Here is a 72,089-nt window from a genome sequence, read left to right on the forward strand (position 1 = left end):
AATTAAACATTCGGCAGAGAACATTTGATTTGTATACAAGAAAACGATACAGCCGCCACTCATTCCAACAATATATCGTATGATACGCACCTCAAACACCACCTTGCTCAAGACAAGGCCACTAAATTTGTGTCCAAGTAGGCACCAGGTATCATTCAAGTTAATGTTTGATACACCAATATCGTTAATAAGAGAATACCAGGTACCATCAGTGCAGACGACAAAAAATCAAATACCAAAAAACAAAAAGGAGACATAAAATATCATAACAAAATATAACATTAAAATAACCAATACAAGAGGTTCTGACAAAACCAAATGAACTCAACTCAGTTTAATGGAGTGTACTGACAAAATAACAGATTAAATTTTGCAAAACTACTATAATTCAATCTCTAACACTTAATATAACAGACACAGACTTAAGCAGTAGCACTGTTCAGAAAAGCTCTTCCAGGTTGGCGGTTGGCCAATGGTCCATGGCATCCAAGAAGCTACAAGACCAAAAAAAAAAGAAATTGATGAGCCTAAATGATTACAACTAAAAAAATTAAAGTATCTGATTACACAATGAAAATATTTCATTCAGAAACGAGATTTTGTGCCGTCCACACTTAATGTTGTGAACACATGTATATGCCAGAATCTACATAACAATATTCAATTGTACTACACAATTCGTTCAAATTACCTTTGCATTAACACCATCTGGCACAATTCTGTTCTCTGACTTGAACTTGATATAATCAGAACGGCTAAACTTGGTGAAACCCCTGAGCAAGCATTTCAAACAATGATAACCAAAATTAAACACAAGAAAAAATATGGCTGTGTAATAAAACAGAAAATCTATGCAGAAATTTATTTACTAATCTGCCAAAAGTGCAAATATATACCATTTCCTGCTAACAATAATCTTTTGACGACCAGGGAATTTGAACTTGGCACGGCGAAGAGCCTCCTGTGCATGGTGGCTGTTGCTGTCCTTGCAGCGGACAGAGAGGAGGACCTGCCCGATTGCCACTCTAGCACAAGTACCTTGTGGCTTTCCAAAAGCACCTCTCATTCCAGTTTGGAGCCTATCAGCTCCGGCACATGAAAGCATCTTGTTGATCCTAAGAACATGGAAAGGGTGCACTCGGACCCTCAAGTGGAAAGCATCCTTTCCAGCAAACTTTGCCATGTACTTGTTGCAAGCAATGCGGGCAGCTTCCAATGCCTCACTCGACACATTTTCCTTCTCCCAACTTACCAGATGGACACAGAAAGGAAACTCATCTACACCTTTCTTCTTCATGCCGACATCATAAATTCTGATCTTGGGATCCGGAACACCACGACAGAAACGGGACTTGGGGTATGGCTTGTTTTTAATTTGTCTATAACACCTAGCGGGTCCTAAATCAAACACAATTCATAATTACAATCACATCAATCACACATGAAATCTGGAGCAGTTCATTTCAAAACAATATATTGTAATTGCAATTCCAAATAGTAAATCATAAATCATATTCAATATTAATACTAGAAGATTCACAACCAAGAATATGACAGCACTTGGACCAGCTCATTCAATAATGAGATTGTAATTTTGGACAGAATAACATATATTCAAAATGAATATTAATACTGAAAAAGATAAGTTAGAACATACCATCAAGCACAACGCAAAAACACTTTTACAGTGAACAAAATAAAATCAATTAAAACAGTCATCTAGCTTCAAATCAACAGTAATCACATCAACACGAAAATAAATCATATCTAGAAACTCATTTTCCAAAATCGAGATAAATTTAAATAAAAGAGGAAACAGTTCGCGAGAATCGGAAGAATATAGATTCAAAAAACAAACTCCATATGACAATAGTAAATTACAACATAGAAGACAAGAAATTGAACCAAACAATCAAAACACAACGAAGAGGATAAGGAAGATAGGACTTACTTCTCCCCATGGCTGCGTCTCTCTCTGCTCCACACGCGTTATAGTTGAGGCTATCTACGCAACACCAAACCCTAGAAAAAGTTGTTTATATAGAGGCAGTTCCGTAGGGCTTTTGCCTGTTCATGAGTTGGGCTTTGTTTTGGGCCTAAATTGTTCTATCGGGGTTGTAAACTGAAACAAAACATTTTAACGAAAAAATGTTTTATTATTTTTTAACGAAACAAAAACATTTTATTTTATTTACTAAATTTAAAAGATGAAGCATTCTAGATTTACGAAATCTAAAACTAAAAAACTGAGTGTTAAATAGGTTAGAAATTTTTTGGTTTCTTTTAGATTGATTTAATTTGACTTAAGTAACAAAAAAAGTTTAGATTAGTTAATTGGAATCAATTGCAAGAACCATTTGTGTTTTTTTTTCTTTTAAAAAGGTGAAAATTCATGTAATTTTTTTTTTTAACTATTAGATTAAGCAATGGAGATAAAGGAGTGCAAAAGAAAAGAAATTAAGAGAAATAATATGAAAACAAGTTTAAGAAAAAAATAATGAAAAGTTTACGGGTATTTGGTTCATATGATAGGATACAAAAATTTAATTGGTATATTTAAAAAATATTAAACTGTCATTATGTTAAAAATAAAAGTAGAATAATGTTAAGAAATGTTTAGTATGTATCATCTTTACTGTCTTACCCTGTGTGTTCGTGTTCGTTTGAGGGAATCGATTAAATCCATTGATTTGGTTGGATGGAAAATAACTTTTCTCATGTTCCTTTGCAGTGATTTAAAAGAAAGTGAAGGGATGAATCTGTGAAATAATGTACAAAATTCATCCCTCTAATCTGCGAAGATTTGCAATAATAAATCATACTTTTACAGTTTTAACCTTATCTTTTTTGTATTTTATTTCTATATGTGATGTTCCAAATATTAGTCATAATATACATATTTTATTTTTCTTTTCAAATATATATATATATATATATATATATATATATATATATATATATATATAATTTTTTTTGTCAACACCCAATTTTGTCCAGATTATAATGTATTTTACTTCTCCTAATCTTATTTTCCTTTTATTTTGTTTTTTTTTCATCTTATTTTACTTTATTTTTATTTTTATTATTATTCTATTTTTACTTTATTTTATTTTATATTTTTATTTTGTTTTGTTTTATTTTTATTTTATTATTTTATTATTTTCTTTTCGTTTTAATCTTATGTATTTTTATTTTATTTATAATTTTTCTTATATTTCATTTTTACTTTTTATTATTTAGGAAAGAAGAAAATAGATTAAAAAAATAATAATAAGAGAGAGAAGATTGCAAAGATCAATGAAAAGCTAGTGTCTGTGGTAGACAGGAGATAGGGTGGCCAAATTGCAAGAAGCAACCACGTTTTCCAATTATCGCATGGCTCAAGAAGTAACCGATAACCAGTTACATAATAATATAATAATTATTAATTAATAACATATATAATATAATAATCAATAATAATATGTAATAATTAATTATGTATATAATAAATATTACTATAATTAATATATATATATATATAAATAATGATAATAAATAATATAAAGTAATTAGATATAATAATAAACAATAAAATTTGTCTATATAATAATTAATAATAATAAAATAAATTATTAATAATAATTTTAAATAATATAATTATTATAAAATTAATAACACTAATTTAATATAATTTTAATTTTTAATTTTTTTAAATTTATCACATAATAGTTTTTAAATTTTAATATTTTGTCTAATTTAAAAATTACTTCATATATTTATAAGGTTATTTTAGTAATTTTTAATTTTTATTTATTATAACATTTTATTTTATCTATCATATCACTCAAATCATTCACTAACTCTCATAAAATTTATTTCCAAATCTACTCACTTCACCCTCTAAATTCACTCAAAAAAACACACATATTTATCCATCCAAATTCACACAAATCCATCTTCACACTCTCTCTCAAATCCATCCACAAAAGTGAACACAACCTTAAATTTTCTCTCTCATTATTAGTCAAACATGTAAAATAATCCACCAATTTATCTTATATCTTAATTTTGTAAAATAACTTAATGCAATAACTTTAAGAACCTTAATTGATGTTGAAATTAAATAAAAAGTAAAATAAACAAAAATCACTATAAAATGTTGTTGATGATCATGGTTGATATGCAATGTTGTTAGAGGGGTAAAATATCTCTAATGCCAATCGATCGAAGGATTTTCATCTTTAAGATGTTAATAATCATGGGTGATCATGCCTTGTTGTTAAACATCATTAAATTAATGACATATTTTTTTAAAAGTTGCATTTCATTAAACCAATTTGACCACTGTGAAATGATGTGTCGTGACAACAAAACCTATGTCATAAAATTGCAAAATTGTTTTGTTGACCTCACTGTCTAGTCTAAGTTATTGGTAAGAAGCACTTTCAAGTTTAAGTAAAAGACCTTGATTATATCTTCAAAGTACAGAGTAGTTTGAGAAATAAAGTGGTTCAACAATGTATACTACTAAATACTAATTAATGAAATCGTCAAACAGACTCAATAAAGAGAGAGAAGTCCATTACCTTAAGGAAAAAATTGCATTGAATAAAATTTGACAACATATATAATAGTTTAAACATGATTGTTGAATTTTGATCTAAAACCTCCTTCACTTTGTGGTAGCTTAGGAGAAAGAACTCCATCAATTGTTATCAAGATTTTATCCTTCCTATCCTTTTCAATTTTGTGTCTCTTACTTTTGAAAAAGGAAGACATAAATGATGAACTGAAAAATATCAAACAAATTAATGATAAATATGTAACATAAAAATGTCTTAGGGAATGTGCATTAAAGAGTTGAGCAATGAAAATGCAAAAAATAGTACCCATTAATTTAAAAAAGTAACATGGATAAGAAAAATATAATCAATGTCAATATCAGTAAATGAAAAATAAACGTATACAAGGTTAACATAATCCTAACATGTCACATTTGACAAATTCCCAATATTATGCCTTTGAGTTATGCATCAATATGTAGACTTATTTCTCCATGAGTCCCGTATGACATTTGTTTTAGTCAATATATTTCAGGTACTTAGTGCATTTACAAATTTGTCTAAGCCTAATGTAAGTTTGTCAAATTGGACCACTAGAAAATTCATCATACTAGTTTTCCTTTTCGTTCCTTATGATGAAGTGGAACCATCATATGTGATACATTGAGAAGGGTAAGTACTATATGAATGCATCGAGTGTTGTAATAAATGGCTACTCCATGGGGCTTTCTTCAACCTCATCATTGTGTTCAACCCCTAAATTTTGATTAGTCATGACTCTACAAACTTTATGTGTTGCCCCAACCATATGTTTAGTTGTAAGATTGACACCCCACAATTCCTTTAGTTGATTATAATTTTGAAACACACAACTTAGTTGTGAATGGTTTTGCTTGAAAGTAAAATCACAAAGTTTATGTATATTTTAATCAAATTAGTGTCAATATTTTAATCAAATTATCTTAAATGTCATTATTTACATCAATTTTTTTAGTGACATCATTTTAGGAGAACCAACTTAACCACCAACATTTGTGTATGTTTGCATTATCCAACTACTATCAATTCGATTACCCTTCCTTGCTTCATCAACCATAACAATCAATATGTTTACCATATCATCCACCCATTTAGTGAACACACAAATGTCATAGATAATACGCAGTAAAGAAATGAGTGAGAGACAATCACTCACCATGAGAGTGAAGGAGAAGGTGAGAGAAATTGCTCACAACTTGGGGGAAAGTGTGACCTTGATCAAGATTTTAAAGAGAGAAGGAGAATAAACATTATTGGAAAAGATAGGTTGACAATGGGTACACATGGCTTACATAGTAATTTGTTAAATGTGAAAGCCTTTGAACCCAACTAGTTAGATAACATAGTAATAATCGTCCTTGCCTATCACAACCACCATCCAAGAACCACTTAAACATGACAATTTTCAGGTGAGGATGATTTCATACTAACCTTATGTCATTCTGGATTTTTAAGCATGAAGATGTAAAATAAAAGTGTCATCCATAGGCTACATGTCCACTTCTTCTCATGGGAATACCAATCTGATGTGGGAAAAACTAACGACTGAACTCTTGGAATGATATAGTGGTTCAGGGAAGGTGACTTCTTCGAACATTTGGCATTGATTAAAAATGAAGGAAGTGTGGATGAGTATATCTACGAGTTTGAGTGACTAACAACGCATATATCTCATATACCTAATGGTAAATACTTTGTATATTTCATCCATGGCTTACGATAAGGCATAAACGAGCATGTGCATAATATTGGTACTATGGGACTAATACCACATTCATGTTCACATTTGATGAATTTAGCTAAAGCAGCAAAGTTGGAGTTGCATTGCAAGAGAAGAGGAGTGACATGAGTTTCAATCATAAAAATAATGGAGGGAATAAGGGAGAGGGCTTCTCCCTGCACCCCTAAAGTTTCTCTTGTACTCCCAAAGATTACGGTTTTGTCCCTCATAAATTTACCTACGCTTGTGGTTGAAAATAATCAAAGCAAAATTTACTGCACGCTACCAAACGTTCTTTTTTTATCTCTACTTCAGGTGCACCCCTAACTTTCCTACCTTCATTTTTCTTCGATCTCTTCCATTTTTTTCACTCTCTCCTACCCTCTCCGTATCATTTTGTTTTCAATTTGTCTGTCTCCCTCTGCTCATTGTCTCACTGATTCACTCTCTGTGGTCCATTGTCCTCTCTGATTCAACTTCCCACAGTGGTCCCTCGCTCAAGCTTCATATGTGCTTCAAGGTGACTTTGTTTCATTAATCTTTGAAACCTCCTTTTGAAAGCTCCTTCTCTTCGAAGTATTCATTTCCATCTGAATTGTATTTGTCAACATCCAATTTTGTTCAGATAAAAATAAAAATTTTAATTTAAAAAGAAATACAAAAAAAAGTGAATATTTAGGTGATTATAAACATATATTTCTATTTTTACTTTTTATATTATTTTATCTTTAATTTTATCTTTTTTTTTTATTTTATCTTGTTTTATTTTTATTTAATTTAATTACTTTATTTTATCTTATCTTATCATTTCCTTTATTTTATTTTATTTTCATCTTCTTTTATTTTTTGCGTCATCTTGTTTTATTCTAAAAAAACATATAAAAATGTATATAAGAAATAAAAAAAAATGAGAGCCAATTGGTATTGCCCATTGTTCTTTCCCCGTTCGCGCAACAAAAAAGCGTTCAAATTTTGTTTTTCTCCACTTTTGGGGTCTGAAAAAAAGAAGGAAAAGGAAATGTGTGGGGGCTGTATCACTACTGCAGCCATGACAGTCGCAACAGCAAACTAGCTCCTTCCTTATTTGGGTTATTTGGGTGAGGATCAAGCATGCAGAGTTTAGAGTCTATACCTGCAGTGAGTTTTATACACAAAAACGGAATTGCATTGTTTGAAGGGATAGGATGGCTGAGGTGTAGGAAGCAATCGCCCTCTAGCACATGGCTCGAGAATGCTAGAAAAGGGGTTAGAGCAAGGGGAAGGGGAATGGGAGATAAGAGAAAAATGGGATATTGCAAAAGAGACTCGAGGAGGAGAACGGGCAGATGGATATGCTCTCTGGGAGGACTGGAACATGATATCATCATAGAAGGAGAACAAAGACTTGAGACCACCAGCAAGAGCTCCGAGAAGTAAGCACAACACATATGATACTGGAGTGAGCATGATATAAGTGTTAGGTGTGATATGTTTCATTTCCAATCCTGAATGCCATGAAAGAACATGATATTGTTGTGTTTACTGCATTTTATTCGTTGGACCTGCTATGCAAATGTATCTCACCATTTTGCTAATCTCCATTCTTTTCCTCATCACCATACTCATTCATCTATGCTCACCAAACTTCTCACACACTTTAGTGCACACCAAAACATGACGCATTCTCCTGCATAACCATCGAGACTATAGGGAGCAATCACGCACACAATCCTCTCTCACAACAAACATTCACTCACTTCCACCAAACACAATCCGCATATACACACCAACCATAACACCATCATTCAACTTAATTCATTTCCCAAACTCCAGCACCTTCATTCAAATCCCAATCATCAGCTCCCATCATCGCCAACCTTCATCTTCAGTTCCTGCATTTGTCATTTGCGTTTTTGTTCACCCACACCTTCATCCTTCACCTGCACAAAAATCAGAGAGAATAAAAACCCAAAACCAGAACCCACACGCTCAGAACAACAAATTCACATCTCTCTATCATTGAAATAAACCTTCATCATCTTCATCTTCATCTTCCACCTATACCATCATTCATCACCCTCGAGCCACGGATGCAGCGAAACACCCAAATTCATCATCATAACCTAGCACGAATCGGGAACGAAAAACAGTGAAGTGAGTGAGATAAAACCATCGTCGGCGGTTAGAGGGTTGGTTCCCTTAGTGCTCGCGGACCCAGTCTCAGTGGCTGGCACGGCGGCTGGAATCATTGACGGTAATCTCCGGTGGGCAGGGCCGCGCAGCCGCGAAGGGGATTGGTGCTGTCATGTGGTTACGCGAGGAAGAAGATGCCCCTATCTCGCACGTTTCGAAGACGAGTTCTCACCGGCAACGACGGTGACGTCTCGCGCTGGCCGTTGGACGCGCGGTGGTGGCATATGCCGCTAAAGTCGCGGGGACCTGCTGCAGGAACTCCATGGAAACCGTTCGCGTGAGATGGTGGAGGAGGAAGCTACCATGGTTTCGCTTTAGAGAGTCTACGTTGAAGATAAAGAAGAAACCCTCGTGGTTTCTGTTTTGGAGAAGAAAAGAGTTACATTTGGGCCACTTAACCCTTTGTCGTGCCTTGCCTCTACTTCAATGCAATAGAACAAAAGTTCTGAAATGGCGTGCTGTTACAAGTGCCAATAAGAACCATATTGGTCACAAGTGCCAGAAACGCACCCACCGATGCTGGTTTCAAGGACCAGAAGAACTTCATCACCTATGGTGGAGTCAGTGGCTATTCCAGAATTGAGAGCAATGGACTACCTTTTGGAGGAGCTGGTGTCAGTATAGGAGGTGGTTATGGCGCAGGTGGTGGCCTCGGAGGACTCGGTGGTACCGGCGGTGGAGTTGGTGGCGGTGTTGGTGGTGGCGTTGGAAGCGGCATTGGTGGAGGCAGTGGTGTTGTTCCTTTCCCTTGAGATCGTTGAAAGTGGATGCATGCATGCATGGGTTCTAGCTTCTTCACCTTCCTTTGGGTTACCCTAGTGTTTTGTTTTTCATTTAGGAAATAATGTTGTTTATGTGTGTGTTGGAGGAGGCTAACTTGTTTTTCGTTCAGGAAATAGTCGACAAAACATTCATTGTTGACAGTCTCAGAGCAGACATTGGAGGAGGCTAACTTATTAATGGACCATGATGTGAGTGCCCTTGAGTAATGTAGATCTTTACCGTGTGTTTGGTTTGACGTTTGGAGCCTTGGATTCATATTTTGGATGTGAAAAATGGAATCTAGTGAAAGTAACTTGGGCTTGGATGTGAATCACAATTTCTTGGTATTGATTCTTCTATAGAAGCTTGATGCTCCTGATTCCTCTCTTGCTCACAGATTCTTCTAGAAGTATTACCTGATGGAGATCAATCTTCTCATTCTGGCATGGATTCAATGGGAAATGAACTAGCTTTGGTACCATTAGAACCTTCAAGGTCATTTGTGTCAATTGCCGGGGGACCCACCATGTCAAATGGTCACTCAACTGTATCTAGTTTTAGTTTGTATCAGGGAATTTCTGTTAGTTCATCATTGACCAATATGGATGATAAACATGATATCTATAAAGGTGAAAGGGGTGGTTTGGCAGGACCGCAGAACTTGGGGAACACCTACTTCATGAATAGTGTTATTCAATGTTTAGTCCACACTCCACCACTTGCTGAATATTTCTTACAGGATTACAGTGATGTGTGTCGTGAACATGAATCCGTTTCAGAGAGTGTGTGTATTGGCAATGTTGGCAATGGAATGTGCAAGGAGTGTATTGGGGGTGCAGGGGTTTGTTGAATCAGAGAGAGTGACAGTTACTTTTTCACTTTTACTACGAGCAAAGATATAATTATATATGTTTTTGGGGCTACAAGAGAAACGGTTGAAGGTACGGTTAGAGGTGTAGGGAGAAGCTCCCATAAAGGATTGGGTCGTACTAGCACAAGCCTAAATGTTCGCTAAAAACACATGAAACTGAACTTGACCTTGGGCCAAATAGGTTTATTCGTGAAATACATGAAGGAAATGGTTGATTGATGTTTGGAGACCTTTCTACTTTTTTTTTGTAGTAGATCAACCAATATAGTGGGTACAATGGTTATCGTGGGTTGAATATTGGTACAACACTAGTTTCCATGCTTTTATAGGGACAACACCATTTTGAAGTGGTTTATGGCAGACATGGAATTGCTAAATTGATTTCATCATCACAAACTAACTCTATAGACAATTCATCATACATATTATAATCCCTAACTACCTTTGTTAGTAAAGGGACATGAAAAACTGGATGAATCTTTGTTGTTTCAGGTAACTACAACTTGTAGGCTCCTACTCCAACTCTTTTCGACACCTTAAGTATTCCATAATAACGTGCACCCAGCATAGGATTCATATGAGCTTCTAAACTCAATTGTTTATGCGGTCTAAGCTTGATGAGCACAAAATCTCCTACTCTAAATTCAGTGTGTCCTCTTTTTATTTTCAAAATCATACCTTGAAAATACGTGTGTATAAGTTGACATGTTGACTTGGTTTTGCAATTGCTTGGTTAGAAACACTAAGATCATACATATCAAATTATAGTAAGTTGACTTTAAAGTTTTTAGCTGATAATCAATTTATTATCCTACATGGTGAGCAAAGTAAATCACTAGCTCAAGCTTAATTTTGTCAATTTTTTAAAATGCACATGGCAATTCAATTCTCATAACAATAGAACTGGTTGCATTAGCTCTTGGTTTATGATTTAACCATTGAACATAAGCTTAGTAGGAATAATATTGTAAAAAGATTTCCTAAAGATCATATAAATTTATATGGCATTATCTAAACCTCAAATACAAATGATATCCTTACTCAAATCAATTCATGAATGAATGATATCACTATATAATTTTTTTTTTCAGAGAGAAAAATCGAACTGAAATGTATCATTGAACCTTGTCCCACTAATGTTCTTCTTTGGGGTTTTCTTTTACACAATTGTTTGTGAATTCTCCTATACATGCCAACATATTTGATGGATAATGAATAATATGTTTTTACAAAGTTTTATTTTGGATACCTTATTTAGGAATAACAACAGGATATGGGTAATACTTTACCAATCCTCCTGTCTAAAAACTATGTTCATGACTTATCAATTACAAGTGAGAAAATATCCAAATTTTTTTATACTCCTCCTTGGATATATATATATATATATATATATATATATATATATATATATATATATTAATTTTTAAATTTTTGAATAAATTTATTTAAAAATAATTTTTTAAAGTAATAAACTTAAATTAAAAAAACTAATTTGAAATATAGTTTAAATTAAATTACTTACTAAAATATTAAATTTCATTTTTCTAAAAAATAAATTTAAAAGAATTACATCAAAATATAAACTTTAAAAATTAATCATTTTATAAATAACTTTAGTTCATAATTTTAAAAAAATTAAACAATTCTTTAATAATTAATACTTTTTTATTAACAACTTAATTTTGACAATTTAATTTATCTTTTAAAAAATATTCAAATAAAATTTACTGATAATTATTGATAATTATTGACAATAACAACTGTACCATAATACTACACTTATTATTAATGAATAACACCTGAGCCATAATACTATACCTACCATATTAGAAAGTGAATAATTAAATATACCATAATACTATACTTAAAAAGTGAATAATTAAATATCTATTATCTATTACCTACAAATATCTAATAATAATATCAATCACAAATATTTGTTGATACAGACTTTTTCTTTCATCCATAAATTTGTTTGTTGTTCTAATTTTCTGCTTTTATTCTTTATCTCATTACGGTCTCTATAATCTTCCACGCAAATCGTTATTCTTTAATACAAATGAACTATAATTCTATCTTTCCTTTTTTGCCAATAATACAACCTTAGGAATCATGCAAAACATAAAACTTTTAATTATACAAATAATCGTTATCTCTTCCAACAAAGTTTTCTTCCTACCGAATAATTAAAGTATAAAAGTGAAAAGATTGGAAATAAAATAAAAAATATATTTTAAAAATTAGACATGGAGGAGAGAAGGAGAGATTGAAATGGTGCTATTTTTCTAAACTTTACTTTAGAATATTTCTCGAGTTTTAAAATTTTCTGTAAAACATTTTTGGAAACATTTTTCATGAATACAATGTTTGGGATATTAAACATAAATTTTATTTTAATAAAATAAATAAATATCGTTTTTAGCAAGGGATTCAAGAAGGTTCACGTGGTATCTTTAACACAATCGTTCTAAGTAGAGTCAAAAGCAATAAAATTGAATTATGGAAATGAAAATTTCAGTCATTTATAACCGCTAGATACTCGATAAAGGAATCGAATTTGCGAAGAGTGTTTGAATCGGAAAGGGAAAGATGAAAATCCAACACATACCATGTCTCGAAGACAATTATTCTTATCTGTGTGAATCTAATCTAACATTCATCCATTCATTTGGCTTTGTCTCTTAGATTTTGCTGAACCAATCTGAGTGGTGCAGGATCGTGGATGAGAGCACGAAGGAAGCCGCGGCGGTGGACCCCGTCGAGCCGGAGAAGATTCTCGAGGCTGCCAACTCGCATGGTGTCACTCTCAAACTCGTCCTCACCACCCACCATCACTGGTATGGTGTACTATGATGTTTTTCTCTTTATCTGAAATGTTCCCTGTGATGTTTTGTTTCACCGTTTATTATTGTGTGACAGGGATCATGCTGGTGGAAACGAGAAGATAAAACAACTGGTGCCTGGAATCAAGGTCTATGGTGGTTCCATCGATAACGTGAAGGGTTGCACCGACAAGGTTGAAAACGGTGATAAGGTCTCTCTTGGAGCTGACGTCAATATTTTGGCCCTTCATACACCTTGGTATGCTACGCTGTGTTGTGTTATGTTATTGCTAACTCAACTTTTCAAGTGTTTCCATCAGTGCACTACACTATAGAGTATGGATTGGAATCGTAGTAACTGTTGGGTCATGTTTGGATGAGTTTATCAGAGAAGAAAGTAAAAAGGTGAAATGATTTAAGCTTCTCTAACAAATTGAAGTTAGTTTATGTATAATCTAACTTTTGAAAGTGTTCTCTTATTTCATTATAGATACCAATTTTAACTTTTTCGAGTGAAATGAAATTAGTCTGGTGGAACATAACTTAGAAGTGCTTTGGAGAACTTTCCTACCGGAAATATGAAGTTTATTCTTGGAGAAAGTCTCAAAAGCACTCACAACGTTTGTATCCAAAACGTTCTGACTTAACTGAAACAGGTTTGAATTTGAACAAGTCATAAACTTGTTTAGTAGTTGTTAGTCCCAAGTATAGTGTTTGAATACCAAGAACTGTTAGTTGGTCAGGGTGAATACTGTAGTCTTTGACACCCACAGCTATAACTTCTCGTAATGTATATCTCTAGCCAGAAAAGTCTGCATAGAAGAATCAGTTTTGTAATGCATGCTGAACTTTTGCCAATTATTCACATCCTCTGTTAGAGGGCTATAGTCCTGCTTATCTGATGATTAAACAAATGATGTGCCAAATTGGGTGAAAATATACCAAGAAGGCATTGCCATGCCTTATTGGCCTTCTCATTATATTTTATTGTTAATTCTTTATTGCTGCATTGTCATTTATCAGTTTTTGATATTTGTCATTCTTTTGGTATTTCTTGATGTTTGCTGTAGTGATGATTCTCCCTTTTTCTAGTCATATTTACCCTCTTGTTAACCTAGGCTATGTTTGTAATTTGCTCAGTCACACAAAAGGCCACATAAGTTACTATGTTACTGGCAAAGCAGATGAGCATCCGGCTGTTTTTACTGGAGATACATTGGTAAGATGACTGATCAATCTTTTTCATATCAGAAAAAATGTTGTTATTTTGGAAAACATGTAATAAACTTGTTCTTAAGGCCGTCGCAAGTGCTTGAAGTCAAGGTATGTGACTTGTATTTGGTTCTCTCTTCTAAAACTTTCATGTATTTGAACTTTGAAGAGGCTCTTCTTTCAAATCTCTACATTTCTGTCTTATTGCCGGTTTACAGTTTATTGCTGGTTGTGGGAAATTTTTTGAGGGAACTGCTGAACAGATGTATCAGTCTCTCAGTGTAACACTAGGTTCATTACCAAAGACAACTCGAGTATACTGTGGCCATGAGGTAAATCATACTGAAGTCACCATCCATACTGAAAAAAATTATTTGGAGAGTATCAATTTTGTTTATCTATATAGGTAGTGTCAATAATGATATATCTTCTTATAATTTAAATGATGAACGGAATTGATCTAAAAACACTTCTTAAACAGTTAGTTTACTCATGATTTTATCTGGTAAATACTTCTAATTTGATTAATGGAGAAAGGGGTTGTGGGATAATGCAAGCATTTAAAAAGTTGTAAACAATCCAGACTAATCTTCTTGATCCAGTTCACGCAGTTAATATTATGTAAAAACTGTGTATTATGGGAAATGCACTCCAATTCCTGCGGCATTTGTTAGTCAACTTGATATAAGTATAATGGAATAAGAAGTTGAAATGAATTGATTATCACTTATTGTAACAAATTTTATGCTAAAGATTAGGTATTCATGAATACTGTTTCCTAACTTTTTATTATGCTACAGTCTGTGTTTGTCAATTGAAGTGTCTAGATTGATAAATCATATTTGGGATTAAGAGCTAGCACTCTGCCACAGTAACCCTTGAGCAAGTAAATCAATAAATCCTTCATTCTTTAGAACACAATTGTATGTTTTTTTCTGAAAAATAAAATATATTGGTTTTTAAATGTATAATATTCAGCAACTCAGATGTAAAGTTATGATTTGGAATTAGTGACTTACTTTAGATATTCTGTAGTGACTGTTCATAAGAACTCCTTTGTTTGGATTTGTCGTGCACTTCTGTTTATCTTGCAAAACTTATGACTTACATTAAGTAAAATATGGAACTGTGAGGCATAAGGTGAGGAGGGGGAAAATTTAGATTGTTTTACTTTTAACATATAAAAGCCTAAATTCTTCTTAATGGCTTATTTCTTATACGCTTTTTCCACATATATATTAATCACTAGTAAGAGTGTGAAGTTTTTTTTCTCCAGTACTCAGTGAAGAACTTGCAATTTGCTCTCACAGTTGAGCCTGACAATTTGAGGACACAACAGAAATTAACCTGGGCTCAGAATCAGAGACAAGCTGGTCAAGCAACAATTCCCTCAACCATTGAGGATGAGTTGGAGACCAATCCCTTTATGAGGGTTGATCTACCTGAGATCCAGGTTTGACACCTCTCCACCCTCTCTTCAAAGTGTGAACCAAAATATATTATTCCCTGCTGATCAGAAAAACTTTCAGGAGTTTATTGATGCTTTCTACAATCAAACTAAAATTGTAACATATTTAGTTAGAACAGGAGCTGTTATTTGTGCAGTTTTTTTATTTTTTTCTTGGATAAAAAATACAGTGACTTACAAAAGTTGAACCTGAAGCTTTTGGTAAACTGTGAACATGTGCAGGAGAAAGTGGGCTGCAAATCACCTGTTGAAGCTTTGGGAGAGATAAGGAAGAGGAAAGACAACTGGAAAGGCTAATGGAACTAGCATTCTCATTTGTTCATACTTCAATTTCCTGCTCTGTTTTATCATATGAATAAGGCCTTTAGGTAGATACTGTAACTGTTTGATTTACCTGAAACTGATATGTCAGGCTTGTCAAGCTAGGGGCACGGATTCTGATTAGCACTGTTGCTTATATGCATATTATGTTGGTTAATCCAAATACTAAAATGGTCTATTTAATTCATGTCATTTACCTGTGAGCTTGAAATCAATTTTCTTCTGCTTTCTTTTTCTGTTTGCAATAGTGGCTTGTTATTTTATTTAATTTTTAAGTAAAAATTACTAGAACCACCTCTTAGATTACATGATACGATTGGTTTTATCTGTCTAAAGATTTCTGTAAAGATCACAAAAGAGCTAAGTTTGCAACTATCGGAGTTGTACATTGAGTAAAAATATAAATATAAATATAAATAGAGAGAAAGATTTATAAATCTAGTCTCTTAATATTTAGAGTTAAAATCTAGTTTCTCGATGTTTTGTTTGTAATGATAAAAGGAAAGAAAAAGGGTGTAAGGAGGTGTGCCTCTTTCTAAATTGACGCAATGAGGAAAAAAAAGAGAGGAAGCTATCATAGCACGTGTCGACTATGTCTTTGGTAATTTTTTAAATGATCAAATTAACATTTTTTTTATTCTAACACATTAATCAAATTATTTATAAGATATTTACTAACATTTTTAGGTTTATTACAACTACACAAGATGCCAAGGCAAAGAAAGGAATGAAAGTTAAAATTTGTAAGTGAAAATTCTCAGCTTTATTCAATAATGTTGTAACCCTAAATAGTTTGTTTGGGCCAAAAGTGTCTTTGTTACAATGAAAAAACTAAGAATTTAACATTGCATTTTTTTTCAGATTTATTGTTTATAAGGATTAGGAAACGAGAAATAGGAGGTAACTTTTGTATTCCTTTGAAGGAGATGGAACGTGATGGTGGAATTCCTTCCAAATGTCATCCTTCTGTATATGTGTACGGTGAGATTAGAGTGTAATGTAGTCAATTTTACTAAATTATCTTCGTTACGTTTATGTTTTTACTAAATTATCCTTCTCATAATTTATTTTTTGGTTCATGTGACAGTAAAAAACAATATTGATTTTACAATGTCTTCACTCATATTCATGCTTATGAAAACAAAATAATAAAAATTAATAACGCAAAATAATAATTAATAACTTTTATTTTATGATTATAATAAAAATTTATTACTTTTAAAATTACTATTAAAAAATCTCAATGTAAATAATTATTTTTCATCTAAATATTCAATCTAAATATTCAATATGTAAATGTTAAATTTATTTTCATACTAAATATATTATATTATTCATTCTTTATAAATAATTTTTTAATAATTTCAATCATTCAATAAAATTTATAAAAATAATTATAAGTCATTTATATATCATTTTATGTTATTTTTAACATCAGGAACAATTTTATAATCTAACTTTTTTATCTATTAAATGTTTTTCTTAACATGTTACATTAATCATAAATTTCACTCTCTAATTTATCCTAAAATCATTTTTAAATCTCTTAAAATAAACAACACCAACTTCGTTCTCTAACCTTCTGATTCTTTCTCTCTTTTTCTCCCAAATCTATTTATCAAAAATAACATGGCCTAAAGGTTGTGTGGGTTGCATTGGATCTATCATTAGATTAAAGGTCACCTGCACCTACCTGCATGTTTTTCTTGATGCACCCCATAAAAGTTGAACTTTCTAAACTATCCCTCATTGAAAATATAATAAAAATTCCTACATCTCTTTATTTTTAATATTTTTCAAATCCCTACACCTCTTTATGCTTGATATTTTTCGAATTGGATGTTCCAAAAGGTATGGAAGAAAAGAAAGGAAAAAATGGTGATTTGAAGACGAGGGAGGTGTGGCGCTCATAGAAGAAGTAAAAGAATAATAGTTAGAGTTTTTAAAATTATTTAATTGAGGGGTAGAATGGAGATAAGAGTTTTATGAAGGTGAAGGAAGGAAAAAAAAGGGATGCAGGAAGGAGAAGCCTACATTAAATCATCCGTTCAATTAAGCCTATTGTCATGTCTTGGGGGCTTTGTTTGAAATGAAGATGAGTTATATTCTTCCTACACATCCATAACTTTTTCTTTTGCACCTCTATAAAGTTTTTCCCAGTGTCTCTTTTTATATAATTTAGAAGTCATTTTTTTTTTACGATGAATAAATATGACACGTATCCGATACGTTGATATATTTATATATATATATATTAAAGTTGTAAACATATACGTAATATATGGATATAAGTTGCAATAACCATTATGGTGGTGACAGGTATTTTTTTTTTTAGTATGTAGGGGCATTGTTGAATAAAGGATCTGCTTCAACTACACTAGGATTCTAAGACAAAGGAAGGAAAGTGAGCGAATACTTTTGAAGAAAACAATTTCTACCCTTCGTTCAATAAAGATGCAACCTAAATAGTGTTGGTTAGGCTTTTGGTGGTGCCTTTATTATAATGGAAAAACTGAGAAATAAAAGTTCTGGGTTGCACTTACCCTAATTTTAGTTGAAATCCTTCGTTCCATGGAACTTGTTGTTTTGTCTTCTCGTTTAAATTGGGCCAATTTCTATCAAATTTTTCCTCATTTTTTCACTAAATTCAAGTAAAATCATTTTTCACTATTTTTCTTTATTTTTCATTCCTTCACTTTTCACTTCCTAAACAGAGAGCAAAGTTGGATGGATATCTAGTAATCTCAATTGGTATGCACATGTTTAGAATAAATTAAATTAAAGAATAACAAGTTTTTTTTAAGCAATAGAGATGTTACTTATCCTCTTATACATAGTTAAAATACGTACAATAATATGTTTGTAAGTAATTTTGATCTATGTTAATAATGTGCTTGTGCATAATTTTGATCTATGTTTAATTAGTAGAGTTGTCAATACGGACCACTTGATTCAATCTGGTTCGGTCTACCATTGGTTATTTAATGAGTCAACTTAACATATCTTACTTATTAATGAGCTCAATAAATTTGAGTTCGGTTCACCACAGGTTAGTGGGTTAAACATTTTGGCTAATTTAATTAAAAAAATACAACTTTTTTTCTCTTCAGTCTAACATTATTTAAATATGTAACCAAAATTCAAAAAGTCCAAACCTATTTTAAAAATTTGTTTTTCTCATTTTAGACAACAAATAAACCATTCATCCCAAAAACTAAATCATAATTCTAATTAAAAATTACTCTTTTTGCTTATCCAACTATAATATTAGAGTCTTGAATAGATAAATTCACAATATGAGAAGTGTAAGAAGTTAAAATGTAGGTGTAGGAAGAAGTAGTAGCTTATTAACTTAAGGAAGTGCATGAAATAAAAAGGTAGGTGCAGGAAGTATAAGAGTGATGTGTTTTTTTGTATATGCAGGTTGGTGAGCAACTCAGCTCATCATGGGTTCAATCCAGGTGAACCAGACTCTTAGTGGATCGGGTTCATTTTTTGCCCATACTAAAATTTATAATTTTTTTAACCCAACCCGGATTAAACTCGTGGTACGCCGAATTAACTCACAGATTGTAATCCATTTTAACGACTTTATAAGTTGGGGTAAGGATCGTCCCTGCTTTGGCAAGTGGAGTAAAATGTCTCATCTTTGTTATATGCTAGTTTCAAATAATAATTAGTGACTGCTGCAACATCTAGTTTATGGTGTGGTTACGAATTGAGAAGTTGGTAATTGTGACTTCATTCAATGTTGGTGTCAATCTCAAATAGCTTGTGTGAATCTGGAAGTGAAATCATTTTTCAAGGGTTTTGAATGATTACTACTCCAATATTAGACCTTAAATTTAAAGGTTTACGGGAAAACTCTAATAAATGCTCTGTTGGAGGAAATCAGGATTCCTACTACTGGTTGTGGTGGTAGGCTATTTTTTTTTTCAAGAATTTTTCTTTTATTGAGCATTGTTTTAGGTTTTTTATCTAGCCATTGTTTTCCGACACCATTGTTCTACAACCACCCAGTCTGGTCCTCCTGTCGTTGTCTGGACTGACAACATCATGGTTGTCCTAGTCTTAGCCAGGCGACTACCATGCCACAAAATTTGTGGCGATTGGAGCTCTAATGCACCTACACACACTACTACAACCCATGTCACTACGCATGGCAATGTGTTCGATGGCGACCACTACTGTCAAACTCGCCTCTCCATCCTCTTTTCTTAGATCTATAACTTTAAAATTCTTATTTTTGGATTAATTTCAATTCACTTTGGATTAGATTTAGATCGGATCACTGGTTGGATTTTGAAAATCCAAAATCAAGATGCATCTAAGTCAAGCCAAGATAATTGAGGATGAAGTCGAGCTAAAGTTGGTTTAAGTCTAAGGTCAAATAAAGTCAACCTAGGCCAAAGATTAAGCCAAGTCGACCCAAGATGAAGGTTGAGAAAAATTGATCTAGGTAGAGTTGAGTCTGTCCAGACAAAAGGAATAAACTGAGTCAGTCTGAGAAAAAGAATCGAGTTGAGACGGCCAAGACCAAAGGGTCAGGTTGAGTTATCCTATGTTAGAAGTAAAAATGGATTGCTTTGGCCCGAAGGTTCATATGGGTCTGCCTAAGTCGAAGGTTGTGATGAGTCGGCTCAAACCAAAGGTCAAGGCCTATCAACCCAAGTCCAAGGGTAGAGTTGAGTCATCATGGACCTAAGATTGAGCTGAGTCGGTTCGTGTCAAAGAATCAACCAAGTTAGTTTGAATCGAAGAATCAAGTTGAGTCGACCAAGGTCGAAGGCCAAGACATGTTGGTGTAGGTCAAAGATCGAGATGAATTAGTCTAGGCCGAAGTTTGGGGCCAAGTCACCAAGCCCAAAAAATTAAACCACGTTATCCCAAATTAAAAACTTGAGCTAAGTTAATCAAAGCTGAAGGCCAAGTTGAGTGAGCCCGAGTCAAAGATTGAGACATATCTATAACAGTCTAACCGAATCGTCCTAAACTGAAAGTCAAGTCAAGTTGTCCCAAGTTGAAAGTCGAGTCAAGCTAATTCGGATCAAAAGTCGAATAGAGTTGTCTTAGACTGAATGTTAAGCATAATCAATCTGAATTAAAGGTCAAATATAATTATCTCATAACAAAAGTCAAGCAAAATTAGAATCATATCTAATAACCCTAATAGTTTGATACATTAGATTGATCTCACACAAAATAAATTTAATCTAAATTTAATTAAATTAAAAAATATAAAGTTAGTTGATCTTATAAAAATAAATCTGAATTATACATCCATATTATTGCATATCTAGACTTTTAAAAACCATCCTAACAATTTAAATACTCATTATATATACATGTCCATTGACACACTTGTTGATCACTTTTTTTCTTTCTTTGTACGTAAATAAATAATAGTAGAGACTTTTTCAGAATAGAATATAATTAGTTGTAATAGAAAAAACCTTCAACACATAAATGTTATTTTATTTAGGATTTTATTTATCTATTTTTATTTTCACAACACTTCCTTATTATGGAATAAAGAACGTGCTTGAAAAAAATTTAATTTATATAATTTTGTCACCGTTGAATAATTTTTGTTTTTCTAGTTGTCATATGTCATAACAACAGACACCATCAATAACAGCGATCGAATCATCATCGCATGATAGGTGAGAATGCATTTGGTACGTCTATGTCAAGCATTTATTCTGGTCCAATTCGAATGTCTCGTAAGTAAAAAAAAGTCACTCTGGGAAAGTGTCGGATATATATTTATTTTTATTTATTATAAGATCCATGCAAATTTAAATGTTAAAGCTCATATCTGCAGCAGCCACTCAGAAAGCAACCATCACTGCCCGCTCATCTGAAAACTCCAACAAAACTAATACTAACTTATTAAGATATCTATATATCTTTGAACCAGTGCTAATATATATATATATATATATATATATATATATATATATATATATATATATATATATATATATATTAATACCTTATATAATATTGTTACTACATTATGGACAAATAAATAGGTACCATTTCCATGTAAATCAATTTTATAAAAAAATTAAATGAAAAAAGGAACAGGAAATATGTATAATTTTGTGGTCCACTATGCCAATGTGGAATACTCATACACTGTCAAGTTGTGCTGGTCTTTTCTTCTCACTTTGGCCTCTTACCATCATTATTGTAACTTTTGACCACTACCCACCAAAAAGTATCAAATTTTATTTTATTTTTGTGCATTTAGAGATCCTAACTTTTCACCCTCACTTTTTGGTATGAAACTGGAAACCCTCTTCTTTGTTTCTTCACTTGCTCATTTCTTCAACCAATTTATAGTGGTACATTATTAACACTTTCATCATTGTTTACTTTTGCCATATATAATTTTTTTTTTTGACCATTCATTCCTACATATTATTATTGTTTAATTTTCAACACAATTATATTCAAAATGATTAAAGAATCACAATTCGTTGTTGAATGTGAAGAAAAGAAAAGAAGTGAACACTTTTGAACACATTTGTTATTTTTTTAATAAGGATAATAACCCTCATTTTAGAGCTCATAACTCCAACTTACAAACAAGTTTATTGTAGGGAGAAGATTATTTGGTTAAATTTGATTGTAACTTGCTATTATTAGTAGAGAAAATGTTTCGAATGGAGTTTCTCTCCAACAATATGATAATTTAACTCTATGTGAAATAATTAATTGGCTTTCAACAATATATCAATCTAATTTTATGTGAAAAAATAATTGGCTACAATATATCTTTTATAAACAAATATTCAAGAGTATATGCTATTTTAATTCGTAAAGAAGTTAGATTAAGTACTGGCAAGACAATAAATTAATGGGAGTTGAAATTGCAATGGAGGGGAAGGATTCGAATAATAGATAATTCAAGCATTCATGTTAATTTGTTAGTAGTAAGAGATGTGAGTTTTCAGTTCAATTAGTAATTATATAAAAAGATAATTGCTACTCTGGTAAATAATGCGTGTTATAATAATTGATTTCATTTAAACTCTTTTTTCTTTTCGTTTTTAAATAATATTCGATTTGGGATTATCTTAGTAGAAAAGAATCTTGGAACACAACCTAATCCACAAGGGTAAGTCTATATCATCCATACAAAGGTCTAATGTTGACTTTGGTACGAGTAGTGACACCATAGTCAATAATGGTAAGAAATAGATTTTAAGTCTAACTCAACCTTACAAAATCAATTTATAATGTGAGATTTGTATCTTCTTGTATATTATAAATTGACCATATCTCAAGTTGGTACGAGACTTCCAACAAATAGTAAAAGCTTAAGACATGCTTATACGAGTGAGAGGAAAGCCAATGAATTATGTTATTTTTGTGATGTGGCATATTCACGAACACAATATAACACATAAAAGAATTCAACCGTATGTATTGGAGATAGAGGAGGAGAAAGAAGATCATATGTGAAATGGAATAGGATGACTTTCATATGAGATTTGTCCATGATAAAGGAGCTGGTAAAATGAGAGCATCACTTACTAAAAATTATCACATGGGAATATGATCTAAAGAAGTTTCCAAAAGAGATAGTTTTTCAGTTTAATTAGCAGTTTTTATATAAGATAATTGCCACTATTGTAACAACTTGTTGCCAAATTAAGATTGGTGCCTTAATCCAATAATATGTAAAAATATAAAATTCATTATAGTTAAGACACTTGATCAAACTAGAAGGGAGAAATAAAATTATATTATATATAAAATACATATAGACAAATATTATTGAAAGTCTTAATGTAAGAGGAAAATGGAATGAATACCTTAATGATTTGGAATGGAGGGAGTTATAACTAACAACATTGTGAAATACTATTATTGGTGTAATAGAGCCACACTAGGCATAATAATAGTAAAACACTAGTGCAGAATTGTATTTTTAACTTGCCTTATAGGTCTCGTTATTGCAGAACCGAAGTCTATAAGGATGCAGTGGTATTTTTGAAATTTTTTGAACTTTTTTGCCTCGGGTCCCTTTCCAACCGAAGCCTATAAGGGTTTATATGCTTCGGTTATCACTCAATCGAGGCCTATAACTCATCAATGTTCCCCAAAATTTCAAAATTGCCACTGACAGCAGAGGCTTTGGCCTCGGGTGGAATAGGACCGAGGCCTATACGACTTTATGCCTCGGTTATTAATGGAACCGAGGCCATAGACCTTATTTAGGATTCCAAATTCGCGAACCATGCACTGTTCATCTTCTCTACGCGAACCCAAATCGTGAATTGTTTTTTCTCCTCTGCGCAACTCCCCCAAAACGCAACCAGACCGGGAGCCAACGCAACATTAGACCACCGCGTGCCACAGCGACGCAAAACCAGGCTGCTGCTATGCGTTCAGAGCCATACTTCAATGATAGAGATCGACACTGCTGTGAGCGAAGACGCAAGCAGCCTCTGTTGCGACGCCATCAACCTCACCATTGTTGCTCTATCTTGCGAACCAGATCTGTCTCGCGCATCCGACAACCACCACGAGTCGCGCCGCTGAAGGAACATCACCTGCGACTCGCGCGCAACTGCATCATCGACACCGCCATAAAAAACCTCTGCCGCTGCCGCTGCAGAATGACCACTGAAAGTCGCGTGCCGCTGCAAAAAAACACCTCCCGAGACGCGTGCTCCACCATGGCAGCAAAGTATGAGGATGCAGATAGAGGCAGTGCGATGAGTTCAAAAGCAAGTTCAAAACATTTTGGATTTAGGGTTCTAAACCCTCGAGAATCAGTATACCAGGATAGCAGATTTGGAGATTTTCAGTTCTAGATTTGGTTCCGGTCCTTTGCAACCGAGACCAAAAGACACCCGTTTTTGGCCTCATCCCAATATGCCTCGGGTCTAAAACCGAGGCAGAATAACAAAAATAACTGGGGCCAAAAGCCCTTACTGCACTAGTGAAAGTGCTACGATATGAAGGGTTGTGCATAATTTATTGAACTGCACTGTTAAAAACTATAGTGAATTGAAAACTAGTTTGCATGAACTGAACTGAAAAATAGTTCAAATAAACTAAACTAAACTATTTTCTGTTCTAAAAAATTGAACTGCACTAAATTGAACTGCACTGCAATATGAAGTAAACTGAACTGCTATGAAATGAACTATTATTCGAATTGCACTATTTTTGAATTGAACTACACTAACTTTGAATTGAACTGTACTAATTTTGAACCAAACTGCATTATTTTTGAACCAAACTATACTATTTTTGAATCGAATTACACTAATTTTGAACCAAACTGTATTATTTTTGAACTGAATTATACTAATTTTGAACTGAATTGCACTATTCTTGAACCAAATGATACCATTTTTTTAATCCAAATTGCACTAATTTTAAACTAATTTATACTATTTTTGAACTGAATTGCGCTAATTTTGAATTGAAACTCTTGAATTGCACTAATTTTATTGTATATGGTTGTACAATGCAATAGTAATCTAACTTTTATAATTTAAAAGTACTTAGGAAATAATACTTGAAATTACTTTTAAAGATTTTGGAGGTATTCATGGGGTGGAAGAGGGGATGAGAAATTGGGTTTTGAGATATTGGTCATCTTAAATGAAATTCTAGATCGTTTTGAGTTCCAAATCTCTTTTTGTTTCAAGGAATTCATGTTGATAAAAACTATTTTTTGTTTAATAATTTTGTTAAAGAATAAAAAAAATAGTGTTTTCATTTTTTCTTTAACATTAGTGATCTTCGGCGATGGTGAAGTTGAACTATTAAACAGATGCAACATATGTTGAGTGGGTTTGTCACCTTTATGAGATGGTGAAGTTGAACTATCAAACATATGCAACATATGTTGAGTGGGTTTGTCACCTTTTTATGAGAATTTACATTTAAATTTCTAGTTACCTAATCCATCGCTATACATGATGGATCTTTGTAGAGAAATTGTATCCTAATCATATATAAAATTAATTTTTATTATTATATTGTCTCCGTCTTTTTCTTGAATCACCGATGATTTTGTGAGAGGTAAGCAATTGTAGAGAGACCGGTCCTTGTGGAGGGGTTTGGAGCACTCAAAACAATATTCATACTCAAAGCAGTTTCGAGCGCTTAACTGAATTACACTGTAAATGATTTAGTATTTTAAAATTGAATTATACAATAGTTTAGTTCCGTTTTTACTTCAAATAGTTCAATAAATTTAGTGTAAAATAGTATAGTTAATTGGCAATTTAGAATATTTCAGTTAATTTTATCTAGACCTATTAATAAGGAATATGAGGTGTATTAGGCCTTGCAGTGACAGTATTTAAGCATGCTAAATAAAATCAAGCAGAGAGAAGACTCAGAGCATCAATTGAAGAATGCACACTGATTCAGATGTAAACAAAATGTTCCGGTATATAGAGTTTTCATTCTTGTACTGCCACGTTTTGTTCATAGAGATTAATGTTGTAATATTAATCAAACTTCATCAAGTTCAGACAGTAAAACTATGAAGACTGGTTTTATCTAATACTCTGTCAAAACCCAAGCAATATTTTCATGACTTTACGTGGAGAATGATAGCTATTAATTAGTGTGGTAGCTGCCACATCTCATAATAGTGTTTTGTTTCAAACACTCATCATTGTTGTACTGAATTTAGTTCATGTTTCTTTCTTAGTTCCGACAGAAACAAGTTTCACTTCCCAAACTGTCCTGCTAGTCACCACCCACTCTCCACAGTGGAACTCTCTGCACAACATTACATCGAAACAAATGGAGACTGGGACAATCGATGCTAAAATAATACATGTGTTAACTCTATTGAACATTCATTCAAACTCTTATTAAACTTCATATAAAAAATTGTAATTAAACGTATAAAAAATGAAAATGATATGATGCTGTAAAAGGATTTAAAATAATTATATTTTAATATAAATATATATTGGGACATTATTTTTTGTCAAATATTAGGAATCGTATCATGATAAAAAAAAAAACAAAATAGAATTTAAAGTGCAAGGTTGTGCAAACCTGTCTTGGAACCCCATATGCACATGGATCATGTTTGAGATCCGAAAGGTACTGTTCACAGCTGAATGAATGCAAATTCCAGCTAAGAAGACATGTAGTATGCAAATTCATGAAAAGTATGCATCTTGGGTTCAGAAAAAGGGCATTCACATATATGGATGTTAACTATTACAAATTCTATGTTCTCAAAAAGTAAGATGTTGTGTTAATGTTTTTCAAAATGTTGTTCGATCCTTAATGTTAGGAATCTAAGTGTAAGTCTAAGTTTTATATTGACTAAAAATGAGAAAGTAGAACATTATATAAAAATAAAGACTCATAAACTCATTGTCTTAATATTTTGGGTTGAAAATGGTGTCAATGTCTTATGTGATTGGACTTAGATCTCATTAAACAGTGGTACATAAAAGGATAAGGATAGAAAAGGAGTACGTCGAAGGAAATCCAAATGTGAATCTTAGTCCCACATTAATTAGAAATGAGAAAGTAGAGCACTATATAAGAATAAGAATAAAGACTCATTAACTCATTGCTTTAATACCCCTCCTTAAAAACTTACAACTTAATTTCACCCACGTTTTTTTTATCATTTTAATCATCACTTTGCTTTTCATAAAGACTGTTATTTATATATATATATATATATATATATATATATATATATATATATATATATATATATATATATATATTTTGAAGACCGTGTGCACAGTGATTGTCGTTCAAAAATTAATAATTAAAATTTTATTCAGGAATTACTAATTTTTTTTAACCTAATTACATGTTTAATAATATTTTAATATATATAATAAAAGACTACATTGATCCTAATGTATAATTTGAAACACATGATTAAGGTAACAATGGCATTGGTCTTGTAAACAAAGATATATAAGTTTTGGAAGGACCTAACATTAGTTATATTATAGTTGAAATTGTTCCGAGAAAAGCTAGTACCATTAAGTAAGCATTATTCTTGTCCATGTTAAAAATGATAATGACTACATATTTCCTAACTGAATTATATCATTTTCTAATGATTTCAATTCCCTTTTTTTTTTATTTAATTAGACATTGACTTAGTAGTATTTTTGTTACATCACACACTCTTTAACATAATGTTTTGTTTGTTTTAGTGCATTGAAAAAGTCTATATAGGATAGATGGAAGGATGTTAGAATTATTTGTATCAATTTAATCTTGATAATTAAGCTTTCATTGTCTTTTATAGTTTAAAAGAAAAAGACCTACATACTTTCACATAGCAAAAAAAATGTGTTTCTAATTAAAAATATTCATATAATATTTTATAGACAACGTCACACTCTAATCCTGCTTTCTGTGGTGGCTAATGGTGTCTGAATTTACGAATTTAAGAACTGAAGAAGGAGAAACTCAAGCAGCACCGACATAAATTTGGTTGTTTAAAAAGTCCTTAAGAATGAAGAAGAAGGAGAAACTGATTATCAATTTGGAGGCCCCTCTAACACATCCAAAAACATGACCAGGCATAAGAACATGTTCATATGTATATAAGAATGGGACAAGGTTCACAACAGTGATATTTGGACAGTTGACAATGTGAGGAAGAAGAAAAAGTGAAGGTGTCTTAATTTCTCCTTCTTAAGTTTCGAAGCCTTATTAAATAATGATATTATAAAGAAAAAATTATCAAAAATTTAGTTATTACGATACAAGTTTTCTAAACAATTATATCTATCTATACCTCACGTCATGTCCTGTGCTTTGGTCCTACCCACCTCATCTTTTATCAACTCTTAAAAGTACTTAATCATGGTTATTTACGTCTTTATTAAAAATAAATAAATAAACGAAAAGATGTGTACAAGAATTCAAGTATCACCCAATAAATAATAAATAAAAATGCATGATGAGAACTTTAAAATAAATTATAAAAAAAATACAATAATAGTACATTTATAATTATTAATGAAAAAGAGACATATTTAGATAAATTTTGTTATCGTTATAGACCACCTTTAAATTCAACTGACCTAAGTGAATTAGGAGGATATTTTTTTTTCTCAAATTAGATATTTTACTGTTCCAGTACCATTGCAGATTGTTTGCAGTTGTAATTGAGAATAAAATTTTAATGAATGATTATAATAAATAAGATAATTTAAATATATTGTATATGGTAATAGAAAATTATCATAATAAAATTTTATATGATGTTTTTTCTAAAATTTATTTTGATAAATATATATTTATTTGGTTAAAATAATTTATGTAATAATTTTTGTGTGTAATAAGATAGAAAAATAAAATAAAATTTTAAGGTATAAATTTGGATTGTTTTACATTATAGAGGAAATAGAACGACTATATTGAAATAAAAAATTTAAATAGAGGACTAAATTGAAAATAACTAATATCATTGATACCTGACACGACTATAACATGTCACGTGACACAATATAACCTGACCTGACACATAACAATTTATATATTTTACAAAAAAAATTAAAAAATAAAAATAAAATTAAAAATTTCATGACTTGACATATGTCATGTATGAATATCGTGATAACGTCAACTCAACCGAGAGAACCAAATTGATCTTTTTAAATAATTGGATGATTACATTGAACCAATAAATAATAAAGAAATCAAAATGAACCAAACCAAATAACTAAAGGAAAAATAAATAATTATACCTTATTCTTAACATTTGGATATTTTTTTCATTTATTTTTATTGTTTTCAAAAACAAAATTCTCTATTTTGTGTGTATATAATAAACAAGGGATTTGTATAACCAAACAACTGATAAACTCTTAACTTTCTGAACTAATAAAGATACTTTATTCAATTAGAAGCAGTTTGGTAAACTAATTAATAAGCAAATTGACAAATGTAAAATAATACAAAATGATATAAATTCATACTTTTTTTTACTGTATGCATGGAATTTTAGTTTCTAAGCAAAAATATATTATTATTTAATTATAATTATAGTACTTTCATTTATTTTTTATAACGAAATATTTTTTATTTAGGCAAATCATCCGTTTAAACATGTTGATCTATTGAGTATTAATTTAATTTTGATATTTATTTATTTTTAAAATTTTAATTTTTTATTTCTCAATTTAAATTATATTTACATTGAATTTCGTTTTGCCAAAATTTATTATATGTTGTTTTTACATAATATCATATAATGAAATAATTTTTTATTTAATTTGTAATTTTAAATTATTTTTATTAAACTACATAAATAAATAAAAGAAACAATTGTTAAAAAGTAATTAAGTGTCTCCATAATATTATAGATAACAATAGATAAAAATAAATTAAATATAATAAAAAAATGTATTAAAATATAAAGGATAATATTGAAAGAAAAACAAATAAATTGGTATAAGCTAACTATGTAGCGTATTACCTCAAGAATTTATGCAATAAGGTAATTTAATTGCTTACTTAAATAAAATTGTAAAATACATTTTAAAATAATTTTTTTATAAACAAGTTTCATTATTTTAAAATACTATCTCTCTAAAAATTATTTTTCTAGAATTTTATCTGACTTCTCTCTAAGGGTTCTTTCTCTCTACTCGTTTGATTGAAGATTTCAGACCGTAGTGGTGATCCTCGCGACGAGCTCTTCAAGGATCAATTAGTTTCTTCATTTGTGTAAGTTAAGTTTCAACCGTTTTTCTTGGTCTTCTTTTAAGTTTTGTTGCATATGAGGCTTTTTCTGCTTACATGTGAGGTTTTAATCTTCTATATGAGTCTTTGTTGGTTAATGATTATAACGTTATATATCGTTCTTGTAATGTTTATATGTGTGGATAGAACATCCTGTAGAGTTAGAAATATTTTGGTATTCTTAAAGTCGTTTAGTTTGTTGAGCTGCTTTGTCAAATAAGGAAAATTAGTCTTTAATTTTGTGTGTGAATTTATGAATTTGATGTTTTGCATGCTCTTATATTATTCCCGGTTTGGAAAGGAAATATGACTGATTTGATTTGTATGATTGGATGATCTGTTCATGTTTCTTTTTTCTTGTTGGTGAGACTAAAAAGAATTTAGAATCTAGGTAATTGAGCAAAATGGTATGAGTTTCATATTTAAAATTGTTTTAAACCATTTCACTGCGAAAGGAATACCAATTTGAGCAGTTGATCAGGTTCAAGTTCACTTAGAATCACAAAAATCCATATGTTGTGATTTGGTGAAGCGTTGAGCGGCAGTAAAGGATCCTTCTATCAAATTTCATGATGCTGACAATGATCCTTCCATCAAATTTTTCATTGCAATTTCAACAACCAAGGATGATTCTCTAACAACAAGAAACTAATTTTTTCTGATGTGAAATATCAGACTACGCTACAACAAAGCATACTGAGAAAAAAGCCTACCAAACCATAACTCGAATACCACTTGTTAGGAGCAAACGCTTACCACTAGATAAAAAACTATAGTCATTATTCAAGGTGCAACTCTTTTTACTTAAGAGCTTAAAAGCCCAAGTGCCACATTCGATTATGATTCAACCATTTGGCCTATGCCACGAGACAAAGGCAACAATTTCCACCTCAACATTGTCTTCCTAGGAATCTCACACTTGTATTGTGACTCGGCCTACCTGGCCTCCGCCACGGGACAATTGTGCAACCTGCGACACTCTCTCCTTAACAATTGTCCACTTGGAGTCAATTAACAATTGTCCACTTGGAGTCAAACTTGTGACCGCAACTCTTATACCAATTGCATCAATTAGAAACGTTACTGTCTGTATCCCAATAATCACTTCATTAAACTCCAAATACTGAGAAAAACCACCAAAGAGAGCTAGAACTTAATACACCTCACAAAACCCTATTGCAAGAGTATAAGAGTATAAGAAAAGTCAAATATTAGTTGAAAGTGGCTTTGATTTGGGACAAAGAACATCATAGACTTAGAGCCCATTATATAATCACTAACATGCACTCCCTAGTTTATCTTAGGCGATGTGGGACTTTTCAAGACATATTATTTTTATCAATCCAACATTATATATATATATATATATATATATATATATATATATATATATATATATATAATAAGTCTCGTCGCTTAGGAGTCGAGGTCAAACACAGTTTAAATACTCTTTCCTCCCTTTACCCATTGAGGCGCCTTGTAAAGACAAAACCGTGACGGAGCTCCACGCAGACAATATCTCAAGAACGCGATCGTTGTTCCTAACGATGGCTAGGCCTGAGAGGATGTCCAACTATTAGGATGCAAATTTAACAATAAAAATTAATGATTAAATATATTTTTACCTAAATTTAGACATGAAAGTGTAATTCATTACTGTTTCAACTTTGTTACATTTTTATCTTCAAACTTTAAAAATTAATAGATATATATACTCCTTTAAAAAAAATTATTTTTGTCCTATAAATTACTAGAAACAAATGATATTATATTTGTCTTAATAATTTCACAATCTATGAAATTTTCATGCATTTCTTTATTAATGGAGTTTTTACCACTACAAGAAAATCTCTATATGGTAATCAATTTTAGTAACAAAAATAATTAGTCATTATAGTGACCAATTTAGATATTAATTTTAATGATAAAAATAGTTAGACATTATAGTGGTCAATTTAGATACAAATTTACAAAAATGAAAATTATTGGTAATTATTATGAATAAAAAACTATAATTAATTTGTAAATTGGTCTCTAAATTTACCTACCAAGATTTTGACTACCAAAGGAATTAGTTTGTAAATTGGTCACTAATTTAGATATCAGTTTAAAATATATTTAAAATTTCATATTATTTATATATTGTGAAACAAAAATTTAAATCTCATATATTATATAAAGAGCTTAGATAAATAATTAATTCATTGTTTTCATATTAAATTTTTATGTGATTAATTTTATATACTTTTGTACGAATATTATATTAATTTATTCTTTTAGGGTAAAATTGAACATGATAAAATGATACATTTTAAGATTTTAAGAAGAAAGTTGTGGGTTGAGTAAAATAAAGTATGAAAGTTTACTTAAAGTGAACTTATTTATAAATTTCATCTTACTTTTTAGCTCTTTTTTCAAAGAGCGTGCAATTTCCTAAATTGTTTTTTTTTTCAAGTATGAGTTGGTAACGCCCCCATACCCAATATGTGAAAAGAATTTCTTGACGCCTAGATTACAATACAACATTTGCTATTGATTTGGTTATTGAGGGGAATGTGTGTAGTGTGATGGGTGATTTTAACATTTAGATATACAATAAAGTGATTATCAATTATGAGTGTGGAGTGCATTCAATATACTATATATTTAATTTATTATTCTTGTTTGTTTCAATACGCATTTAATGTTCAGCAGACCCCGTATATTATTATATAAGACTCTATATCACCCTAGAAATAAGTTAATGAAATAAATACAACAATGAGCAATAACTCATCCTATCCCATGTCAATAGTCACAATAAATAAGTATTCCTCATCTCAACATATATTTATTTTTCTTTGTTCATAGTAAATAAACAAAAACTCGAATAATGAATTACCGAAATTAATCTTAATACACAGATTGTATAAAAAATGATTCTCGTAAAGACAAGACTTACGAGAATATATAAAATGCAGAAATGCAGAAATAGTAATGTGGTAAAGTTATTGGATAAAATCACTTATTCTCACCATGTGAATCCTCAATTATTGTCGTTGTTTTTAAGAAGGAATTTTAAAACCGATAAGTGTTGAAAACTACACAAACAAAGGTTTGTCCACACACGGATTTCAACATTAAAATAGTGACAATGGTTTCAATAGGTTGTTGAGAGTAGCTCACGTATGAACAGTAGTTCCGATAATGACGTTAAAGCTGTCGGATTTTAACTCCAAATTCAGATGAAAAATGCAAAGATAATCTTCCATTACACTAAACTTAAGAAACTTAGAGTTAAATTTCTGTAGATATAGCTAATAAAAAACAATGTCCTAGGTGACTTTTAAGGTGGTTGTAACAACATCAACAAAATCACTGTGCATTCATAATTGTAGCTGATGAACTATATACAAACTTTTTACTGTGTCAATGTGAATGAGTATGTGATCCCACTGAGTAAAGCAGAGAAGAGGGTGGAAAAAATTTGGCAGAAAAGAAAATTTGGTGTGACCATTATCATACACCTTCATCTCTCTCACCCCATTCTCCTGTGCACCTTTCTTCCACTAGAATATTTCTTGGATTCACTTTCCTGTCTGTGACTCTCATGGGGACAATGACCCATCATGTCTATGAATTTCTCTTTCTTCAAAAACATAAACACTAACAAACAATTAATTAATCTCTCACACTCTTTCTTTTTTCCATGGTCACTCTCATTACAACCTGCAAGTCCTTTTTCGTCTTTACAGTTTTCGTTTTCTTTATAACTCTGCTCGCCACTCTTGCATCTCTTCAGCGCAGGAATCAATAAAACCACCCCAGAATTAGGGTTTCTGCCACCCATGCTTTTCAGTTTTAGCTCTAAGGTTGGCCTTTCTATACCTCTACTTCATTACTCAACTTCACCTTCTTTTTTATCTCTCTCTCACCCAAAACAAAAGCTCAGATTTTTCCTCTCCTTTCAGATTTATTCCCTTCTTTTTATCCAATTTCACGAGTTGGATTTCCTTGTTTTTCACTTTTTCTTCACCTTCAAAAGTAGGGTTTTCTTCAATTGTGATCTGGTCACAGACCTTTTTTAGCATGGCCTAATTAGTTCGATCGGCACCAATTATTGTGAAAAAGTCTTTCCACTGAAAACTGGTCTGCATATAAATCACTTTCTGAGCTTATAATAAACTTGCATGTATAAAAGAATCTGGTTTTTTTCTGCTATATACCTTTGCTTTCTTCTTCCCCTTGCAAGTACGTTCTCTCTGATGTTTCTTGTTTAAAGTTTTCTTTTATTTGAAACTCACTTTGTGGAAGTTTGGGCCAACAAGTGTCTTTTCAATGTAATTTCTCTTTAATTTCATGATTATAGGTAGTTAGATTTGCATTTGATTTCAGATCAGATGAGAAAATATATATAATTCCAACTTCAAACCCCAGTTTTCTTTGTCTCCTTTGCATTCACTGATTTATTTAACAAAGTCAGAAAGCATGCATTAAGAATCTCCTCTCCTCCAAAATTATACATATTATTATCCCTTCTGTCATAACCTTTGATTTGATGTTTTACTCATACCCCTCTTTCCCACTTTCATCTTAATTACATAAATTTATTATGTCCAAAGTCTGGATTAATAATATGTTGAAGCTTTAATTGATCCTGGTTGATCTAACTATACTTTCTCCATCTTGTGTCAGGAAAAAAAGATGTACATGTACTGCAGAGTTCCATTACAGCTTAGTCACATTGGGAAGGAAAGAGAGTGAAGGAGCTTCCCTCAGCCCATTCATGGACACAGAATAAGATTGGGTTGCAAAATTAACCACTAATTGATTCACACAATAGTATTGAGTTAGGGTGATGCTGTTTTTGCTGTGATATGATTGTGTGAATGAAGTGGTGCATATATATTGTGACCCTCTTTCTCTGTGCTTGGACTGAAGGGAGCTCCTTCTTTCTGTTGCCTCCATTTGTATCCATCTCTGAGATGGCTTTATGCATGTCTAAGCTTAATCTATATATACTTAGCACAAAAAAGGTGAGACCAGTACACTGTAGCTGATGTTACATATCATCTTCTGGATCTTTGTAAGTATCTACTCTCTGCCAAAACTGCACAAGATTCAGCAAAAACATCTGCACAGTTGCATATGAACAGTTATATACATGCACTAATTTCTTTAGCTTAGTCTTTAAAAATGATCACTACATATGAATTTATGTTATCACTTTGTACACAAAACTCTATGCCACTTCCTTTCAGGTTATTTGGTACCAGTTTCTCTTCGATCTCTTTCTCTCTACAGTACTTTTCTGAGTTCTTCCTTTGGGGTTTGGGAAAGCAAAATTTAGGTTAAAAGTGAGTAATTCATTTGCATCTGTATTGCCACTGTCTATTCTTTTCAATTTTATGTTCCGTGACCTTACAGATAATTAGCATGTGCCAAATCATTATTATTGTAGGTTTGAACTTCATTTTTTTCACTCACTATTTATGTTTATCTGATTTTTCTTCCCATAAATATCTTATCATCACTTTATAATGTTATTCATTTACCTAAATGTAAATGGCATGTGGGGTATAGCATATAAAGAGGAAATAACATATGTATTATAAGACCATATAAATTATGCAGTATATGAAAATAAAGGTAATTTGTTTACAGCAGTAGATAAACTTTTAATTAAACTGCACAAGAAGTTGTTATTCATTTATGACTGATATAAATCATAATTGTTGTTGCATTTGCATGATGAAGTGAGTGTGAAGAAAGGAGAATATTAGTATGGAGTGAGAAGAAAAAGCATTGAAGGTGTGCATTACTCATTTCAATGCACCAATTATTCCATCTCTTTCATTTTCCAAGGTGTGAGTAAAGAAATGCTGCTATAGTCCACGTTGGGATGTTCCTTCTGGCTTTAACACAGAGCAAAATGCATTAGTTAAATATTGATTCTCCTCTACACTCAGAGAAGTGCACCTGCAAATTTTCATTAAACATATTGAATGGCATTAACTATAAACAGTAATCTGTTATGTCTTTTTTTGCCTAGAACAGATAGTTTACCCTATAATAATGAGATTTAGTGTAAATGTGGCTTTGAAATTAGTGATAAATACTTCTGACATGTATGCAGCATAAAGCTGAAACTATTCTGGTTTTTCCTCAACTTCACTGGGAACATTTGAATTAGTGTACAGTCAGGTGTGTGCCACCCCATATTAAATTTCATATATAGAAGAAAAAATATACAAATATTTTATTTGTTGGTGTGTTTCAATTCTTTATATATTGTTTGTAAGCTTAACAAATTTTCTATATTTATATTTGATTACTCTACTACGAGATTAATAGAGTATGTAGTCCTTTATAATTTTCAAAGTACACTAGTAAATATTTTATTAGTGATTAATTTTAGAGTAATACAAAATAATTAATAATTATAGTAATTAATTTAAATGTTAATTTATAAATTAAAAATTATTAGTAACTAAAATAATTTTTAAATTGTTTTTTAAATTAGTCACTAACATTAGTTATTAAGGTTTTAGTTATAAAAAAAATTGGTCTCTAAATTTATATCTAAATTGATCACTAATAGAGCAAATTTAGAAACCAATTTTTTTATAACTAAAATCTTTGTAGCTAATGTTAATAATCAATTTAGAGACCTATTCACTATGGTGTCTAATTTATTAATAATTTCTAGTTTATAAATTGATTATTATAGCGACTAATTATTTTTTATCTCTAAAATTTGTCATTAATTAATAAGATATTTTCTTGTAGTGATAACAATTAAATTATCGAAGAAAAATAATATTAAAAGTAAAAAATCTGAGATATTAAGTAAAAAATACAATTATATTTGTGATGAAAAGTATAAAAAGAAAATAAAAATAAAAATTCTGAAAACACATTATCATTTCTAAAGTAAAGATTAGAACATATTTTGAAAAATATCTAAATCATATTATATCGCCAGTTAAGTTCTAGAATAAAAATTATCTAATATAGATTAAAATAGTATATATACATATATACTATGAAATAAAGAATTAAAAAAAATGAAGTGATGAAGTTCTAAGGTAAATATATAGGTATAATGGAGAAGCTGATTTAAAATTACAATTAAAGATTTGTATAACTGCAAAGTATTGTTCAAAGAAAAAGGTTACTACCTCACATCAGAAGGTACATAGTATACAGCAATGTTGTTGAAATGAAATAATTAGAATGAATGGTACCATAAAAGAGATACATCAAAATGAAAACTTCACAGAGATGCCTCAAAATGAAACATCAAACATTAATTGTTTCTTTGTAGCTGACACTGATAGATATAGATATAAAACGTGTATCAAGTTGTTTCAAACTTACAAAATTATGGGACCCTCTTATAACAGCCATTTTTGTATATATATTTAAATAGAATACACCTCACTAAGAACCCTAGAATGAAGAAAAACAAAAACATGTTAAGAAACCTCTTTAGAGTAGTTTGTTGAATCTACAAGATTTTGAGCAAGAACAAGGCTTGTGATCAGTGCACAAATTTCACTTTTTAAGAGAAAACAGTTATATAGAGTTTGTCTATAATGGAGTTCTTTGGTTTAGCTGAACCTGCAAAATTGATTTCCTGAGAAGCTTAAAAGGCTGTAAAAAATTTATATTCTGATAAAAAATCTCACTTGCTATATGAGGATTAAACATACCTGAAATTTAAGGTTAACTTGTGTAAATTCTGTGTCTTTCAACTTGTTTACAAACGTTCGAGTATTAAAATATTTTTTAAAACGAAAAAATATAACCTCTAGTTTTAACCAATGATATAATTATAAACCTAAAACAAGTAAAGATTTCACTTAAATTAAAAAATAAAAGACTAAGAGTTTTGTAAGATATAATATGAAATTACTGTGTTTTTAGTTTTTTTATTATATGTCATTTAACTTTCTATTTTTATCCAATGACTTCAATATTTATTCTTGGATTTTTTAAAAATACAAAGTTCTTAAATTAAGTTTTTTCTTTAAATATCAGAATTTTAATCATTTAGTTTTAATTTTTTAATCTAGGGATTATAATATATTAAAAAGATAGAAGATTATTTTTTTGCATAAACTCACTTTAGATAAACAGTTTAGGTTTTATCTAAATATTAATTATTTCATTGTCTATTTAATGGTTGAATAAAAAAAATTAATTTAACCTAATTCATTCATTATTTTTTAGAACTTGAGATATCTTTGGATCTAAAGACTAATTCATCTATATACTGATATTCGTGTAAGGATTTAATATTTTCCACCATAGTTTTTCATAAGCATGGCTCAAACTTGAAATTAAACTTATAGCCATGCCATGTATTCACAGGTAATGTTTGACACACCATTTTAGTTTATTTTTATTTTTATTTTTTATTCATTTTAATTTTTTGTTCTCAATATTTAAAAAATAGTTATCACTCAAAATTGTATGATTTAATATTTTATTTTAGTTCATCAATATAACTTATCCATTATAATTTCGTAAAACAATTAATTTTAAAATAGTCTAGACAATTCTTAATTTTTAAATGTAAATTTTGAATATTAATAATATTGATTTTAACTCTTAATAATATTTTATGAGTAATAGATGAAAACAATGTTTTCATATGACTGAACATTTCTATTTAATTTTTTTAAAAATTTAATGGTGATAATTGTTTTTAATATAACACTTCAAATTTCACAATTCAATTACATAAATAGTGGAAAAAATATCCTAGCATCCAATCATAGATTTTTATTATGTGTGATAAATTATTAAATTTTATAATAATTATTTTAAAATTCATCTCATTTCCATTTGGTTGATTATTGTTTCAAAAATTAGCTTGTAATATATTAGACTAGATTCCCTATAAACTTTACCTTAAATTCTGGGTTTTTCAAAATACGCTCTTCAGCGCATATTTTATATGGACAAAAGAGAGAAACAATGACACAAAAAAAAAAAAAACTATAAATTAATAAAGTAATATATGGACAAATAAAACTAAAAAAACTGATTTTTTTATATAGATAATTAAATTAAGAAAATTGCAAAGTCATTAACTGCATTAATCAGGCGTTTTTATTTATTATTAAGCTTATTTAATTAATTAATTTTATTGATTCAAATTAAAAAGTATATATATATAGATTATTATATATAAAACATATTGTAATAATTTTAACATATTTAAATCATACAATGCGTTTTTAAAATTATAAAAGAATTATTTCATATATATGTTCTATGACGTTTAAAATAAATGACCAAATTAAGATAGTAGAAATAGTAACTTGTCCAATCACACAGCAAACTAAAAAAAAAAAGTCAAGACAATTTGCTTTTCTTTGACATGAACTGAGAGAAGCAAATTTCTCTTAACCAGAATGATATATCCAATGGGTTCACACAACACAATTTCTGGAGAGAGGATGCACAATATTTAGGAGGAGAAGATCTATATTCATTTGAACCATCATTTCCCAATAAAATCATCTTAATGACAAATAATTTAATCTGGTATGTATGTAATTTCAAGTTTAAACTTCACTATCATTGTTGCAGAAAAATAACTTTCTCCAACTTGCCAAGAAAACTTTGATCAGTAGAAAATCACTAGCAAGAAAACTTCATGTCACATAATAGGCACCAGGCTTTCTTCAAGCAGAAAACTCTGCAACTGTGTTTGAACTACCATCATCCCTGTATCCATGTTTAGACAATTGGACCTACAATAATGCCTCTGTTCACCTAATATATATAACAAGACACGGTATTGCAGACATTTTTTACTAGAAAGAGAGCACCATGAAACCAAACAAAAAGAGTAGTCATAACACCTCTAAAAAAATTGACTTCAGATTCAGACAGAAGAAGAAAACTCTTGAGCATTTTTTTTTCCCAACAGGTTAACCTTAATCCTAAAGAAAGTAGTACTCTTATGGCACAATGGCCATAATGTGTGCAGCCCAATAGAATAATTACAGAAGCTGCTAAACTCATGTTGATCAGAAAAGAGGATCAGTTGCAATGGTAAGAGTGGGATCACCTAATTGTGACATGAAGTTATCACCAAACATCACAGCCCCAGCTGCCAAAGCTCCTGCACCTGCCCCAATGGCAAATCCTGGAGGCCCTCTTGGCCTAGGACCTGCCCCAGATGATGATGATGATGGCATGTTAAAATAACTAGGTGCCATGCCACCATTACTTGGGAAAAAAGTGGGAGCATGATTGACATTTGAGTGTGGTGGTGCATGAGTTGTTCTGGGTGTTTGATAACTTGGTCCAGTTGCTGCAGGGTAGCTTGGTCCAGTCATATAAGGAGGATTAGTAGCATAGTCTGCAGGAAATGGCACTGGATGTGAGTAGGGGACATTATTTTGGGTCTGTTTTCCTGTCCCATGGAAATGATGGAATGAAGCTTGAGGCTTTTGCTGTGGGTAGGCTTGCCCAAATCCACCCCTTGGGATCAATTGAGTATTATTGCCATAATCTAGCAGCACTATTCCTTCCCCATTACCTGCATAACAAACATAAAGCCTCAAAATCACTCAAAGTGGCAAGCTTTTTCATCCAAATATGGAACCCCTTTTAGCATGCTGAATCAAAAGCTCACTCACCCTATAGAAAATAAATAAAAAGATAAGATATATTTCAAGGTTGTAAATCCTCATCTTGGATCTGATTTTCCACATTTGGAATGTTACCTTAAAAACCAATCTTCCAAATGTGACCTCTGTTCTCTCAATGAGTTACTAAAGACTCTAATAATAGATAGCACAAAAAACTATATGGCTTGGATCAATATTCCAAACACTATCAATAACACACAAGAAACTGTTCTATGGTTTGAGATCACACAAATTTATGATTTCAATTCTACCAATCTTCACTGAACAAGTTAAGTTTTTCAATTTAACATTGAAGAGTTAATAAAACATAAAAACTGGTAGAAGATTATAGGCACATGATGACATCAAATCATTGCATGATAATACCTGGTTGGTGGAAACTAGGTTCCTCCTTGTTCTCAGAAAGACGGATTGAAACATCAATGAAGCCACTTGGTTTGTTGGATTTCTTCTTTCTCAACTGGTAGCTTCCAACTTCCTCAGAGTTGTGGACTTGCTTGGCTAAAAACTCTCTGAGAACAACTTTTGCGGAGCCATGAAGCTTCTCTGTGAGGAACAAAGGATCTCTGCTATAAACCTCCAAGTGAAGTGCAAGATCTGGGTCGGAGGTATCAACCTGGATGGCAAACTTGGTCCTCCAAAGAGGGTTGGCAGTCCCAGAAGCATCAACTTTGGTACAGTACTTGCTCTTAGGATCAACCCACCCAACTGCATACCACTGACGCTTCCAGAGTGAGGGTGAACCCCTCACACCACGAGCAGATATCAAGCACACTTCAATCCAGATTTTGGCCATGAGAAAAGACAAAAGGGTGGTGATTGTGCATGCAGAAAAGAGATTAGGTGAAGGGGTTTTGGTGCACAGTGTCAAAATCTCAATGTGGGGTGAGGAAATTCATTCCTACAGCTATGAGGGGTAGCAGGGGGTGGCCATTCTTTTTCTTACTGATAAGTGCATCACAGCCAGGCAGAATCTGGCAACATTTTTAAAATACACTACAGTATTGCATTGGGAAAAATGAAACCCTAATTGAATGCCCAGGAAAATCGGGTAACTATTCATTTGTATTGTACACAGGAAAACAAAACACACAGATTCTTATTTAATTCGTTCTGAAAAAAGGTTTGACTAATATCCAAACTCTCTTTAATCACTCCGTGATGAATTCTGAATATAGGCAACAATTTTCTTTATCTGTGTGTATATGAGCCATGGTATCTTTATGTCGAAAGAAAATTCACTTGTATAGGGGTCCAGCGTTTAAATATAAAAAGAGTATAAGTAAAGTGTGTAAAATCAATAGCAGTAAAAGTTAAAAGAGTTAACCTTCCATTGTCCTTCTGAATTTTTATTCTTTATATACGACGACAATGCATATTGAAGAATGCACGAGGTGAAACATAATCCTCAAGAAGGATATTTTTCATTAACCGAGCACAATGATACTAGTTTTTGAATTGCTTTAGTGTAATTATAGACACAATATTACTTGTCGATGATTATTTACATTTTATTTTATTTGTTACGCAATAAAACTGAAGTTATGTCTATTTTATGAATTTTGTTGTATTTATTGGTATTCAATCTCAGATCTTAAACACATGATAACAAATTAAAATTAATTTTACCTAAATACCTTCGGTGGAATGATTGATTTGTGTTCCTTTTAAATGTTTCTCTATAAAATCATCGTGCTTTTAGCTTCTTTCTCATCTCCTTTCATGATTTTACACTTTTGTTCATTGTTTTCTTTGTTGAATGTTAAGTTGTTGCTTGGATTGAATGTCATTTTGCTTTTCCCACTTTTGGCATGAAGGGAGTATTTTAGGTGATTGACTTAATGGTTTTACGCATAAATGTTTCATCATTGTTAAGTTGTTAATAGGTTTTGATGCTTTGTGTGATTTTGCGTTTGTAATGGAGTTTTGTGTTTTTTAATCATAAGATGGGATTTTGTGTTTTTAATCATAAGTTGGGATTTTGCGTTTTCAATCGTAAGGTATGATATTTGTATTTTATCAACTACTGAGAAGGTTATGATTCCTAAAAACTCAATATAATGGTTGTTCTATGGTTTTGTTTCATCTTTCATTGTGTTGTATTTTTTAGTTATGATTATGTTTTCTTGGTTAAGGTTAGTGTTTTTTAAGTTTTTAAGAGGTTTTGATGGTATTCTCAAGTTCTAAGGTTGTTAGGTTCAACCGAAGGTAATATCTTTTGTTTTCAAACCTAAAATACTAAAATGTTATATTTTTATTATAATTTTTATTTGAGTGTTGTATTAGTTATCCCGAAATGGCCAAGAAATTTGATATGATCAAGAACATTGATGGGAAGAGAGAAACATTATAACTAGCTGTTAGAATAAGAGACTTGTGGTTTGTTCAGAAGCGGGATGCAAATCGTCATATGAAGCTGGTTCTTTTGGATTATAAGGAAAATGATATGTATTATTGTTTTCTTTGATGAAATGTGCAAAATTTTATATTGAATTTTAATTTTGTTGTGACGTTGAGCACTAACGCTGAACGCCAGATGCCATGTTTTGGTTAATTTGAAGGTTTTGTGTAGGCTTGAACATGATTTTATAGTTCTTATTGCTATAAATTGAATTGAATATGTGGTTGTAGCATGTATTGGGATGTTGTTGAAAGAATTTCAAGGAGAAATTATAAGTGGTGGTATTTTAATATATGTATTGACATAAGGATTCAATATGGAGGTATCATTTCTCTAATAATTACTCATACTTAATTACAACAAAGTAGTAGGTTATGTGGTGAAAAGAAGAAGGAGATCTTAGTCACTTGACTAGTTTGGTCCTAGGCACGAAATAGAGTTACCTTGTGAGTGATTGGGTGATAACCCATTGATGCCAAACTCTACTAGAGATGGCAATTAGGGTCTGGCCCGCGGGCCCGGCCCATAGGCCCGTAGAAAAAACGCGGGACGGGTCAGGATATTGAGCCCGCAGGCCCGTGCGGGCTCGGTCCGCATAGGCCTGCGGCCCGTGCGGGCCGGCCCGCAAGCCCGCATAAAATTTAAAAACAAAAAAAAAACTTGCACTTGTGTATATTAATTACTTCTTTTATGGACTCTTGCATTAACATTTCAAATTCTTGTATAATTGGAAAAGACAAGTATTATGTAATTTTTAATGTGCTAAAATTTAAAGAATACATTGTGTATGTCATAGTATGAATATGATGAAAATGTTGAATTATCAATTTATCATCTAATTCCCCAAAGTCTTTACTTAATTTTGTGAACTTCTTAAAGTTTCATAATTTTTAAACATTGAAAATTTTATCATAAAAAAAATAAATAAATAAAAAAAAAGCGGGCCGGCTCGCGGGCCCGCGGGCCAATGTATATGCGGGGCGGGCCAGAGTATGCGGCCCGCATAAAATGTGCAGGGCGGGGCGGGCCTTATGTGGGGCGGGCCTAAACGGGCCGGGCCGGCCCGCATTGCCACCCCTAAACTCTACCACAGGTGCACACTATTAATGAGTTTAATGTCAAGTGCATGTATCCAGGTAATTGAGTTTAGTGTCAATTGTTTCAGTGTTTATAGATAATTATGTGTTATATTGTGACTTAAGATTTGTGATATGATCTTGATTTTGATAGGGATACTTCTTTTTCACGTTAGCTTACCCTGATGTGTGTTTTATATTGCTTATGCTTTGTTATCTCTTTTGCATTGATCACTTAATTGTGTGAGAGGAGAAGGATGCATGTGAGGATAATCCTATGATGGATAGCATTAAGGCTACAAATTAAAGTGTGATGGTTGTGAGGATATATATATATATATATATATATATATATATATATATATATATATATATATATATATGGCAACAGGTCAGATCGGGAACGAATAGTACTTACCCGGAAAAAAAAAATTCACTTGTTACCCGTTTATTTATTTGTCGGATACCCGTGAATACTCGATACCCGCAAATATTTACAAAATATATATATATTTTATAAAATGTTTAAATAAAATTATAAATTAAATATAAATTAAATTTTAATTTTAGTTAAATTTAACCTAATAAAATATAAAATTAATTCTAATTTTAATTAAATTTAACTTAATAAAATATAAATTAAATTTTAATTTTAAGTTTTTGCAGTAGTAAATACCCACGAATACGGATAGTATGATACATGCATTGCACTCGACTCGTTAGTAAACGAGTATTAAAATACTTACTATCCACGTATAATAAATACAAGTAGTACTAATTATCACAGTAAATTTTATCCATATATATATATATATATATTTAAAAAAAACTTAGTAATAGTTTGCTCTGGTTATATATATATATATATATATATATATATATATATATATATATATATTATAGTTATTATTTTAGATAATTATATTAATATTATATATATATATTTGTTTTAACAATATTTAATGTTTTATTTAGTAGATTATTAAGTGCGATATTACAATATATAATAACAATTGATGAAAAGTGTATAATTTAAAATCCTATAAATTTTTTGTCTCAAAAAATGAAAAATTTTACAAACACCAAAATTTTCTTTTGTTGCTTAACGAGACACACTCTTTATATTTCTCATATTAACTATGATATTGAGTATAGTTATAATGATACTGAGTATAGTTATAATAGCAATCTGAAACCACTTTTAAAATTGTCCAAATTTAATAACTTTTCAAACTTACCTGTTAATAATAAACCAATACTGTAAAACTGTTCTCTCTGAAACTCGCAATTTCTAAATTTTAAGAATAATCCAATTTATTAATTAAGACTACTTCTCTTTTATTTTGTATCTAATATAGATCATATCTAATCAAAATTATACTTTCCATTAATATTTCAAAACCTAAATTTAATAATCATTTGCAATTATCTTAAAATATTTGTTATTTAATCACTATTTATGATTTGTAATATACGAAGTTAAATTTTATTAGTAGATCATCACAGTATATACATATAAGAAATCTATTCTGTTTTTTTTCCAACATAATTCCATTTTTTTTAAATATGTATTTTTAGGTATATATATTTTATGCTTTATATGCTATTTCCTTCTTTGTCACACCAATTAATTTATAATTGAAACAATTAGTATTGGCCCACAAAATGTTGCACTAGAAAATTAATTACACTTAGTCATACTTGGAAAAAAATAAGTATTTCTCTTACATTTTAAGCACAAAATATTTTGTTAGCATTTTATTCTAATATAATAAAAATGTAATGTAATAGAGCAGAAACATAGTGAATATGTTTCCTATTATAAATAGAAATTTTAAGATAATAAAAGGAAATATTAATGCAAGACGAATCACATCACATGACTTAATAACAAATAAAGTAACTTTCTGAAATAAAATCTTAAAATTTACAATATAGGATAAACAATTAAATCAATACTTAATTTGTACCTTTTCTTATTATTAATTTTATTTTTTATCATTTTATATATAATTATTAAAATATTTATTATTAATAATGTTTATCATTAATAATTAGTAAAACATATAAAAAAATGTGTTTTTATAAAAGTCCGAACAAAAGGAAGCTATTATGATAAGTTTGGGGAACTACTTCCCGACCTCCATAATTTCAGTCTCCATTCTAACAAAATTATTGTATTGTAAATTCTGTAATATGAAATATATATTTTAAATTTTATTGTTTTATTTTAGAATATAAAATTTATTTTGATATATACGACGTAAAATGCAAAAATATAATTGAATTATAAAAATATATGGGTGCAGATTGAAATTATAGAGTACACGAAGAAGATACATAAGCTGGGCTTAGGCAATGAGATCCATGCTGGACCCAGGCCTGTGAACAAGTTTAAGCCTAAGTTAGCATCATTAGCATGTTGAATGAGACATTAATAACAGTGTTAGTATAATAACCCTTCACCACACTCAGCTTTTTCAATTCTTCTCCATATCCCAAACGCTGTCTCTTTTTTATTATTTTATTTTATCTTTTTTCTTTACTTTCTAGATTTTCCTTCCAAAATTTGAAAATCACAAATCAGATCCAAATTCGAATTTGAAGAGTAGCACTTGAGAGCGCTCTCCCAACCCTAAGTCCCCGCTCTCTGTAAATTCTCGCCGGATTCAGGGTTTTCCCTCGTTCGGTGGCGGCGGAGGGATCCTTCGCTCGCTTAAATGGAAGGCGGAGGGAGGCGGATCACGGTGAGTCCGCGGCCTTGCTGCGGCAGGCGCGTGTTGGCGAAGAAGAGGCCGCGGCTTGTTGACGGCTTTGTTAATAGCGTCAAGAAGCTTCAGCGCCGTGAAATCAGCTCGAATCGTTACCGTGCTTTCTCCATGACCGACGCGCAAGAGAGGTTTCGCAACATTCGTTTGCAGGTTTGTTTTTATTTTGTTTGTGAACAGTGAACATTGAATTTATGTGCAGAAAAAGAGTGATGAATTTGTTCTGGCTGATTGAACAAGTTACTGTTAGGAGAAACCTTCTTTTTTCATTGTGAAATTTTGGATGCGGAACAATTCTAGGGTTTTTCTTTTAAGAAACTGTGCTCTAGATTTCTCAAGTTGCTGCTTAACTGATGAATTCTCTTAGACGAAGATGTTGTTTGTAGTTTAACCGTGTAAGATGACGCGTATGATGAAGTTACATTCGATAATTTTACACAGGTTAAGGACTAACGTGGCCTTGTCGATTGTTTGTTTCCATGTAGTGCAACAAAGCATGTGGGCCAAATTAGAGGCTCTAGGAACGAAAACTTAGGCTAATGTGGATCAATGATTACTTAGGTCAGTGTAAATGTGTCTGAGGTCAAGAAGGGTCCTTACTAAGGGTTCAAGATGTATGTACTTGTACATAGTTTTTTTTAATTTTTTTTTATTGTGTATTATAATCCAATATTTGTTATTTATTCAATGATTGCTATTTTGTTTGAGATGTCCCCATAGATTTGTTTTGTCATCCAGACTTTTGAAACAAGTCTATTTTAATTTGTTGTATGCCGATAAACCTATTTGATGGGGGAGCAAAACGAGTATGTTGCAGAAAGTTTTGAGAGAATATTTAAGGGGATATATAGTAGATAACTACACTATTTTAAATCACCACTAAGGAAGCCAGATGTGTATTAGAAAATTTGAGTTCCAGTTTTAATACAAACTTGTCATGTTATTTTGTTTGTGGACATTCCTCGTACATTTGGGTAAAGCAACATTTGAAACCACTCTATTTCAAACTGTTGGATGATGAGGAAACTCTACCTTCTGTTTTGTCTACTGAGACGTGTACTTTGCTTACTATACCCATTTATCCCACTTCTTCTGACTGTGTTTTATGGATCTATTTATAGGAAGAATATGATACACATGATCCAAAAGGTCCTTCGACTGCTGTATTGCCATTTCTGAAAAAGAGATCAAAGATAATTGAGATTGTAGCAGCACGGGACATTGTTTTTGCACTTGCACAATCTGGTGTTTGTGCAGCATTTAGCCGAGGTGGTTATTATAACTGGTTACTGGTGTGTCATATATATTTTATATTATATCTGAATATGCTTTTACGTGATTTATGTTGCTTGTTTTCATTGATTGCTACTGTGCAGAGACCAATGAAAGGATATGCTTCTTGAATGTCAGTCCTGACGAAGTTATAAGGAGTTTGTTTTATAATAAAAATAATGACTCGCTTATCACAGTTTCTGTCTATGCATCAGACAGTTACAGTTCTTTGAAATGCCGAAGCACAAGGATTGAGTAAGTATATCTGTATTACTTTGTAATTACTACCCTTGTTTTCTGTGCTTAAAGAAAGAAAGCCTTAGGAAAAATAAAATTGTCAAGAGTGAGAGTTAAATAAACTAGCACATAGCAACAATTGACTGCTCAATTTGGGGCTGTTGTATGCTAAACTATCTGTTTTTCATTTTCCAGATATATAAGAAGGGTCAAACCAGATGCTGGCTTTGCACTTTTTGAATCTGAGTCATTGAAATGGCCAGGTTTTGTAGAATTTGATGATGTAAATGGGAAGGTACTCACGTACTCTGCACAGGATAGGTAAATATTTTGTTCTGTGCATCTGTATGGTGATATAATTATATAATGTTTCAAAGCTTCTTGATTGTGATTGACAGATATCTTTTTTATTATTTTTTTGCTATACAGCATATACAAGGTGTTCGACCTGAAAAACTATACAATGTTGTACTCCATTTCAGATAAAAATGTACAAGAGATTAAGATCAGGTATTATTTCCTTGTTAATTTTTCCTTTACATGTACAAAATAGTCTACTGTGGATATAAGGTTTGTGGTAATTCACTATTTTTTAAAATATTATATTGCATTATGTTTTAGTTTTTGTCGTATTAAATTTTCTTCGTTTTTGAATATTTGTGTAGCCTACAAGGTTTACACTGTTTAACTCTGTTTTTTATTTTTTTATCAGTCCAGGGATTATGTTGTTGATTTTTGCTAAATCAAGTAGCCATGTCCCACTCAAAATCCTCTCAATAGAAGATGGTACTGTTTTGAAATCATTCAATCATCTCCTTCATCGGAATAAGAAGGTGGATTTCATTGAACAATTCAATGAAAAACTTCTTGTTAAACAAGAAAATGAGAATCTCCAAATTCTTGATGTGAGTAATTTCATATTTTACAAATGAGAATTAGTTGTATACATTTTGAATCATGATATCTCTGACTTTCTAATTAATTTTAGGTACGGACTTCTGAGCTAACAGAAGTTAGCAGAAGCGAATTTATGACACCATCTGCTTTTATATTTCTATATGAGAACCAATTATTTCTTACATTTCGAAACCGAACTGTGGCTGTGTGGAACTTCCGTGGAGAACTTGTAACTTCTTTTGAAGATCACCTCTTGTGGCATCCTGACTGCAATACAAACAACATATACATAACCAGTGACCAGGATCTCATAATATCATACTGCAAGGCTGATTCTGATGATTCACTTTCTGAAGTAAATGGTACTTTTCTTCTTTTTTATCCCAGTTGCCGTCACATAATTTGTGTTCTTCCTGTTTTTTATGCACCTTTTTCTTTTGTCTAGTTCGAGGTACAGTGTAATCAATATTTTGAAAGGTGGTGTTATGTCGTATAACTGAAAGTTGATTCAATCAAAGTGTTTTTACATGTTGACCTAATAAACTAAAATGTTAAACAGGGTACCAAATCATATAATTTCCCAATGCGTCAGTGATCAGTTTGTGTTGGTAACTGAGCACCGTCTTTAAAGTTACTAACAAGTTATGCTTCTTCAACGCAGCAGGTTCTATTAATGTCAGCAACATTTTAACTGGCAAGTGTCTTGCAAAGATAAGGGCCAGTAATGGGTTTCCCGTTATGAAGGAATGCAGTTGCGTTGATGAAAATTGCTCTTGCAGTGGTTGTAATTTAGGGAAGCGGAAGCTTTCCTCCAGAATTAGGAGTACAGTTGCTGAAGCCTTGGAAGACATTACTGCTCTCTTTTACGATGAAGAGCGCAACGAGATTTATACGGGCAATAGGCACGGTCTGGTTCATGTCTGGTCGAACTAATGTACTATCAAAATTTATTATTGTTTTGTTTCTGATTAGCATTTATCCATGGTTGTGGTGATAGTTCTCACTTGATATAAAGTACCTTTGTGATAGCTGTAACCATTAAGTGTCAATTGTATCATTCTTTTTTTTGGGGGTTGTTTTGTCATCCATCCCTTGGTGGCAACAACCCTGTATCAAGTGATACTGTATGTTGGTAGCTCACCACCTGTTTAAGCTGTAATCTATATTTGCATTGATGAAATCAGGTCTATGTAGTGAAATATATGTGAATAATGTTCAATTTTCTCTACCCATTTCTTTTTGGTACTTTGCCTTGTGGGGACCTACTCTGAACTGACCTGCTTCCTCTCACGTGGTTTGCTACAGCATCAGTGTCAAATCTGTGGGGTAAAGGGAAGAGCAGTCAGTGGTGTTATAGCTGTTCAAACACTGGCTTCTGTGTTGCTACCTCAACTCAATCTGTGTTCTTGTGTCTTAACCTTTATTGTTTTTACCTTTTCTATTGTTTTTATCCCAGTCAGTTGCCAGGCCAAATAGAAAAGGACAATTTTCTTAAATGAATTGCTTCCAGCAAGTTGAAAATAAAAACGTTCCTAAGAAATGAAGTTCTGTTTTTTAGCTTTAATTCAAGATTTGAATTTCTTTATATAGTGCATAATTAAAGAAGAAATTATATTGGTAAAGCATTATTTATACTTGGTTTTTTACTTTTTGTATTTTAAAAATAATTCATACCTATGTTCCTTGCATCAATCAGATGCGTATGTCTATCTTAATTATTTGTATGGTGTATGTCTATCTTAATTATTTGTATGGTGTATGTCTATCTTAATTATTCATATGTATCTACTTTGGTAGATGTGTGTTAATTTAGTATTTATTTTTAAAAAAATATTAATTGCATCTTAATTTTTAAAAAGTATTTCAATCAAGTTATTTTCAGACGAAGATGACTAATGTCATTCACGGCATGCTATACATGCTATGTGTCATTATGTAATTTTTTTTTGTTATTTTTTGTTATTTTTGAAAAAAACAATGTCACGCGTTAAGTTTTTGGTGTGACACGTGACATTGTCAGTGCCACATAGTAATGTAATGTCACGTGTTAATGTCACGATCATATGCGATAATGCAATATCATGTGTCATGTGTTAGTGTCCTGTAAGATGCACTGTGTTGATTTTAATTTAGTTCCGTATGTCTTTTCCATTCAATTTAATTCTATTTTTTTAATAATTAAAATATTTTTGTAATCCATTTTTTATAAGATTAAAACCAATTAAATATAAATATTTTTACAAAATTAAATACTGATATTTATATTATTTCTCTCCAATTTCAGATCAAATTTATTATTTGTATAAATATTATACTAATATCTTTTATTAAAAACAAGAAATTTTAACATATTACTTTATTAATTACTTCTTATTACGTTCTCATGTTTTGTTTTTTTTTTCAAAATACAATAATATTGTCTTTTATTAATTTTAAACCTAAATTTTTATTTGTATGAATGTTATATTAATATTTTTTTTTATTAAAAATGACTTAATAAAATGATTTTTACTACTAAATTTTAATATAAATACCAAATACTTAATTTTTGTAAAATTTTTATACTTAATTAGTTTTAATTTTATAAAAAATTGATTTTAATTATTAAAAAAATTGGGTCAAAATTGAATCAGAGATACACAATTATCAACTAAATTGAATCATTGAGATATATGTAGAGACTAAATTGAAATCAACACAATAATGGTGACACTAACATGTGGCATTACATTATCACGTGGCACTGACAATAATGCCACGTGTCATACCAGGGACCTGACACGTGACATTTTTAAATTTTGTTTCAAAAAAAAAAATAAAAATAATTTAAAAAAAATAAAAAAAATCACAGACTGACACGTGACACACTTTTAACCGTGTTAGTCATCTCCGTCTGAAAGGAACCTAATTGAAACACTTTTTCAAAAGTTGGGATGCAATTGACACTTTTTTTAGAAGTGAATACCAGATTGACACACATGTACCAAAGTGAATACCATCCGAGTAATTACCTTCGTAATATTATATGACACTCCGACATTGGTTCAAATTTATTAGGAAATGAGTATCGATAAGATCGGATTGAATTATTGAGTGTGATTATTAAAATCAAATCATTTTTATTGATTTTTAGATTAATTTAAGTAATTAGGTAATTTATTGTAAATCTAAATTAGTCAATAATATTTGATTTGTTATGAATTAATGGTCGTCCATTGATTTGATACAATTACTCATATGATTGATACTCATATGATTCATTCCTCTTTATGTAAATATTTGTATTAATTATTTGATTTGTATCCTTTATGGGTTACCATGTTGTATTTATAGATAAGACTCTTCCTATCAATAATAAGACACACAAATTGCTCCTTATTCTCTCATTCTTTATTCTCTATTGTTTCTTCTCTTTTCTCTATTATCAATTATTCTTATTCTATATGTTATTTGCTTTATTTCATAAACGTTATCAGCAGGATGCTCCAACCAATTGAGGACTAGTGGAAGTTGTTTCTCTCTAATGACAATGCTCTGCGTGTATCAATTTATGATTTTACCTTATAATCTTCCTATTGTGAGAAGAATTGTTTGTCTTTATCAATTTTCATCTCCATCTTATTATTTTTTATTTTTAGTATGACGGTGATTATTACTATTATTATTATTATTTTATGTGCTAATTCTAAACACGTCAAACATTGCAAAATTTGAATTCGTGACCCTTGATATTACAAGGAGGAATTACTTATATTTGATATTAAATGTTGAAATACATTTAGATGCAATTGGTATTAGGATACCATTAAAGAAAGAAATAAAATATCTGACCAACTAATTTGCTATTGCGACAACAATATTGTGAAAAGAGATTTCACAAATATTATGAATTGATTTCATGTGTTTGTATGGCTGAACAAAGCAATGAAGCTTTAGATGGAAAATCATGAGATCCGCTCCATTCCCCGAAGTGAATGCAGCAATAAATATTATGAATTGTTTTCATGTCTTTGTATGGTTGAACAAAGCAGTGAGTTTTTGATAGAAAATCATGAAACATGTCCAAATTGGTTCTGCTCCATTCCCATAAGTGAATGCAACAACATTTGATTTATATTTTCATGATCATGATCGTGATATTGATTATGGACATGGTTATAAAGAAAATTTCAAAGACACATTTTTGTCACCAAAAGTGACACAATAATGTGAAAAAAGGAAAAGGAAAATGTGAAAATATTGACAAAAAGATGAAAGTATATATTATCATTACGGTGGTAAGGGCCATTTGAGTTGTACTTATTGTACACCAAAAGCATCTTACAAATAATGAGAAAAACATCAAACACACTTTGCTTATGAAGATGGTGATTCAGATTATGGCCATATGGATGCTACTCATCTTGATATTATTATTTTCTTTGTTAAAGCAAATGGAAGCATTGATGACCTCATTGATTATGAGAGTGTTAAAAAAATAAATCTCATATTAATATTTACGTTTATATGAAAAACGAATGTTTGCACTAGTACCAAAGGATATGTGTCTTATTGATAATGCAACAACTTATACAATTCTCAAAAGTAATAAATTTTTCTCTTGTTTAATAATGTGAGACATCAACGTTAGTATTATTTATAGTACTACAAATATATTTGAAGACTCTAGAAGAGCTATTATACTTCTATCAAGAAGTTGAATAGAAACTTATTAAGTTTCAAGGATATTTGTCTAAATGGATATTATATTGAGATAAACAATGAAAAAGATATGAAATATCTTTATATCTCTACGATTGAGTTGAAAAGAAATGTATATTAGAGAAATTATCAACATTCTCTTATGGTTTATACTACACGTATATTAGTACAATTGAAATGCATGTCATGGTAAACTAGAAGTTTACGAATCAAAATGAATGCCTTGTTTGACATGATCAGTTGGATGATTTGTACTATGTATATATTAGTATAATTAAAAGGCATGTCATGGTAAACCAGAAGTTTACGAATAAAAATGAATTCCTTGTTTGGTATGATCATTTGGGTCATCCTAGATCTATTATGATGCAAAAAAAAAGGGTTGAAAAACTCATGTTGACACCCACTTAAGAGTCAAGAAACTTCTTTAGACTAATGAGTTTTCATGTACTATACGTTCACAAAAGTTGATAATTAGACCATCACCAAAAAAATTAGAAATGAGTCATTCTCATTTTCAGAACGAATACAAGGTGATATTTGTGGTCCAATACACCCACCATGTGGAACATTTATATATTTCATGGTTTTAAATGATGTATCAACTAGATGGTCACATATTTATTTATTATCAACTCGCAATCAAGTAATTGCAAAGTTATTAGTACAATTAAGAGCTCACTTCCCAGATTATTCGATTTAGAAAATCTGTTTTGATAATACTGGTGAAATTACATCTCATGCTTTTTATGAGTATCGTATATCAATTGGAATTAAAGTTAAGCATCCAGTAGCACATGTTGATACTCAAAATAGACTTGCGAAATCATTACTAAAACGTCTAAAATTGATTGCAAGATCATTACTTACGAGAGCTAATCTTCCAATGGCTACTTGGAAATATGCAATTTCGCATGTTGCATTATTGATTCACATCAAGCCAATAAGTTATCACAAATACTCTATTGTAGTTGGTTTTTGGTTAGTGACCTAATATTCTCATGTAAGAATTTTTTTAGTGTGGTTCCAAAGATAAAAACTCTTGAATAAGAAAGAGAGCTAAAATACAAAATGACCTAATCGAAAAGGTTGAAATCCCAAAAGATTCATTTGACATAATTAATGGTTCGGTTCCAGAAGAACCTCAGGTACTTGAAATTGTTGAAAATGATGAGATCTCAATAAATTATGTCATGAATCATATAATATGGAACCAAAATGAAGTTAGCATTGACGAAACATTTACTTATAATTATAACATAGCGATGAATGCTATGAATGACAATGAGGATCAATAAGCAATGATCATTGAAGATTGTCGGCAAAGAAAAGATTGGCCAAAATGAAAATATGCAAAGAAGCGTAATTATATTTGCTTGCTAAACGAAAGGTTTTTGGACATATAGTTCGCACACCTGAAGTTGTGAAACCCGTTGGGTACATATAGATTTTTGCACAAAAATCAAATTAAGAATGATGAAATTGTTTGGTACAAAGCACAATTGGTTGCTTAAAGTTGTTCACAAAACCTTGTATTGATTTGTGAAAAAACATATTCACTAGTATTGGATGCAACAACATTGCAATATTCGATTATTCTAGTTGCACAACAAGGTTTGCATTTACATCTAATGGATGATGTTACAACCTATTTGTACGGTTCTTTTGAGAATCATATTTATATGAAAATCCCTAAAGGATTTTATTTATCCAACAAGACAAATTCTAAAGAGGGTTATTCAATAAAATTGAACATGCTATTTTATTAATTAAAGCAATCAAGACGTGTGTGGCATAATTGTCTTATTGAGTACTTATTAAAAGAAGGATATAGAAATGATCATATTTGTTCTTGTACTTATATGAAAAGATCCAAAAATGAATTTGCCATAATTATTGTTTATGTAGATGACATAAACACCGTTGGAACTCCTAATGAGCTCACAAAGGCAATTGATTACTCAAAGAAATAATTTGAGATGAATGATCTTTGAAGGACAAAGTCTTATTTGAAATTAGAAATTGAGTATTTAAATAAAGGTGTTTTTATACGTCAAGAGACTTATATAATTAAGGTGTTTAAAATGTTCTAAATGGACAAGTCATGTCCATTATGCACTCCAATAGTTGTGAGGTCATTAGATGTTGATAAAGACTCTTCTTAGACCTCAAGAAAATGATGAAGATCTTCTTGGTCTAAAAGCACCATATCTTATTGTCATAGAAACACTAATGTATCTTTCTAATTATACTCGATCTAATATTGCATTTGCTGTAAATTTGTTAAGCAAGATATAATTCTTCAACTACAAGAAGAAAATGGTTTGGAGTAAAACATATACTTCATTACTGTAAGGGTACTACGAATATGAGCTTATTCTATCCAAATGATTCAGATTCAGACCAATGGGTTATGTATATGCATGTTATTTTACATATTCTCACAATGTCACAATGATTGATCACAAACAAGATGTTTGTTCACATGTGGTAGCACAATGGTTTTATGAAGGTATATGAAATAAACCATAGTAGCAATATCGTCTAATCATACAGAATTACAAGGAAAGTTGTGAATATGTTTGGTTAAGGTCTATAATTCAACATGTGTAAGAAACTTGTGACTATCTTCGACAAAGATGGAATCAACAACCATATATGAAGGCAATAGTGTATTGTTCAATTGAAAGGATGATATAGATATCAAAAATTTCATTCATGTGAAAATATGATAGGTCTATTTATGAAGTTTTTGCCAAGAAGAACTTTTGAGCAAATAATTCACAAGTTCGGACTTCGTCACCTTAATAATGTAAGTTTACATGAGGGGAGAAATAGAATATGTGATGAACAATATTGTATTAAAGAATACAAAATGTTGTACTCTTTTTCCTTCACTAGGTTTTTTATCCCAAAGAGTTTTCCTAGTAAGATTTTGACGATGCACATTCTTTTATCAATGGACACTCAAAGGGGAATGGGTGTTATGAAATTAATGGTCGTTCATTGATTTGATACAATTACTCAATACTCATATGATTCATGACTTATTAATTATTTGATTTGTATCCTCTGTGAGTTACTGTATCTATAAATAGGACTCTTCCTAACAATAATAAGATACACAAAAATTGTTCCTTATTCTCTTATTCTTTATTATTTCTTCTATTGTATATTTTCTCTCTTCTCTCTATTATGCTTTATTTTATAACATGATTTTATTTGTTTTGAAGTTTTTGCACGTGGATGTTAACATTTTAAAAACTCGGAAGGAGATTTATTAAAAAAATGAGTAATTATATTGGATTTGATTTAATGAATGTGAAAATTTTAATCGTATCACTTTTTATCGTATTAGGTGAATTTAATTAATTACTTCACTTATTTGTAAACCGAACTAAAATGAATAATATATTCGCTTTCCCTTCCAGCAAGCTTTGCCACTCTTTGTCCAAATGATGGAATTAAATGTTGGGTTCTCTTTTATAATAATGAGATTGCGGAGTCTAAGGTGTTAGACCATTGATGTGTGATAAGTATTAAGATATAGTTTATAAAACATTTAGGAAAAAAAAAATCTTTCTTTACACTGGTTGTAATATTTTCTTAAAATTATATTATTTTAAAGTCTTCCAGATATAACAATTCAAAATATAAATTTTGGATTTCATGTTATAAACTGCACTTTTAGAAAGTAAAAATTGCATTATGAAAAAAGTACAATCCACAACTATAATGGTAGAAGTTCTGGATTTTACTATTCAAAAAGGGTATCTCTTCAAAGTAACTACAGATTTTGTAATTTGTACGTTTTTTTATATAGATATGTTCGTTAGTAAGATATTTCTTGATCATCAAATTTGGAAGGTGATTAATGACTTATAAAATATTAATTTATAAGGTATTTTGTGATCACCTAATTTGGAAGGTGATTTATGATTTTCGAAAGTTACTAATTCAGAATATATTTGGACAATTTTGGATTGACTAATCTGGAAGGGTTAAGTATGTGTTACAAATTATGTAATATAGAAGTTATTTTTCATATTTCTAGATTACTTAATCCATAATATAATTATTAATTTTTAAAATCTAATGAATTTGTTTGATAGAGCTACAATAGATGATTAACTTTGGAGAAAAATATTGAGCGAAGTTAACATATTGGTCACTATGGATGAAATTAACAATCTTGTAAGATTCGATTTTTTTTTTCTTAATACATTGTATTTTGTACACATTGCTTCATTAATATGGTTCCTTTGAAGACTATAAGAAAAACTAACATTTACTTAGAGAAAAAGACAAATAATTTGTTTTTGCTTCTTTTAATCTAATAAGGTTAATTTTAATCATAACAATGGTGGATTGATCTTGTTTCTATAATCCATGTTTCAAATACCTTACAAGGTATGAAAAAACCTAAAGAGGCGATGAGAAGTGAATAATGTTGAATATGCGAAACCACAACTTTATGTTTCCGTTATTTTTTTGTTTCTGTCAGTTACGTTTGTGGCATTAACTGCTGTATTTGGCATTAAAGGACACCTGGTTCAACAATAATATAGAAGCCATTTTCTGAGTGCATTTAACACGTCTCATATAACAGTTTCCACTTACTGTTTCATTGCCTTTCTCAGTAGTTTGACTCTGATTTGAATATGGTATCCAGAGCAAAGGTTCGCCTGTGTATTGTGGTAGAGGGTGTTGAGCGTTGTTGTCAGGTGTGTGTGGAAGGAGCGTGTGGTGGAGTGCGTAGCCAGGAGAAAAGCACAATCTTCAGATTGTAGGTATCAATATTTGTGCAGATTCTTGAGGTAGTTCAGAATCAAGATGGCTAGTCCAGGGTGCACTTCCGGTGTTCGATGGAAAGGGTCAAGTCTGTAGCAATCTTTGGCTTTCATGATGTAGCTGAGGTGATGATGAACGGGTTTGAAGAGCCTGGAACCAAGGCTACTGATGAAGAAAAAAGAAACTACAAGAACCTCCAGAAGCTTGACATCAAGGCCAAATTTGTCTTGTATCAGTGTGTTGGGCCAAAAATCTTTAACAAGATTTCAAAAGCTGCAACCGCAAAGGAGGGTTGGGAAATTTTGATGAAGATGTATGGTGATGATGATAAGAACAAAAAGGTCAAGTGACAGACTCTGAGAAGACAGATTGAGTGTATTTGCATGGATGAAAGTGAGACAATTTCTGAGTACTTCGACAAGATTCAGGAAATTGTGAACGCGATGAGGACGAGCAGGGATACAATCATTGATCAGCAGGTGGTTGATAAAATTCTCAGAACACTGCCACAGAGATTTGATCATATAGTCATGACAATTGAAGAAACAAAGGACCTGGAGGAGATGGAATTGGAGGCGTTATAACACTCACTTGAGGCACATGAATACATGATTGATGAGAGGAGGTAGAATCAATAACAAGCTCTCCAAGCAAAGGCTTTTCAGAAAGGAAGAAGCAGAAACTAAAAAGAGAAGAAACGCTTCAATAGCAAAACGAAGAAAGAAGAAAAATATGAAGATGACTCCAAGCCCAAGAAAGATATCAAGAAACAAGGAAAAGAGGGGAAAGACTGGAAGTTCGATAAGAAGACATTGAAGTGCCACAACTGTCAAAAGTTTGATAACTTTGCATTCGAATGTTGGTATGGAGAAGGTGCCAAGAACAGGCCAAAGAACCAAGCCAATTTGGCTCAAGACGCGGCTTCCTCTGACTCAGATGTTGTGATGCTCATGGCTAAAACCAGTAACATCAGTTCAGATGAAGAATCTTCAAGGTATCTAGATTCTGGATGTTCCACACATATGACAAGAAGGAAGGATTGGTTCATCAAGCTTGATGATACTTCTCATGGTAAGATCAGGTTTGCCAATGATAGCAGCCTAAACTTAGAAGGTGTTGGAGGTGTGGTGTTGAGAGATTCAGATGACAGAGAAGTTGTAGTTGATGGTGTCCTATACATGCCAGGTCTGAAACCAAACCTATTGAGTCTTGGACAACTGCTGTAGAAAGGATATATCATAGAGATGAAGGAGAATGGACTGAGTGTATATGATAATCAGAAAAAGCTGATTGTTCATGCGAATCTTTCAGAAAATAGAACATTCTGTGTTGCTATGAGTACTTGAAGACACCAATGTTTGCCACTACAGTAGATAAAGATGAGTGGTTGTGGCACAATAGATTCAGGCACTTGAACTTCCAACATTTGTGTCAATTCATCCAAGGAAAAATGGTTAAAGGGCTACCAGAAATTAGAATTCCAGAGGAAGTCTGCAAAGAGTGCATCCAGTGCAAGCAAGCTCGGCCAAGATTCAAGAAGTTCATTCCAACTAAAGCCACTGAAAAACTCGGTGTAATCTACTATGATGTCTGCAGTCCAATGCAGATTGAAACTCGCAGTGGAAACAAGTATATAGTCACGTTCATTGATGATCTTAGAAGAAAGATGTGGATTTACTTGATAAAAAAAAAAAAAAAAGAATGAGGTGCTATCGGTGTTTGAAAAATTTAAGAGGCTAGTTGAAGGATCTTTGGTTCTTTATGCTTCAAACATGTAGCCGAACAACAGAGGAAAAAGCCAGATGACAGAACCAAACACAAATTTTGATTGGCTATCATGAGGCAGGTGGCTACAAGCTATATGACCCCATTTTGAAGCAGGTGTCAGCAAGTAGGGATGTATACATTGATGAGTCATCAAGCTGGAGTTGGACAGCTAACACAGAAGACGAGTTCAGCAGACCAAGATAACTCCATTGAGCAGACTATCAGAAAATCAGGGAGAGTATCACAACTTCCTTCTTCTCTTCGTGATTACGACGTGTCTAATGATGTAGCAGAAACAGAGGGAAACCTTGTGCATTTTGCACTAATCGCAGAATCTAAACCCATTTCATTTAAAGAAGCAGCAAGAGATGGTCATTGGTTGAAAGTTATGGAGGAGGAAATTGATTCTATCAAAAGGAATCAAACTTGGGAGTTAGTGGAGCTTCTACCGAACAAGAAGTCCATTGCACTCAAATGGATTTACAAAGTCAAAGTGAATGCAGATGGTGATGTGGTGAGGCATAAAGCCAGGCTTGTGGCCAAAGGCTTCCTGCAGAAAGTTGGTGTAGACTACGGTGAAGTCCATGCACCTGTGGCCAGAATCAAAACTGTGAGATTGGTTGTGGCTATGGCAACGAATGAGGACCGGAGTTTACATCAATTAGATGTAAAATTTGCGTTTTTGAAAGGTCCACTACAACCTAGTGGCTTTGTGAATGAATTTGAAAAGCATAAAGTGTATAGGCTAAAAAAGGTCTTATGGGTTGAAGGAAGCCCGAACAAGTGGATTGATGGGTTTCTTGAGAAAATTGGGTTTGTGAAATGCATGTCGGAATATGTCGTATATGTGAAAAACTGTGAGAACAACAGAGTTGATGGAAGAACCATCATATGTCTTTATGTTGATGATCTTTTGATCACGAGCAACAATGAGAAGTTAATAAAAGATTGCGAGGAGGAGCTGATGAAGGAGTTTGAAATGAATGACCTTGGAAAATTGATTTATTTTCTGGGCATCGAATTCACTCAAACACCAAGTGGAGTGGTTATGCACCAAACTAAATATGCTCGTGACTTGCTCAAAAAAATACAATATGCAGCGGAGCAACACTGCCATCACTCTTGTTGATTATGGTTTAAAGCTGGAAAGCAACTCTGAAGAAGAGGGTGTTGACCCTACTATGTACAGAAGCATGGTTGGTAGCTTAAGGTACTTGTGTAACACAAGGCCTGATTTAATTTAAGATTTAGTGTTGGTGTATTTAGTAGATTCATGCAAGATTCCAAGGTCTTACATCTTCTAGCTGTGAAATGAATCTTGAGATACTTACATGGAACAAAAAGATTTTATGTGTGAATTTTTGACTCATGTTTTATTGGAGTTTTTTATGTGTGAATTGACTCATGTTTTATTGGAGTTATATCTTGCAGTAATCCTCTCTCGAAATATCCATGTATATATAGTCATTAACATGTGCAACAAATAATAAACAAACTATTTTAACAACTAAGTTGTAAAACTCACCTTTTCTACAAAGTATGTCAATATTTTAAGTAATAGTCAGATATGTTATGTCATTGGATAAGCTACACAATACAACAACACAAGATTTCAACGCTCATAATAGATGGAATACAAAGATTTTGTTGAATTTATTTTCCAAGTTGTCATTCTATTGGTAACAAAATCGCCGAGTGTCGTGGAAAGGAAAAACAAAACAAAATAAAAGGTTGGTTGAACCTTCACGTCTTGCTACAAACATTTATTCTAATCAAGTTCCTCTAGTGACTACCTTTGAAGATAAGGTAAAAGAAGAAACAGAAACTCCTTCTAACAAAAAGTCCTACTTCCTACCAGTTCATTGAGACATCCATGTTGATCCCGTGTTTGTGCCTGATATGGGCATCATGGTTATAGCGAAACCTGATTCTGGGTGGTTATATTTCTCTAGGAGATCCTTGATGAGGTTGCCTGCTATATATGTTACTCCTGAGGTTGAAAGTGCCATTGCAACATAGTACAACACAGTTTTCATATAGGCTTTGGGTGGTCTGCTGGTGTAAACTTTCCCAATAGCAAGTAGAATGATGCACACAACAGAAGTAGCTGCTACCACAGCAAGCTTAAGTTCAGTGTCGTAACTCTTATTGATCAAGAGGCCATAGACAACAAGGGGGACAGCACCAAAAATCAGGAATGATAAAACAGCTACAACAGCATGAAGCAAGAAGTTCTCACGGCGTCCTAGAAATTCTCGATACCGATCTTGCACAACCGTTTGTGTTTGATCCTCTCCAGAGTGATCATTTTTCAAGTCAACAAGCTGGTGAAAAAGAGAGCATAGACTAAGTATTTTTTTTTTTTTTGGACTAGTTTTTATGAGCAAAGAGACTTGGGTAAAATGGGTGTATAGTGAGTGCATTTCAGGATTTAAAACCACTCACAAGTTTGTCTTACGGAAGCATGTTTGACCAAGTTTTAAACAGAAGGAAATAGAATTGAAAATGGAACTTCATAGCATTAAGGACATGTCACCATGTTTTGAAATAGCATAGACTGATTAAGGTTAATCGAGAGAGAACATTCTTCAGCTATCAGATCATACATTCATGCATTATGTTGTAACATGTGTTAAACAAGAAGGTGTTGTTGATGGAACTAGAATATATAAAATAAGTCAAACTTAACAATAATTAATCATTGTGACTAAAGAGAGAATATATAGCAAGATGTTTCGAGGCTCAGGTTACCGGAGCAGTTATGATTTAATTTTAACCTGTCATATGATGAGTCATTTCTACTGCCATTCTCAATAACTCTATCTTAACATGTTATTTCAACTATATTTTGTTTATGCATGAAAGATATATGAAAAATGAATGCCCACAGAGATATGATGATACAATTTAGAATTATGAGATTGGAGGAGCACATGAAAGCCCACTCACATTGTGACCAAGGATGACAAGTCCACCAATGATATTTGCAAATCCCAATGCTATAATATTCACTACAATAAACACAAACAAAAAATTAATTTGCCATCAACCAAAATTTCACCTTTTTAGATGAAATAATACTCAAGTATAGATAGAGCTCCTATCAATTCAGTGAACCTTCTCATAAAACTAGGAACAGTAGAGACAATTAGAAATTAACATATGTTTTGCACAAAAGATTTGAATTTGATTGATAAATATATGTTTTGCACAAAAGCATAAATTTTTGAAGTCCAACAAATATACTTGGCAACTTATATGCTTGACGATTTATCAAGACATGTTTCAATTACATTACTTATATTTAGTATTAAAAAAGTGGGTATGAGCATAAGTTATATTTGGCTTTTGCAACGTCATCAAATTTCTTGTTCTTTTAAAAGAAACTTCTCCATCAAATAGAACCACCTTGGAAACCAAATTTCAAGTTAAAACAGATTAGATGAAACACAACATACCAAAGTTGCACCACTCAGGTGAAAAATTTTCATGTATGCTTTTAGTTATAAAATGTGATTCAAGTACCATAAGTAGATGCAAGTTGTAATGACCTAATTATTCTAAAAATACAAAATGAATCTCTTTAACATATACTACTGTGAGGAATAGAAAATTCAAATTTAGTGAAATGCCCCTCTCCCCCTCAAGCTGATATGATGAGGTTTGCACTTACATATATAATTTACTTTTTGTCATATTTCTGAACAATGTGAGATCTCCAACAAAGTTAGGCTAAAGATTCTTTCAAAGCCATTTAGGTAAAAGGCCAGGCTTAGATTATCCAAAAAGCCTTTCAATCATAAGAAACTAAGTTGTTTAAGAAAATATAAAATAATAATAAAACAATGATGATATTATTTTTAGTATTATTGTATTAGATTCTTCTACAATATGTTGAAGTTGTGTGTTTGTGAGCCTAATTAAGAATTAAATACATGTTTGCTGGCTTACTTAAAAGACCTCGTTACTGAATAAGCTTTTAGCCAAAATGGGCTTTAAGAAGCTAGGTAAAGTCTTGAAAAAGCTGATACCAGTCAAATTAATGTCTTATAGTTAGGAAATAGAACAAGCTGGTTTAAAGTAAACACTAGTCTGACCCATTTGCACCCATAATTATACATATATTATCCAATTAACCGATTTTCACTCTTGAAAAGTGCCTCACTAAGCCCCACTAAAAGGAAGAGAGAAACTTACATGGGGTAACACCCGAACTAACTGCAGATGACACAATTCCTAGGCTTGTGATTGACTCAACTAAACCACCATACACAATGCTTTTAAGTATTTCCCATCCTTGAGGTTCGCCAACTTCATCTCTGGGTTGTACAGTTTCTATCTGAGTTTCAGTTATAGTAGTACTTTCAGCTGGAATATCATCTGCTGTATGAGGTGCTGCGGATACAAATGTTCCTTTCCCAATATCAACTATCACGTCTCCACCTACACCAAAATAATAAGCGATAACTCTGTTATTCACAAATGCAAACCTGCAAGATATCTTCTGGGAACACACTCTGCAAGTGATACAGGTTAGCAATAATGCTCTATACACGTGGTTAACTGATGACATTTATTTCATGCACATACCTTCATTTTCCTTTCTGGTAGGAGGATATATTTCCTTGTCAATTGGAGTAAAATCTAGTTTTGATGGAAAGATGGCATCTGTTTTAAAATTTTGCTTATTACTAGCTACATCATTTGCATGTATTGCACTGCCAGATGATTGAATTGGTGATTGTGCTCCATGTACCACAGATGAATAACCATTCCCAATAATTTCAGGTGTCTTGTCTACATCTTTCGGTGTACCCTCAAGAAATTGAAACCCTACAGTTGTAGAAGTAAGAATTTCAGTTTTCCCTTCATAAGGTTTCAGAACGGCTTCTTTTGGAGTAGAAGCTGCTAATGGAAGACTATCATATCCCTTTTTCTCTCCCTCACTGCTCAAGTTTCCATCCAGCAATGGTTTCACGTACGAAAAATCTGATGTATCACGCACAACTTTCTGCATTCCATTCACCAAATCACCGGCACTTTTTGTACCGGACTGTATAGATGACAAATCATTCTGAAGCAATGAGTCAAGACACTTTTGGTTAGCAAATACCTCATTTCTTGATGCTGTACGAAATTTGATGCCATTTTCTATACATGGTTTAATCTTTTATTGACTTACTGTTGATGAAATCAAAGAATCCATGCCTCCATGTGCATGATTGATATCTGGTGTAGGTTTTACATCCGTAACTACAGATGTATCAGCAGGTGGATCTTCAGAATGACCAATTCCACGTGAGGTGAGCTCATCTGAAGTGATTGATGTTGAGTTATGCTGCTGAGCAGAACCAGTTCCAGAATATTCAAGGGGTGCATCACCTACACAATCATATCAAGAAAATGGGCAAATTAGAGACTGATGTCATAATAACAAATTTCAATCTCGAGTGAAATTCACTGCAAGATATAGCATGATTTCCCATATTTCTTAGTTTACATTTGATATGAACAATTCTCAACCATTCAAGAAAATGTTGGAAGGGAAAATATGAGAAACTCTATTAATAGGATATTCAATACGGAAGTAAATCACAAGGAGTATACAGAATTTGAAATGCTTCTGAAAACAAGTCTTTTCAGTAAGCTCAAATATCACATTTAAATGTATAAAGATGTTTGAAGGAATGTTATTCATTTTGTTTTGTAAAATTATCTTCAGAAATGACAATGACAGAATTCTATAATTGAATATTTAGGGTGGAAGGCTGGAAGCCCCACGACAAACACCTTGGTGGTGCCTATCTTCAAATAAGCATCATTGTGAAGGTGACTTTTCTAAGTAGTACCAATAAATAACTATTTAAAATAAAACTTGCTTACTAGCTTTTTTCCCCTTATTAATCAGAGATTTAAACCAATTTGCACTGGAGCCTTGTGGATTTGAAGGAAACTGCAAATTACTTGCAGGTACACTGGGAGGATTTTGTGCACCTTCCTTCTTGCTGGCACCACCAAAAATACGGATTGCATCAAAACATTTTCCTGTTCAAAATAACGAGATTATAAGTTCACATAGATGACAAGCATTAGTGTATAATCATCATAGATCAAACATAATATATCAAAAGAAAACTTCTAATTTGCACTTAATATATGCACAAATGTCAGAACAACAACTTTTAGATATATAAAAACATTAGTCAGCCTTCACCAAATAGAATAAATTTAGGTTGAGTAGTACTTGACAATGACCTTCAAGCACATCAGAAGGCATATCTGTTTAATTCAAAATCAGATGTCTCAATTTTTATACCATAAAGTTAACACTACAGCTTCCACGAAATTACAGCTTTAAGTCACTAACCATAAGGAAGTTCATAACCACTCGTGATATTATTACCTTCTGGCCAATAAATTTCTTTTATCAAACTTAAACCAAAGACCACACTATGCTCTGATACCAGAACAGGTAACCCACTTACCACTAGGAATAAAGAAGCTGAAGCATGATAAACATCTGAATACTTCTGGTTCTTCACGAGGCTGATTATCTTCAGCAGGTGGCTCTTGACTAACAATATCAGGCTCAGATCTTACATTTGCATTATCACCTGGGTTGGCATTGGGATGTTCAGGACTATCTAACAGCCCTGAGCTGCCTATAGTCTCCAACTTATCATGCTCTAAATTATGAATTTTCTCCAACTTATCACGCTTGGCTTCAATATCTGTTTTTCCAGGATTCCTTTTTCTTTTTTTGAGGATTACCCTTTTAGTAATGCAAGAATGACAATTAGGACAGAACAAATCATGAGTCTCTTGTTTTTCCAACACTGCCTCAACATCAAATTCTTCAAGTGGCTGATCAATCTCTTCTTTTATCAAATTAGGAGCTTCCTTTGCACTAGTTTCTTCATGAAAATCTGCAACAGGTGTAGCTTGTATATCAGATGAATTGTGCTTATGGGATAGTTCTGGAATGGAAGGGAGCTTGTTGTCCACAGTTTTAATACACTGACTTGTGTTTTCGCTGCATAGACTGTTTTGAATAGCTGACAGATCTGCTTGTACATTAACTTCTCTCTCCCCCAGATTTGTTGGATGGACAGACCCATTAGCAACACCATTTAGAACTCCATTAAGTCCATTAACTTCGTCATCTGCACATGTAAGAATGACATAATTATAATAGCCCAAAATGAGCTTCAAAGATATAATTATTACAGGTTATGTTACTGTATGCTATACAAGCATATATATTCATATACTTGTTCCAAAATCATAAAATAACACGACAGTAATTCTAAAATAAAAATAAAACAGATACAATAACAGAAATTTAGTATCAATACTGGCGCCAACCATTCAAATAAACAAAAGTCACTTATGTCTATCTAAACATCACCAAAACAATGTCAAAAGTGCATATACAGAAACATTGAACAAGCGGGGGCTGTTTCTACATTCATATTCTAACTACTCTAAGCTTTTAAAGCCAACAAAGTAAAATTAACTGTTACAATTTCATCCGGAAATTTACAATAAAAGTTACTTCAAGTCCTCATAACTCTATGGAGAATCTATCTTGTTTAAAGGCTATTCAACTATGCTGGTTGGAACTGCTAATGTGAATTCTAGAATCTTGGCATCTACTGACCTTTAATTTCATAAACAAAACATGGTGCATGTTGAATCATAGGTTTGACACTCATCATCAAGTCAGGATAACCCTTAAGATTCCAATTTGGCACAGTCCAAGGACTGTCAAATCTCTTGGTCCATGTGCAGTGGTGACATTTCCACATTCCTTCAAGCATAAAAAGTGAAATTTTTTTATTGAACATCAGAAAAAGAAAACTAATTCCCAGAAATTTGATAACAGAAAAACATTTCAGTCAAGCAGGATTTTTGTCCAAATTTTTGGTTAGTTCCAGTTAACTCATCTATGTAGGAAATCTTTGTTCACATGTTATCAGTAAGCTAGGAAAGAAAATTTGAGGTCCGCAACATCAATATGGATTGAGGACTATCTTTAACTACTTAGACCCAATCTATGGTCAACCTAAACCATGGAAAGAACCAGAACTTCAGCACAACAAGACTAGGACAAAAAAATTTTAGACCAAGGCTAGGACAATTTCCCACCACAATATCATGGATTGCAACCACAGTTCAAAACCTTGTTAGAACTAATGCACACATCACAATTCACAACACAACTTAATAATTTAATTTGAAGAAAACATTGGGAATGAAAGTGATGCAACAACAAACACACAACAGTGATTTCCTGAAAAAAGTGTAATACAATTTAATAAACCGAAAGAAGACTACACTCTATCAACCACGAACCAGATCCTTTAACGCAAATAGTACAACAAAACAAAAACAAAATCCAAGAAAAAGTAGGAGGAGGCGAGGTACCTTGTTGCTTATCAAAATAAACACTGTTCATATTCTGTGACATATTAAAACCACTTATGGCCTCTACATTTGTTGGTTCTCCTGCAAACTCTGCTACTTGTGCAAGCCCAACAGCTTCATAATCTGATTTATCACCATTAACATGGTTGAAATTTTCACCACCATTTCCTATCTCTGAAACTTCTTCATCTTTCTGAACAGGAGATCCATCTGGGGCTGTGACCACTGAACAAGTTCCACTATCATGCTCACTGTCATTGCTACTAGAAGAGGAGGAGGAAGTGGTGGAGGAGAAGGATGTTACTTCTTCTGTAACAATTTTCTTTCTTATCAAAGCACCATCTTCCATCATTCCTTCTTCTTCTTCTTCTTCATGAGGATGCACTACCCATTGATGTGGTTCTTGTTCCATTGATGATGGTTATCCCACAAGAAAACAGACACAGAAACTATGGCAAGATTGGATTTTTTGGGGAGAAAATTAGGAATTCGATAGAAATTTATGGTTTCCTAACTCTTTGACAGTGCAGACTTTGCATTAATGCCAGCCTTCCTACCAGAACGCGCATGGAAAACGAATATATAAAAAACTCAAGAAGATTATCAGTGACTATGTCAACATGTTTTAAGCTCAGAAAAATACACAGAAAAACAGCAATTTCGTTAAAAATAAAAAATAAAAACTCCCTTTCAATCATAATTTATTGTGTAACTCAAAATTACTACAAATTTCCATAAATTGTAGTGCTCCAGAAAATAACTTAAAATAATTTCTAATTAGGGCTGAACATGAGAATAAATTAGTTTGAAGTTAAGTGTATTAAATATTGAGGGAAAAATTATCATTTACTCTTTTCGATTTTATTTATAACTCTCAATCAAATTAGAAATAATATTTGTTTCTTTTTGTGCGCTTAATTCATAATTTTTGTTTTGTTTTACTTATTGCAGTTGCAGACTAAAGTATCCATATATTACAGAAGCAGTATAATAAATCTATATAATTCCAATAAACGGTTTATTTTGTTATGGAAAATGTGGGTTTAAACCAAAATAGTTTTAATTTATCCTCGTGATATTTATAATGACACAGTCCCTGAACTTTCCTTGTACTGAAAATTGTTTTCATGATTTTATTTGAAAATAAAACAAAGCTTTTTCACAGGGTAATGGGACCAACTTGGATCTCCATGACCATGACTTAATCATAAACAATTGTCTTTTAGTTTTCGTTACATGGTCGCGTTTTAGGTTTATAAGTTTTTATTTTAGTTAATTAAATATTTTATTTATAGATATATATAAAATTACTTTTAGCGTTTTTTATTTAAAAATCTCTAATTACTAATTCTGATTCCAAAGCTTTCAAATTTCTTCTCTATTTTTTTCTCTTTTGTTAATTTTAATTTTGGTTTACAAATAACTACCAAAAGATGCAGAATAAAAAACTGTGTTTATATATAATAGGAACAAATAAATGATGTTTGAAAAGTCACGTCTGCAAAAGCACTTAACATAACCATCGATGTCTTATAACATCACAACAAACAAACGCAGCCGTAAAACTTTAATTTAGTGGAAACGTGACAGCTGGATAATGTTGTAGAGAGGAGTACATCCAGTCCAATCAATAATCAATAATAATAAATAAAATAAATGGTGTGAGCTTAAAGTGGGGTTCACGTAGCTACTTCTAAAATACTTTCTATATGAAATTTAAAATTAAATATGGTTTCATCGCTGAAAAAATCTTAATTTTATACTATTTATAATAAAAAGATTCAACTTTTGTACTTCGGTAATATAATATGTATAAACTATTTTTCACATTAACTACACGTTGTAGAATGTTAACCTAACCATGAGCAGTTCTTTGTTCAAATAATACCGTACATAAACTTCCTAAGCAATGTTTAAGTAATTGTCAGAAATTCCAAAATAAGATTTAACTTCTGAATCAATGTAGTTTATTATGGATTTATTAAATCGAGTTGTATTAAAATAAATTCAATATTTTTAAATGGGTGAAAGTCAATTGAACTTGCTTAATTACATATTAAATGGTTTGAGTTAGGTTGACAGTGATTTGATATGTATTTATCAATAATAATTAACTTTCTATTATTTTTTTAGTTTTTAGTATTTTTTTAAAGTTTATTAAGGTTTTAAATGTAGTTTTCGGCTAATATTTTGAAAAGAGTTTCAGATATTAAATGAACGCAATCGAACTTAATTTAAAGGCATATAAAGTTTGATAATTAAATTGGATTAAAATTTTGATAGTGAACTAATTTTAATTTTTACTTTTATATTGTAAGAGATTAAAATTATATTTAATCCAACACAATAAATATAATTTTAATTCAAATTTTTTTAATTTTTTTAATTTTATTTAAACTTTATTATTGAAGTAATTAAACATATATTTAATTTTTAGTA

The 72,089-nt window shown here is 31.5% G+C and overlaps 6 protein-coding genes and 1 long non-coding RNA gene across 12 annotated transcripts; 4 read left to right on the forward strand and 3 right to left on the reverse strand.

Annotated features, from left to right (window-relative positions):
* Window positions 1-256: 256 nt before the first annotated feature.
* On the reverse strand, window positions 257-2,058 carry LOC114194714 (60S ribosomal protein L10-like). The gene is made up of 4 exons (XM_028085087.1): window positions 1,952-2,058; window positions 897-1,398; window positions 692-773; window positions 257-494 (listed from the first exon to the last, which is right to left on the reverse strand). Exons 1-4 carry the CDS (start codon window positions 1,959-1,961, stop codon window positions 423-425), a joined length of 666 nt encoding a protein of 221 aa, XP_027940888.1. The 5' UTR covers window positions 1,962-2,058; the 3' UTR covers window positions 257-422.
* A 10,468-nt stretch (window positions 2,059-12,526) lies between these two features.
* LOC114195399 (hydroxyacylglutathione hydrolase cytoplasmic-like) lies at window positions 12,527-16,149 on the forward strand. Its single transcript, XM_028085854.1, has 7 exons — window positions 12,527-12,747; window positions 12,826-12,948; window positions 13,031-13,192; window positions 14,074-14,152; window positions 14,364-14,477; window positions 15,422-15,598; window positions 15,836-16,149. The coding sequence occupies exons 1-7, from the start codon at window positions 12,701-12,703 to the stop codon at window positions 15,908-15,910; spliced, it is 777 nt and encodes a 258-aa protein (XP_027941655.1). The 5' UTR covers window positions 12,527-12,700; the 3' UTR covers window positions 15,911-16,149.
* Window positions 16,150-34,081: 17,932 nt separating this feature from the next.
* Window positions 34,082-36,902, forward strand: LOC114193343. Its single transcript, XR_003606253.1, has 3 exons — window positions 34,082-34,512; window positions 35,336-35,997; window positions 36,398-36,902. It is a non-coding gene; the product is annotated as an uncharacterized LOC114193343 (long non-coding RNA).
* Window positions 36,903-40,175: 3,273 nt separating this feature from the next.
* LOC114193108 lies at window positions 40,176-42,525 on the reverse strand. Its single transcript, XM_028082809.1, has 2 exons — window positions 41,680-42,525; window positions 40,176-41,201 (listed from the first exon to the last, which is right to left on the reverse strand). Exons 1-2 carry the CDS (start codon window positions 42,107-42,109, stop codon window positions 40,687-40,689), a joined length of 945 nt encoding a protein of 314 aa, XP_027938610.1. The 5' UTR covers window positions 42,110-42,525; the 3' UTR covers window positions 40,176-40,686.
* A 4,746-nt stretch (window positions 42,526-47,271) lies between these two features.
* Window positions 47,272-51,209, forward strand: LOC114195247. Of its 2 annotated transcripts, none has more exons than XM_028085649.1 (8): window positions 47,272-47,711; window positions 48,680-48,827; window positions 48,935-49,085; window positions 49,263-49,388; window positions 49,497-49,577; window positions 49,780-49,972; window positions 50,056-50,326; window positions 50,629-51,209. In XM_028085649.1, the coding sequence occupies exons 1-8, from the start codon at window positions 47,511-47,513 to the stop codon at window positions 50,895-50,897; spliced, it is 1,440 nt and encodes a 479-aa protein (XP_027941450.1). In that variant the 5' UTR covers window positions 47,272-47,510; the 3' UTR covers window positions 50,898-51,209. The 2 variants fall into 2 exon arrangements, with proteins under 2 accessions (XP_027941450.1, XP_027941449.1); XM_028085648.1 differs by having other exon boundaries at window positions 47,274-47,711; window positions 50,626-51,209.
* An 8,630-nt stretch (window positions 51,210-59,839) lies between these two features.
* LOC114195059 lies at window positions 59,840-60,682 on the forward strand. The gene is made up of 2 exons (XM_028085456.1): window positions 59,840-60,033; window positions 60,166-60,682. Exons 1-2 carry the CDS (start codon window positions 59,840-59,842, stop codon window positions 60,680-60,682), a joined length of 711 nt encoding a protein of 236 aa, XP_027941257.1.
* A 2,151-nt stretch (window positions 60,683-62,833) lies between these two features.
* Window positions 62,834-70,262, reverse strand: LOC114194506 (membrane protein of ER body-like protein). 5 transcript variants are annotated; one of them, XM_028084774.1, is made up of 10 exons: window positions 69,651-70,249; window positions 68,884-69,033; window positions 68,246-68,386; window positions 67,709-68,149; window positions 67,107-67,268; window positions 66,406-66,605; window positions 65,814-66,297; window positions 65,421-65,666; window positions 64,173-64,234; window positions 62,834-63,547 (listed from the first exon to the last, which is right to left on the reverse strand). In XM_028084774.1, exons 1-10 carry the CDS (start codon window positions 70,060-70,062, stop codon window positions 63,083-63,085), a joined length of 2,763 nt encoding a protein of 920 aa, XP_027940575.1. In that variant the 5' UTR covers window positions 70,063-70,249; the 3' UTR covers window positions 62,834-63,082. The 5 variants fall into 5 exon arrangements, with proteins under 5 accessions (XP_027940575.1, XP_027940574.1, XP_027940577.1 ...); XM_028084773.1 differs by having other exon boundaries at window positions 67,709-68,386; XM_028084776.1 differs by lacking the exon at window positions 68,884-69,033 and having other exon boundaries at window positions 69,651-70,248.
* Window positions 70,263-72,089: the final 1,827 nt, after the last annotated feature.

This window comes from Vigna unguiculata, chromosome 8 (genome assembly GCF_004118075.2).
Source record: "Vigna unguiculata cultivar IT97K-499-35 chromosome 8, ASM411807v1, whole genome shotgun sequence".
Classification (NCBI taxonomy): Eukaryota; Viridiplantae; Streptophyta; class Magnoliopsida; order Fabales; family Fabaceae; genus Vigna; species Vigna unguiculata.

Bases quoted from the DNA above. Each gene is read 5' to 3' on its own strand.
- LOC114193108 (XM_028082809.1), bottom strand. From the start codon at position 42,109: ATGGCCAAAATCTGGATTGAAGTGTGCTTGATATCTGCTCGTGGTGTG. The intron at 41,202-41,679 runs GTATTATCATGC...TTTGTTATGCAG, and splicing joins ACCTAGTTTCCACCAACCAG to GTAATGGGGAAGGAATAGTG.
- LOC114194714 (XM_028085087.1), bottom strand. The intron at 774-896 runs GTATATATTTGC...ATGCTTGCTCAG, and splicing joins ATTATTGTTAGCAGGAAATG to GGGTTTCACCAAGTTTAGCC. The intron at 495-691 runs GTAATTTGAACG...TTGGTCTTGTAG, and splicing joins CAGATGGTGTTAATGCAAAG to CTTCTTGGATGCCATGGACC.
- LOC114195399 (XM_028085854.1), top strand. From the start codon at position 12,701: ATGAAAATCCAACACATACCATGTCTCGAAGACAATTATTCTTATCT. The intron at 13,193-14,073 runs GTATGCTACGCT...TAATTTGCTCAG, and splicing joins TTGGCCCTTCATACACCTTG to TCACACAAAAGGCCACATAA. The intron at 15,599-15,835 runs GTTTGACACCTC...GAACATGTGCAG, and splicing joins TTGATCTACCTGAGATCCAG to GAGAAAGTGGGCTGCAAATC.
- LOC114194506 (XM_028084773.1), bottom strand. From the start codon at position 70,062: ATGGAACAAGAACCACATCAATGGGTAGTGCATCCTCATGAAGAAGAA. The intron at 66,606-67,106 runs GTAAGCAAGTTT...ATGATTGTGTAG, and splicing joins TAATAAGGGGAAAAAAGCTA to GTGATGCACCCCTTGAATAT. The intron at 65,667-65,813 runs GTATGTGCATGA...ATTTTGGTGTAG, and splicing joins TACCAGAAAGGAAAATGAAG to GTGGAGACGTGATAGTTGAT.
- LOC114195247 (XM_028085648.1), top strand. From the start codon at position 47,511: ATGGAAGGCGGAGGGAGGCGGATCACGGTGAGTCCGCGGCCTTGCTGC. The intron at 49,086-49,262 runs GTAAGTATATCT...TTCATTTTCCAG, and splicing joins TGCCGAAGCACAAGGATTGA to ATATATAAGAAGGGTCAAAC. The intron at 50,327-50,625 runs GTACTTTTCTTC...TCTTCAACGCAG, and splicing joins TTCACTTTCTGAAGTAAATG to CAGGTTCTATTAATGTCAGC.
- LOC114195059 (XM_028085456.1), top strand. From the start codon at position 59,840: ATGGATGAAAGTGAGACAATTTCTGAGTACTTCGACAAGATTCAGGAA. The intron at 60,034-60,165 runs GTTATAACACTC...ACGCTTCAATAG, and splicing joins GAGGAGATGGAATTGGAGGC to CAAAACGAAGAAAGAAGAAA.